Raw genomic sequence first — 51,975 nt, forward strand, 5'->3', positions numbered from 1 at the left:
TTTTTTAATTTGAGAGGGGTCTCACTCTGTCACCCAGGCTGGAGTGCAGTGGTGCAATCAAGGCTCACTTGCAACTTCAAACTCCTGGGCTTAAGTGAATCTTCCCTGCCTCAGCCTCCCAAGTATCTGGGACAGGTGGACAGGAAGACACCTGGCTAATTCTTAATTTTTTTTTGTAGAGAGCTGCCTCGCTATGTTCTCCAGGCTGGTCTTGCCTGGCCTCAAGCGACTTTCCTACTTTGACTTCCCAAAGTGTTGGGATTACAGGCATGAGCCATTGTGCCTGGCTTTGTCTCCCCAGAAGATTCCTGGTTCCTCCTCAGGTCTCTTCTCAAATTTCAAAAAAATATACTTAAATCTCAATGCCTGTCTTCATTAGTCTTGAACTTTTGACTTACCACTTTGTAAGACGGAAACATTAGCGCTCCCACCCTCCCATCTACCTTCTGTGACCCAACCATTCCTTGTCTATATCTTGGCATACATTATGGAGTTCGATAACATTTACATTTCATTTAGCTATAGTAGAATCCTCCATAAGTTCTTCTTAAGTTGAGTCTGAAAGAAAAAAAGTTGGCTACATAATAACCATGAAAAGTGGTGTTGGCTGGGTGTGGTAGCTCATACCTGTAATCCCAGCACTTTGGGAGGCCTAGGTCGGCAGATCACTTGAGGTCAAGAGTTTGAGACCAGTCTGGCCAACATGGTAAAACCCCGTCTCTACTAAAAATACAAATATTAGCCAGGTGTGATGGTGCATGCCTGTAGTCCCAGCTACTTGGGAGGCTGAGGCAGGAGAATCACTGGAACCCAGGAGGCAGAGGTTGCAGTGAGCTGAGATTGCACCACTGCATCCCGGGCTGGGCAAAAGAGCAAGACTCCACCGAAGAAAAAAAAAAAAGAAAGAAAAGAAAAGAAACAAAATTGGTGTTTACTGCAGTCACCTCTGTGCTGTGTTTCAGTTTGCTTCATATTTGGGTTTGACCTTTCTTGTCTATTTTGTTTTTCTGGGAGTACAATTGCATTTTTTCTTTTTTTGCGTTCTATAAATTTGCCAAGCCATCAGTTGTACCATCTATTCTATTGAATGCTCTTCCCCAACTCCCCACCTCTTTCCAGGACCCTTGGAAACAGTCTGGCCTAGTTGCTGTCTTGACTTGCTGCACAGCTCTCAGCTCTCCTTCCGGGATTTCCGGTAATTGCTCTCCTGGGCTGGATGCACTGTTTCTGAATGATGTGTCTTTTCCTTTTGCTTTGGTAACGTTGAAGCATGCTATCAAGTAACTTCCTAAGAAAAGGTCCTTAGGGAATAATATTTTTTAATCTTTTTGTTATATAAAACTTCAGGGCAGGTGCATCCCGGCACTTTGGGAGGCCATGGCAGGAGGATCTCTTGAGCCCAGGAGGGGTTTTTTTGTTGTTTTTTTTTTCAGACAGAGTTTTGGTCTTGTTGCCCAGGCTGGAGTGCAGTGGTGTGAACTTGACTTACCACAACCTCTGCCTTCTGGGTTCAATCGATTCTCCCGCCTCAGCCTCCCAAGTAGCTGGGATTACAGGCATGTGCCACCACGGCTGGCTAATTTTGTAATTTTAGTAGAGACAGGGTTTATCCATGTTGGCCAGGCTGGTCTCGACCTTTTGACTTCAGGTGATCTGCCCACCTCTGCCTCCCAAAGTGCTGGGATTACAGTCATGAGCCACTGCACCTGGCTGAGCCCAGGAGTTTGAGATCAGCCTGGGCAATATAGTAAGACCTCATCTTTACAAATAATTTAAAAATTAGCTGGGCGGTGGCACACACCTGTGGTCCCAGCTACTCAGGAGGCTGAGGTGTAAGGATCACTTGAGCCTGGGGGCTGGAGGCTGCAGTGAGTTGTGATCAGCCACTGCTCTCCAGCCTGGGCAACAGAACAAGACCCTGTCTCAACAAAAAAAAAAAAAAAAAAAAAAAAAAAAAAAAAAAAAAAAAAAAAAAAAAAAAAAAAAAACAGAAAAGAAAAAGAAAATTTCAAACACATATAAAAGGAGATAAAATAATAACGTAATGAAACCTTACATATCTATCAACTGCTCCAATAATTATCAACTCTCAGCTAACCTTATTCCACCCACACTCCTAGCCACTGCTCACCTCTCCCCGCTTGTTTTTCTCCCTAGATATCATATCACCAGAAAATATTTAAGTATACGTCCCAGAAAGATAAGGACTCTTATAAAAAATGTAAGAACATTAACACACCTAAACAAATTCTCAATGATTTCTTAATTGACCAGTATTCAAATTTCCCTGATATATATAAACATTTGCTTGTTTGAATCGGAGCCAACTACAATTGTTTGATATGTCTCTTTTAATTCAAATAAATGATAATTTTTAAAAATTTAATTGAAACAGTTGTTCAATTGTTCAGTATTTCTCGAGTCTCTTTTAATTCATCTCATTTTTTTCCTTGCAGTTTATTTGTTGAAAGACAAATTTTTTCTTAATGATTATCTCTTCTTTTGCCAGTGTAAACATCTTTTAGTTGACTCCAAGCCTCCTGCCTCAACTTTTCCTTGATATCTGAAATTTTAAGATGTCCGACTTTTATTTTGTATATTTTCCATTGTAGACCTATAAAGTCATTGCTCTCATTTGCTTCTCATTGTTACGGGTTGATCATTTTTCTAGGCCTTTTCAATAGATTGAGCTAGAAATGCATTTCTTTAAAGATAAGGTATATCATTAAGTCCTACATAGCTTTTAAATCAAATTGAAAACTCAGGATTTTTACTTAACCTCATGGATGTTATTTTTCTTTTCTCCCAAACTCAAACATGAGGTATTCTTTATGCCTTTTAAAATGTCTGAACAGGCCAGGTGTGGTGGCTTACACTTGTAACCCCAGCACTTTGGGAGGCCGAGGCAGGCAGATCACCTGAGGTCAGGAGTTCAAGACCAGCCTGGTCCACATGGTAAAACCCCATTTCTACTAAAAACACAAAAATTAGCTTGACGTGGTGCCGAGTGCCTATAGTCCTAGCTACTTGGGAGGCTGAGTGGGAGAATCACCTGAACCTGGGAGGCAGAGGTTGCAGTGAACTCAGATCACCCCATTGCATTCCAGCCTGGGTGACAGAGCAAGACCTTGTCTCAAAAAAAGAAAAAAATGATAATAAAATGAAATGCCTGAACATTTCATTATTCTCCCTTGTGAATTGACAGCTTGGCTTGGTGTAGAATTCTGGGTTGAAAATAGTTTTCTCCAGGAATTTTGAAACCATTGCTCCATTTTCTTCTAAGTAACCAATGTTACTAATGAGAAGTCTGAAGCCATTCTGAGTGTTTTTCTTGTATGTGGCCTCCTTTTTTTGCTTTGTTTTTTTCCATTTGAAGGATCTTCTATTTATTCTGCAGTTCTGAAATCTCACCATGGCATGTTTAGGTGTGAGTTTCTTAAAAACAACCACGAGGCCGGGCTGGAGATGGTGGTTTATTCCTATAATCCTAGGACTTTGGGAAGCTGAGGTGGGAAGATTGCTTGAGCCTGGGAGGCAGTGGTTGCAGTGAGCTGAGATTGTGCCACTACACTCCAGCCTGGGCGACAGAGAGACTCTGTCTCAAATACAAAAAAATAAATTAACATTAACCCTGATCTACTCTTGGCTGGGGAGATATGAGGGAAATATTCAATATGTGTGTGGTCAGTTCACCTCTTGCTGCTCGCCCCCTTCTGATGCCGGGTCTCCATGGCACCTGAGGTTTCCGCGTGCAGAGGAGGGCTGTCTGAACGGGTAGATATAGCCCCTCTGTGAGGGTTCTGGGCTTCACCCAATCTGCTTTGTCCATGAATAGTCACCCTTCCACTTTCCGTCTCCTAGAAACCTGTTGTAATCCTTTATCTTCAGATATCTTCTCTTCTTTTCTGCACGATTGCAAAAATGAATCTACTTTAAAAGTTTTCCTAACAATGTCTGTCATGGCATCTTGGAAAGACAGGAGATGGGCATGAGCTGGGAGGCCCTGGTCTACCCTTAGCTCTTCTCAGTTCCTGAAATAGGTCTCTTTCCTCTTAAATTGGGATCTTCTCAAATTCTGTTCCTTCATCTTGAAATAGTTCTCCTTTCCCATCTCCCGTTCCACACAGACTTTGTGCCTGGTGAATACCTGCTCCAGCCTGTGCACCTTCTTCAAGGGCTCTCCTCTGAGCCTCCACTAGGTAAGTACCCCCTTATTTGTGCTTCCATCACAGTCTATACTTTCCACATCACCATGTCTCCAGCTATTGCAGCTACTTGCTCAGTGCCTCTACAGACTCTCAGCCCCTTGAAGGCAGGATATCACCTGCCTTGTTCAGGGCTATACTCCTGATTTGAGGGAGCTCAATGTAGTCAGCCAGGAGCCACCATGTGGCTGGCTCAGCTTCTAGGAAGCTCCTGGTGGCAATGTGATTGACAAGGGAGACCAATGAGGAAGTTATCGCTGGAGTCTGCAGGAGAGGGAAAAGCCCTGGATGAGGGCAGTGCGGGGAGAGGTAGGGAGAGAAGAGAGCCTGGCTCAGGAGATGTTCCCAAGAGCACGATCAGGAGTTGGTGACCTTTCACAGATGGATGAGGGAAAATGAGTATTCAAAGATGACTCCATAGTTTTCATATTGTGAGAAGAGGAAAATTGTTTCTGTTTGTCAAGATAGGAAAGATAAGGAGAAGGTACAAGGTGAGTTTGGACAAGTTAAGTTTCTAAGATAAGAAGTATTTGTGGTTCACCTGAAAGGAAGCTGCCCATGAGGGTCTGGGGCTCAAGAGAGACATCTGGGCTGGAGCCGGGGGAGTCCTGAGCTTTCAGATGGTAGCCTATCTAGGGAGAGTGTGTAGCAAGGGCAAGAAAGAACAGGAAGAACTGTGAGGAATCCCAGTCCCCAAAAGGCAGATGACAGAACAGCCATGGAGTGGAAGAGGCAGGAATGGGCCTCTGGAGAGGCAGGAAAGCCAAGGGAGGAAAGAATATCGAGATCTAAGGAAAGGCTCAAGTGTGCTATGGCCACACCCGTGGACACAAATAAGGAAGAGCTATATGTACTAGCAAGGAGGAAAGTCCATGCATGAGGTTTGCTAAATAAACCCAGCAACTTTATTCATTCACCTTGTATTTATTGAGGACCTGCTAGGCTTCAATAAATTTATTGTGCTCAATTTATTGTGCTCTTGGGAGCATCTCCTGGGCCAGGCACTGTTCTAGGCCCTGGGAATTCATTAGTGAGCAAAACAGCAAAATCTCTGTCCTCATGGAGCTCACAATATAGTAGGGAAGACAGAAATAATATAAATAAATGAAATATGCAGTATGTTAGAAGGTGACAAGTGGTGGCTGGGTACGGTGGCTCACGCCTGTAATCCCAGCACTTTGGGAGGCAGATCACCTGAGGTCAGGAGTTTGAGACCAGCGTGACCAACATGGCAAAACCCCATCTCTACTAAAAATACCAAAATTAGCTGGGGATGGTGGCGTACACCTGTAATCCCAGTTACTCAGGAGGCTGAGGCAGGAGAATCACTTGAACCTGGGAGGTGGAGGTTGCAGTGAGCTGAGATTGTGCCATTGCACTCTAGTCTGGGTGATAGAGTAAGACTCTGTCTCAAAAAAAAAAAAAAGAAGACAAGTGCTAAGAAGAAAAAATAAAGCAGAGAACAAGGGTATGAAATGCAGGGAGGGTTGAGATTTCACACAGGGTGGCAGGGAAGGCCTCACTGAGAAGGTGACTTTTCTTGTTGTTTTTTGGGTTTTTTTTAAGACAGGGCCTCACTCTGTTGCCCAGGCTGGAGTGCAGTGGTGCAATTACAGCTCACTGCAACCTCAACCTCCTGGGCTCAAGCAATCCTCCCACCTCAGCCTCTGGAGTAGCTGGGACTACAGGTACATGCCACCACACCTGGCTAATTTTTCTATTTTTTTTTTGATAGAGGTGGGATCTGGCTGTGTTGCCCAGGCTGGTTTCAAACTCCTGGACTCAAGCAATTGCCCACCTTGGCCATCCAAAGTTCTGGGATTATAAGTGTAAACCTCTGTGCCTGGCCTATAGCGTTTTTTAAAAAAATGGCTGAATGTGGTGGCATGCACCTGCAGTCCCAGCTACTCAAGAGGCTGAGTAGGAAGATTGGTTGAGCCTAGGAGGTCAGGAGATTGAGGCTGAGGCTGCAGTGAGCTATGACTGCCTCATTAAACTATAGCCTGGGTGACAGAATGAGACCCCGTCTCAAAAAAAAAAAAAAAAGAAGCCATGGTGAAGAGATCATTGGTGGTCTCACCAGAAACAGTTTCCTTGGAGCTGTGGAGACAAAAGACAACTGATAACTGACAAAAGTGTCTTACATTGAGTGAGTTGAAAGTAGATTGCTGTTTTGATTAGGACAGGAAAGGGAAGCGATAAGAAGGGCCCATCAGAGGAGGAGGCTCCAGACTTTTTAGATGGAGGAGACTTGATGGTGTTGGCTAGATAAGAGGATAACTAAAGGAGGAGAGAGAGATATTTAAGATGTGGAAAAAGGAAAAAAATTCACTGAGACTACTGAAGGAATGCTGAGGGAAAGAGTTGGGCATTTATTAGAGCCCAGAGGGAAGGTTGTCCAGCCAGCGCTGTGGCACTTGGCTGGGTGAGGGCTGGGGGAAGGGCTTCGGAGGCTGGCCAGTGCCCAGCAGCTTCGGTTACAGAGTAGCCAGTTTGCCCTGGTATTATGACCATCTGTACTTTTCTAAATTCCCACTATACTGTGAGGGCAAGAACCATGCCTGATTTATACCCATGGCGCTAGCACACAGTAGGTCGTTAGTTAATGTTTTTTGACCGAATGAATAGGTTTTCTTTGTAATAGAAGAGGTCAAGACCAGGTGCAGTGGCTCACACCTGTAATCCAAGCACTTTGGGAAGCCAAGGCAGGAGGATCATTTGAGGTCAGGGGTTCGAGACCAGCCTGATCAACATGGAGAAACCCCGTCTCTACTAAAAGTTAGCTAGGTGTGGGGGCAGGTGCCTTTAATCCCAGCTACTTGGGAGGCTAAGGCAAGAGAATCACTTCAACCCAGGAGGCAGAGGATGCGGTGAGCTGAGATTGTGTAAGTGTCCTCCAGCCTGGGTGACAAAGTGAAGCTCTGTCTCAGAAAAAAAAAAAAAGGCAGGGGGTGGGGGGGCGGTCAAAGCATCAGCTGAATGTGAAGCGGGCTGGAGTCAGAGACAGTGGTTAATACTTGGGGCTGCTGCTGTGGGGGAGGCTGAGGTTGCAGTGAGCTGGAATTGCATCACTGCACTCCAGCCTGGGCCACAGAGCAAGATCCTGTCTCAAACCAAAAAACAATAAAAAGTTATCTTGTTAGTGAGGCCTTCCCTGCCACCCTATGTGAAGTCTCGACCCTCCATGCATTTCCCATATCTTTTTTCTCTGCTTTATTTTTTTCTCCTTACCACTTGTCACCTTCTTCTTCGTCTTCTTCTTCTTCTTCTTCTTCTTTTTTGACACAGAGGCTACAGGAACAAGTGCAGGATTTCCAGGCAGCTCTGGGAGGCCTGCTGAGCAGGGAAGCATCAGGATGTAGTGCTGTCAGGCACCAGGGCTGATGATACTTCTTTTTCTCATGCAACCCTGGGCAGCTCAGGAGCATGCCGAGAAAGCAGATGGGTTTCGTGTAATGTGAATTGACCTGCTGTCATTCTCTCAGTGGTGGCCTGGAAGAGCTAATGTAGCTCCTCAAGGCCCTGGCTTCATTCCTGGAGAGTGTCTTTGCCTTGGGTGGGCTCATCTTTTGTGTTTAAAACTGCTGCTGACCAGGGCAAATTAGTATTTAAGCCTCAGCCCAAATGTCATCTCCAGGGAAGCCTTCTCCTCCCTCTCCCTCCTCTCATTCTCCCCTGGATCCCTGGCAGTGGGTACCAGGCCAGTGCGCTTCCTATTTGTGATGGTCTGGGTCCCACCAAGACAGCCTGGGCTGGGGACGCAGCATTTGCTCAGGCAGAGCACACACCGGGAGGGTGAGAGCCAGGTTGAGCTGTCAGGTATCCACCAGCAGGCCTTCAGTAGGACTGCTGAGCCAAGGAGAGCAAGAACAGTGGGGATGGCCAGGACACAGGGTTCTGGAGGCCAGCAGGAAACTAAAAGAACGTCACCCTGGGCAGGCAGGGTGGGGGAGGTGAGAACAAGGAAGAAGTGGGTAAAAGCACTGAGGGACCAGAGCAGGCTGCTGGCACCAGGTGGCTCAGGATTTGCGCTTCGTAATGCCGGTGTTTTGCCCTTTCATCTTATTCTTAGCACATTTTGCTTGGCTGAAGGTGGATTTCTTAAGGGGGTGGTTGAATTGGTCTGTGTATTATTGTAATTAATAATTTTTGTGTGTGTCGCCTGTTGAACTCTGAACTCTGGCAGCCAGCATCCATGCCTTCTTTATCCTCATGCCGGTGGCACGTTGTAAGCGCTCAGTAAATATTTGTTGTGTAAATGACCTCAGTGTTCAATTGTTGAGGAACAACTATAGTCATGATTTGGGCCAGCAGGATCCTGAGAGGTGAGCCAGTCCTTCTCCTCCCTTTCAAGAGGGACTTCACAGATAAGAACAAATTATGTGGGCCCCAGATCCATAATTTATCAGAAAAACAGACACTTTCTTTTATCTAATGAACTCAGCGTGCCTGACCTGGAGTCAGAAGCCCAGACTGAGTGAACTCTTGTGCCTTCAGGCACCAACCCAACAGCCATTACCTCTTTTTCTTTTCTAACAGACTCCAGTTTTGTTCAGAGAGCAATGTCCCCACCCTAGGGGCAAATCATTGTTTTGTCATGTGGGAAATTATCTTAATGCAATGTAGTTTCCAAGTACCCTGTGAGCAAGCTGTCTAGAGATCATGAACAGAAAGACTCACAGACCAATTTAAGATACTTAAGTCATCCTGCTTATTGATCCAATTTAAAGTGTACAGCAAGAAGCAAAGGGAAAGAGGTGGGGTAGGTTAACCCAGTTAGGGTGCGGGGTAAGCAAGGTGGAGGGAGCATACTGCCTGAATCCTGTGTTCCAGCGTCCATGTGCTATCCATCTCTATCCCTACCCATCTCTCTCTCTCTGTTTCTCTCTCTCTCTCTCTCTCTCTCTCTTCCATTATCTGTCCACATGTGGTTATGAAAACAAGAAAATAAGAGTTAGCCGGGTGCAGTGACTCACACCTGTTATCCCAGCACTTTGGGAGACTGAGGTGGGAGGATTGCTTGGGCCCAAGGAGTTAGAGACCAGCCTGGGCAACATGGTGAAACTCCTCTGTCTCTACCGCAAAGATATAAATTAGCCAGGTGTGGTGCACACAGTGTAGTCCCAGCTACTTGGGAGGCTGAGGTGGGAGGATTGATTAAGCCCAGAAGGTCGAGGCTGCAGCAGTGAGCTGTGCACCCCCAGTCTGGGTGACTGACTGAGATCCTGCCTGAAAAAAATAAATAAATAAAGTGAGAAAGATAAAAGAAAACAAGAGTTAAGGTTGAACAAAGGGGCTCAGCAAACAGAAGGTGCCTAGAGCTAACACACTTTATCGAAGAAGCAGCAGCCTGGGGCAGATACACCTGGCTAGGGTCACAGCATGCTAATTACCTCCAAGCAGCTGGAAAAGAGGATGGGAGGGACCAGAATGGGGTCAAAGTGGGGGCTATAAGGGGACCAATATGAGGATGATAGTCGTCCATCTGGAATTAGCATGGTCCTTGCCTTGTAGCTGGGGGGTTCGATCCCTTTCTATCTCCAAGTAACACTCTTGTGTGTTCTGTCCTTTTAAATCTAAGCCTGACACCCATATGTTTCATGTATTCTATGTCTAGCATGTCTCTCAAATTACCAACTTACTGTCTATTCTTAACACGTCTTATGAATTTTGCCTACTGTTTTTTGTTTTTTTCTTGCCTGCTACAGTACATTTAAATATTCTCAATAATATAGACAACACACATTCCATTATTCCAGGCCAACCTTTGGCAATCCTTTATCTTCTGTGTGGTCATTCATATGACTCAGTTCTGGTCAATGAGATCTCAGGGGTAGTTTTTAGTGGGGGATCTGGGAAAGATTTTCTTCCTCGATGAAAGGAAGGGCAATGCAAGGAAGAAGACTTTTGTCCCCTTTCCTCTCTTCCTATGTCTTCAGCACCTGAGTCAGTGGCTGGCACGTAATAGATGTTCTACAAATACTTTGTTGAGTGAATGAATGATGGGTACTGGTGCCTAGTCTTAACAGCTGTGACATTGAAGTCGTGCTTCATCTTCTGATCAAGCTTCATTTCTGAGTCCCGGATTGGGAAAGTGAAAGCAGGGTGGTGGAAATAAATTGTGTGATGGTAATATATAATAATAATAATACCAATTGAAGCAGCAGTTAACATTTATCGAAAAGCTTCCTCTGTGAAATAGTTCTAAGCACTTCACATGTAATCCTCACAATAACCATATGAGGTAGAAATTATTATTATCCTCATTTCGCACATGAGAAAACTGAGGCACAGAACGTAAGGTTACTTACCTGAGGTCCCTTAGCTGCCAAGTGATGGCCCTGGAATTAGAATTCAGACAACTGAGTTCAGAGAGCATACCCTTAGACACAGGGCCATTTGTATTAGGGCCCTTGTGCTGCCACAAACCTTGTGGCTTAAAACAGCACAAATTCATCGTCTTACAGTTCTGGAGGTCAGCAGCCCCACAGTCTTCCTGGGCTGAGATCAGGGTATTGGCAGGACTATGCTCCTTCCAGAGACTGTAGGGTAGAATCCGTTTCCTTGCTGTTTTCAGTTCTAGAAGCTGCCCAAATTCCTTGACTTGTGGCTGCATCAATCTGATCACTCTGATCTCTGCTTCTGTTATCACATCTTCTCCTCCAGCTCTTCTGATTCCGCATTCTAACACATCACTATCACAAGGGCCCTTGGGATTTCACTGGGCCCACCTGGACAATCAGGGATAATCTCTCTATTTTCAGACCCTTAATTTAATCATATTTGTAAAATGCCCTTTGTCATGTAAGGTAACATATTCACAGGCTATGGGGATTAGGAAGTGGATGTCTTGCGGGGGCGGGGGGCGTTATTCTGACCACCATACCATCTTGTCTGTGGGGTCCCATAACCCATACCACACTAGATCCTGGATCAACAAGTCCCAAGTCCTGCAGTGGAACTTCTGTCACGAATGGAGGAGTTTTCCCTTGAACCTTCTTCCACTTCCCCAAAGTCTTCTGCCTGGTTACCACTCCTTCACAATCCACCTCCCCACCCCACCCCAGCAGGTGAGGAACACTTAGTAAACTGGTAATATGAACTAAGCAGACGAGTACTTGGCTTTGGCCCCTTGTTCATGAGTTCATCTAGACTGGATTCTGTATGTTAATCAGGTCCTTAGCTTTCTCCATTTTCATTTCCCAGTCGGATGGCCTCAGCCTTGTGGTGTGTGTTTTCTTTATTGCGAATTTACCATCATTTCTACTTCTAATTCAACTTAGAGTAATTTCTCTCAGCTCCCTTGAATCCTTTCTTCCAGTCTCCCTGGTCAACCCCTTGGTTCTAGGTGAAACTCTACCTCCCAGCTGTTTGAATTTGGATTCAGTGGTTTCCCTGGATTCCTCCCAGCAGCAGCCTTTTCCAGACCTATTTTGTCTGTCTGAATACATTTCCTCCAGAGAGGTGGTTTTTCAGACTTATTTTTAGCTGCAGAATAACCCTTTGTTGAAATGAAAGCCAAATATATAAAGCAGATGGGGTGGCGTTGTTTGGGGAGGGTGTAGAGCCCCACCAGAGGAGACCCTTTTCTTTGTCCCCTATGGCTCCTTTGGACCCAGTTTGAAAGGCATTGCTCTGCAGACCCCTCTCATTTTAAGTCTTGCCTTGCTGATGTACCTGTCTTCAGTTAACTGTCTCCTTTCCTGATGGCTTCCTCTAGCGCCTTAAACAGCACAAAGCATTCTTTCTCTCTCTCCATTTCCCTCATGCCCTTTGAAGTTCACATTTTTCCAAAACGGCAAAACACTTTAACTTCCTCATCTCTGCCTAGTGGTGTCACCATGTGGGGCTTCCTCTCACCTGCTTGTATCCCACCTATTCATGGCTGCAGAGATAGAGACCATGCTGATATGAGCTGGGTGGTCTCTCTGTAATGGGAGCATCCTAAAGTCCTCCACTTCTATAGATGGTAGCTCTTTGGTTACTGACCAGTTGACATATTCTTTTTTCCAGATAATTCTTTTTTTTTTTTTTTTTTTGAAATGGAGTCTCACTCTGTCGCCCAGGCTGTAGTACAGTGGCACTATCCTGGCTCACTGAAACATCTGCCTCACGGGTTCAAGCAATTCTCCTGCTTCAGCCTCCTGAGTAGCTGGGATTACAGGCTCACGCCGCCATGCCCAGCTAATTTTGTATTTTTAGCAGAGATGGCTTTTGCCATGTTTACCAAGCTGGTCTCAAACTCCCGACCTCAGGTGATCCTCCCACCTTGGCCTCCTGAAGTGCCGGGATTACATGCGTGAGCCACCGTGCCCGTCCCCATCCATTTTTTCTTTTTTGAGAGGCATGGTCTCACCCTGTCACCCAGGCTGGGGTGCAGTGGCTTGATCATATCTCACTTCAGTGTCAGCCTCTCAGGCTCAAGTGTTTCTCCTGCCTCTTCCTTTTAAGTAGTTGTGACCACAGGAGTACACCACTACACTCAGCTAATTTTTAAAATTTTTGGTAGAGATGAGATCTCTTTATGTTGCCTGGGCTGGTCTAGAACTCCTGGGCTCAAGCCATCCTTCTGCCTTGGCCTCTGAAAGTGCTAGGATTTCAGTCATGAGCCATTGCTCCTGGCCCAGAGAATTCTTTTTGGCCACAACTATGTTAAGAGAGCAGAATGCTTCCACCTGGGAGAGGCCCAGGGCACTAGGGTAGGCCATGGGCATAATCTTTGAACAAGTTTTGTGAAGCTCCTTGTAAAGCTGCTGTCAATGCCCTGTCCTTGGGCCCTCCAGGCCAGGCTTGGAGCGGGATCTCCTCCCCTGCTGGCCGCTCTGGACCATGGAGTTGCTGCAGGGATCCCTGTGGACTCAGGGACTAGAGACCAGTGGGTGTCTCTGTTCCATTTCCTGAGGTCACCCTGGACTTCATAAAACTTGAGGCTTACATTTCCAGGTCACTCACTAGCTCGGGTCCCTTCTAAGTCCTGTTCTTTTCTCATTCTAAATAATTACTTCCGCATCTAATTTTGTCTTTATAACTATGTATTCTTTTAATTTTTTTTTTTTTTTTTTGAGAGTTTCACTCTTGTCGCCCAGGCTAGAGTGCAATGGCACGATCTCGGCTCACTGCAACTTCTGCCTCCCGGGTTCAAGCGATTCTCCTGCCTCAGCCTCCTGAGTACCTGGGATTACAGACATGCACCACCACGTCTGGCTAATTTTATATTTTTTAGTAGAGACGGGATTTCTCCATGTTGGTCAGACTGGTCTCGAACTCCAGACCTCAGGTGATCCACCTGCCTTAGCCTCCCAAAGTGCTGGGATTACAGGCATGAGCCACCTCGCCTGGCTAAATTTTCTTTTTTTTTTTTTTTGAGACAGGGTCTCGATTTGTCACCCTGGCTAGAGTTCGGTGGCACAATCTCGGCTTGATGTAGCCTTGACCTCCTGGGCTCCAGCGAGCCTCCTGCCTCAGTTTCCCCAGTAGCTGGGACTACAGGCGTGTGCCACCACACCCAGCTAATTTCTTAATTTTTCATAGAGATGGGGGTCTCACTATGTTGCCCAGGCTGGTCTCGAACTGCTGAGCTCAAGCAATCCTCCCACCACGGCCTCCCAAAGTGCTGGGATTACACATGAGCTATCATGCCCTGCCAGTCTATTCTTTTCATAAAAGAAAGCCTTCCAAATCCCACAAGCTTCAGGCTCCAAAAATCTGGATGCATCCCTGAGAACTTTGGACTCAGGACTATCTTAGGGACCCCAGGGACTCATGGGCTAGGCGAGCCTCTTCTATGAAAAAATGCAGAGATTCTCATCTTCAGAGATTTCCAAGGCATCCCTGGTGCTCTGTCTCCAGGGCATCCAAGCTAAAAGCTCTGGTGGAAGGCAGGGAGGCACCCTCTCCCCATCTGCAGCATGAGGATCCACTGTGGAACTCCGAGGCCCAGAACAGCCAGAAACCCATGAGGCCAGGGAAGGGCTGCTTTCTGCTGGCTGTCCCTTCTGTGCCACATGGCTCCCTGTACCCAGCCTCAGTGCAAACCCTTGCCAATCTTTCTGGCAGGCATAAGAATGTGGTTCCTTCTCTCCAGGCTAGCTTTTCCATCAGGCCGGGACTCCTGATCTAGGCCTCAACCTGGCAGCATCGCCATGAGACTGTAATTCCTCAATCTGGCTTTTAAGAATTCTGGTTTGCAAAATGGGAGCATTTGCCTGCCAGTTGGGACATCTCGGGACTCTTTGGAGCTCAGTAGGCTCTTTGAGTCTATTCTTGCTCCATATTTTTTCGGCACTATTGGCACAAATCAGACCTCAAAGCCAGAGGTAACATGTGCTGCTTTAAAAATGTGTAGAAAGCCGGGTGTGGTGGCTCACGCCTGTAATCCCAGCACTTTGGAAGGCCAAGGTGGGCAGATCATTTGAGGTAAGGAGTTTGAGACCAACATGGTGTAAACCCTGTCTCTACTAAAAATACAAAAATTGGACAGACATGGTGGTGGGCACCTATAATCCCACCTACTCGGGAGGCTGAGGCAGAAGAATTGATTGAATCGGGAGGTGGAGGTTGCAGTGAGCCGAGATGGAGCCACTGCACTTTAGCCTGGGCAACAGAGTGAGACTCTGCCTCAAAAAATAAGTAGATAAATAAAAAATAAAAATAAAAATGTGTAGGGACACTGCTGCATGCAGATTATTGATGAATGCTTCCCACAGAACTTCTCTTTCTGAATTCCTAACAAAATCAAAGAAAGTAAATAAAACAAGGGGGTAAAATCTATTATCAGCAATCAATACAATACACTTCCAAATTGGCATCCAAAGAGAGATATAGAGGATTCTGGAGTGGCAAGGAGTGGCGCAGCGCATCTCTGCTCCCTACCCTGTCCCCAATGCCCAGAAATGGACCAAAACCTGAACTTTCTTCCTATGGTTCCTGAATCTGAAAGGAAGCAGATGTGAGTCATACCCTGTCTTCTTCCTCTTCTGAATGAGCTGTATTAAAAAGCATGCTGAGTGGAGATGGGAAGCAGGGAGCACGAGCCACTGAGCTGACTCAGCTGATGGAAATAAAGCCTTGAGAACAACCCTCCCCATGGGGAAACTGACACTGAATTCTGCCCCTTCCATGGAAGAGGTATATAGCGTCCCCCTTTCCAGCCCATTTAGGTGGAATGAGACTCGTACAGGACATTAAACAGGCTCTCAGGGCAGCAGCATGCTGAGGCATTCCAACAAAGACCACAGGCTGCTTCAGCTCAGCTGTCTCCTCCAGACTACCAAAAAGTGTAGAGAACCCGAATACCCAGCCTTCTGCTTAGCTCAGAGGGAAAAATAGGGTCTCAAACAGTGGGGAGATGTCAGTAAGCCCTTCTCCCTGCTGCTGTGTTACAGCAGCATAAAGAAGGTCTGGACAGGGCCACCAAACCAGAATGAAAAGAAATTGATGCAAACACATGGCGGCAAAATATTAATGATAAATAAGGGGAAAACAGAGAGAGAAAGACAAGAGCTCCTCCCCACCCCTAGAAACATCTTAAGAGAAAGAATTTCTTGCAACTGCTTCACATTATGAAATGACTTAACAGCCGGGCATGGTGGCTCAAGCCTGTAATCCTAGAACTTTGGGAGGCCGAGGTGGGTGGATCACCTGAGGCCAGGAGTTCAAAACCAGCCTGGCCATCATGGTGAAACCCCATCTTATTAAGAAAAAAAAAAGAAATGACTTAACAATATGAATTTAATAAAGTGGGGTCTCAACGATAGGATGCTAAAACACAAGAATGAGATGGAAAGGAAACAAGCTGAGGACAAAAACATGTTGTTATAGAACACACAAGAAAGAGAATGGACCCCATTGAAACTCAAATTACGGAAGTAGGGCAGCTAAACTAGGCAAAGAGATTAAAGCAATTAGAATTAGTAGAAATGAAAGACAGACAAAGCTGATCTGATATAAAAATTAATGAACATCCCTGAAGAAGAGAAACCAGGAACAGAACTAAAAGAAAATTCCTTTAATGGAGAAACAATCATATTTCAAAACTAAAGCTGCAGATGGAAAGAGCACACTATATTCCAGAAAAGCTTGGTTTGAAATGTTTACTACTAAGACATCTTAGTTAACTAATTGAACTAAAGAAAAAAAAATGATGAGGAGTAACTTCTTTAGGCATTCAAGCGGAAAAAAATGTCTCCTTTAAAGGGAAAAATTCAGGCTAGCCTCAGACTTCTTCTCAGAAGGAAAAGAAGCAAAAACCTACCACATTCAGTGGGAAAGGTGAGACTCGAGGATATTATAGCCAGCTAAGATATGGTTCCAGTATAGAGGCACAGGCAGATACTCTTAAACATTGAAAATACTTCCTGGAAAAACAGCTTAACAATTAAGAGATGGACTAAACTAAAGAACTTGCAAATGGAAAAAAAGCCTTGGTAAAAAGACTAGCGATGAACATTGAATTCATTTTAATTTAGAAATGTTTATCAACTAACTATGAAATTATGTTTATAGAACAGAATATCAGTGTTATCAACATGGATAGTGTAACAATAATATGTAACTTAGGAGGCAGGTCAGTCAGAGATGGAAAGAATCATGAGAGCTAATTTTTCTTTTCTTTTTTTGTTATTTTTGAGATGGAGTCTCGCTCTATTGCCCAGGCTGGAGTGCAGTGGTGCGATCTTGGCTCACTGAAACCTCCGCCTCCTGGGTTCCAGCGATTCTCCCACCTTAGCCTCTCAAGTAGTTGGGACTATAGGTGCCCACCACCATGCCTGGCTAATATTTGTATTTTTAGTGGCGACGAGGTTTCACCTTGTTGGCCAGGCTGGTGTCGAACTCCTGACCTTATGATCTGCCTGCCTGGGCCTCCCAAAGTGCTGGGATAAAGCAATGAACATACTGAACACACACACACACACACACACACACACACACACACACACACACACACACACTCATATGTCATTGAAATGTGCATTTTCAGAAAATAACTCTAACCTCAGTGTTTTTTTTTACAATTTTTGTTTAACCTCAGAGGTATCTTTTAGGAATTAATATCTCTTGTGGTCAAGAAACATTCTTTGAAGTTCAGCTCTTTCTTCAGTTTCAACTTCTTTTTTTTCTTTTAAATTCAAGTAAAATTAAGTACTTTTAATTTAAATAGCATCTGTATTATGGCCCAGATTCCTATAAAATATCTCTGTTATCTTTCTTCCTATCAGTAAATGTAGAAAGAAAATTTTCTGGAATGATATAAATGTAGTGTTCATAATGGTCACTTCTGGGTGGTGGGACTGGGATAATTTAAACTTCTCTGTATTGTTCAAATTATTTAAAATGTACATATATCACCTAAATATATACAATTTTTCTTTAAAAGGGGTAGATAGACATATTATCTGTGGCTGATTCTGGTGGTGTATGGCTGATTATTTTCTTGCTTGTTATTTTTTATATTTTAATTTTCTAATAAACAAAAATTTCAAAGTATTAGGAAAAAAGATTTTCAGGCATCTCATTGGAACAGAATAGTCCAGAAACAGACTTGGCAGAGATGGCTGCAGCCTCCCAACATCTGCTGTCCTCTAACATTTTATGGACTTTTTAGCTGTGCACATGATAGCCAGAAAAAAGACCCAATTTCCCAGCTCTGGCCAATAGCATGTAAGCAGAAGTGCCCCATGGCAGCTTCTGGAATCCTCTGAGAGTTGGCTCATTTGTGCTCTATTACTATCATTGCCTCTTGCTGCCTGGAATGCAGATATCGCCATATTGGACCATGAGAGCAAGACCACGTAAGGCCAAGCAACAAGACAGAAAGTGTGCGTAGAGAGTCACAGGAGCCCTAGACTACCTACCTGCACACTGTAAGAAAGAAAGACATTTCTATCTTGTTGAAGCAGCTGAACCTAATCCTAACTGATGCACAACCTGCGCACACACACACACACACACACACACACACACACAGAGACAGAAATGTAGTCTGTGATACTATTTGCATTGTACATCAGAGGGGAAAGATGAAACCACCAGCTTGGCATACACACACACAAATCGCCTAGATGTGAAGGAATTACAAAAGTTTTATAAGAAAATTTATTCTCTTCTCACAAAAAGAGTATCTTTGTGAATTTAGGGAAGGTTCTTTATTTTTAGAAGCCAAAGTAAAAATCATAAAGAAAATAACAGGTACCTTTGACAACATCAAAAATTTAAGCTCCTATATGACAAAACAAAGTATAAACAAAAATAAAAGACAAGCAAGAGGCCTGGAGGGCAGCATTTCCTGGAGCAAATTCTGTCCTGTTCAAGTTTAGTGTCGTGCTGGGTGTGTATGCAGGGTAGAGATGGGGGGTACAACAAAGTGTGAGGAGAGCTGTATATTCCCCTTTCTTTTTGCACAGAGAATGCATATTAGCTTATCAAAAGCTCTGAGGACTTCTACAGAACCCTGTCTGTATATGGAACTCAGCATTCCCCAGTTATTTGTCAGTGGGACCAATCTTTTTGTTGTAACGTCTATGAATTAATCTCTGGGTATATATGAAATGCTCAGAAATGCTGCCATAAGAAATAACACTTTGCCATTTGAGAAATGATGGTTATATTTACCTTTTGAGCCCTCACAGATAATTCTCACTCCCTTATAAGTTCTGACCAGCAGCAGCATAAAATGGGAAACAAATGTGGGCATTGGGGAATAAGAGGAAATTCTCCTGTTTACTCCTACAGAGTAGACTGAATATATCTCAAGAGAAGGAAGTCAGCTGTACTCTGAGCTTTTCCTTCTCATAGCCACTGGCTGAGACTGTTGAGAAGTACATGTTTTGAAGTATTCCCAACTAGGGATAAAAGACCATTTAAAAGATAATTTAGGGCTAGTCCCGGAGAGTTGTAATGCAGAACTGCCACACAGATGGCAGTTGGTAGAAAAGTAAAAGCAAGCAGTAGATACAGTCTAGGGTGATCAATTCAGTATTGACCACACACTCTCTGGGATCTGACATTAAGTTCCTGGTAGTCTAGAGAGGGAGATTTTAGTTAACACTGTATTTTAAGTACAACTTAAAGCCCTTTACTTATTTTATCTAATTTAATCCTGTAACACAGGTGCTATAAATTGTTCTCATTTTTAGGACCACGAAAGGGAGGCATAGTTAAGTAACTTGCCTAGCTAAGGTTAAAAAGCTAGCAGGATTCCAACCCGGAAGGTTTGCCAGAGATCCAGCTTCCCTAATCACTGCTCTGCCTTGTTTCTTGTAGATAACCTTGATACACCATGGGAAACAGCAGAATAGAGAGAGGACAAAAGTAAAACCATTGTCAGGAAGGTCCAACGGGGTGTCAGTCCACTTTGGGGACAAGCTATAGTTTGCCTGGGAGAGTAAGGAGGGGAAAGCCAAATCAGGGTGACAGGGGTGTGAAACAGCAGAGAGGGGCCAGGGCTGTTGGAGGGAGGGGGGAATTCTGAATATGTGAAAGATAACAATAACCATCTTAAGCCTGGTGTGCCAAGTCGAACGTGGTCTTCAGGCACCTCCAGCCAGCACAAGTTTCTGAGTAGGAGAAACAGGCCAGGTTGCTTCTCAGCGTACTGCTGTGGGGGGTGTGTGTGGAGGGTGGACCAACCTGGGATGAGGCCATTGCGGGGTCGGGGACCAATCTTGCCATATTCCCAGACAGAGTAGAGAAAAAGGCAGAGGGAAGAGAAAGAAACAGGGTTTTAGAGGATTTGGGAGCTGCTTTTGTATGGTTGGTCAGTGGGAAGGATACAGAACCCCTGGAGGCCTCTGGCCCTGGCATAAGGGCTATTTTTCTGAACATTTTGAGCAGTGACATTAGCGGAGAGAGCGTGCCCGCATTGGAAGAGGTCGTCCTCTTTGCACAATGCTGGGACTCCATTAAGACGTTGTCCCAAACCCTTGGGACAGGCAGGGTGATGGTCACTTGCAATATGATGCCTTGACCGTCGGGGTCCGCTTTCCTATAGCATGAATCCCAGCCCAGACTGCGCATCCTGCTCGTTGGTTGTGCAAGGAGCCAAAGGCTGGTGCCTTGCCCTGGAAGGCCTCCTGGCCGGACGCGCGGGTCCCGCCCGGATTCCCGCCCTGACTCTGGCCGGAGCATCAGGTGGGGCCCAAGACACTCGCAGACCAGGCTGCCGCGGCCTCTCCCGGATCCAACAGGTCGCCTGCAGCTCGTCCACACTCTGGCTGGTGGTCCCGGCACATTTGCAGGCTCCAGCGGGTGGAGACGGCTTGGTGGGGGAGATCTTTAGGGCGCACGCCGTGACCCACTTTCCCCCCGCGGGAAAGGCTTCCCAGTGGGCGGACCCAGGAAACCCCCTCCCCGGCTCAGCCCCGGGCCCCCAGGGACACGCGGCGGCCCGCTGGGCACTGGCCCCCCAGACCCCCGACACTGCCGTCCCGGCCCCCAACTCGCGGACTACAAGTCCCGGCAGTCCCCGCAGCTGGCACCTCCCGCCTCGCAGCGGAGACCACCGGCCGTCCAAGCGGCGGGGCTCCGGCTGTGCTCGTGGCCGGGCCGGGCGGGGAGGCCGGTCCCGCGGGCGGGGGCAGGGGCGGCTCCGCGGCTTCTCCCGCCGCCGCCGCCAAGGGGAGTTTCCAGGAAGTGGCCATATTGGATCCATTCAGCCGCAGCCGCCCGGGCGGAGCGCGTCCCGCAGCCGGCTGGTCCCCGTCGCGGCCCCTGCGCTGGTCCCGGCCCGCCCGCCCGGTGCGGAGCTCGCCATGGCGGCCACCGACCTGGAGCGCTTCTCGGTGAGAGCCCCGCTGGGCCGCGGCGCGCGCGGGAGGCGCGGGGCGCAGGAGGGGCCGCCTTGCAGCTGGCGGGGGGCGCAAGGCGGGCTGTCAGTGCCCCTCGGCCGGGCCTCGACGCCTGGTCAGCTCGAGGACCCCGGCGGGGACTCTCAGCCGCGCTAGCTGGGGGTCCCGGAGCGTCGAGCGGCCTGCCTTGCGGGGCGGCTAGCCGGGGTCACCTCCTGGGGCGCAGGCAAAGCAAATCCCTTTCGCGGGAAGGAGCAAAGACCCGCCTGGCTCCGGGCAGGTGCGAAGACAGGGTGCCCCCCTCCGCCCCCGACACGGGGCCGCAGGGAAGGGTCTGGGACACTCCCGACCCCCATCGCCTAGGATGTTTCTTTCTGCACACTTGGGGAGATTCCTGGCCACGCAGGTGTTGCGGGATAGGTACAGCGGGGGAGAATGGAGCTCCAGGGATCCGAGGAAGTCCCCCAGATGAGCTCAGGGCAGTTGCGGACTTGAGTCCTGAAGACCCTGGGCCTGCTTTTCCTTCCTCCCCCGCTCCCCTCCGCCCCCGCTTTCCGCATCGGGATCCTGGATGCGACTCCAGGCAGGTCAGGCCTCAGTGGTCGGGTCTGCGGCAGCCATTCCCCAGGAGCTGGAGGGATTCCAGACTCAGCCCAGTGGGCGTTTATTTGGGTTCCAGTCCAGGTCCTCAGAAGGTTGACGTCCCTGGTGGTCCCTGCAGGGGTCTCACTGGGCCGGAGCCTGCCGATAGCCAACTTACTAAAGGTTTTCATAATTCACTCGGGGGAGGGAGGCCTTTGGGGTGTTGTGCCTGGACGTCCCCTGCTGTCTAAGGCTGGATCTGGGTGTGTCTGGGAGGCTAGGCTGTGACAGTGAAGGAAGCTGTGTCCTCTTGCCAGCATGTGAGGCTCTGGTCGGCTGGAAGGGGGAGGAGGGGGAGAAGAAAAGGAGGAGGAGGAGGGAGGCCCAGGATGTTGGAGGGAGGGGGGAATTCTGAATATGTGAACGATAACGAATTGGTTCTGGGGCTAAATAAGGGAGCCAGGACTTATGTAAGTAATGCTATAAATACTGTCATCCGAATTTATATATGTAAATTTTCCCTTTAATCTGAAAATACATTTCTTCGTCTACTTTGGAAATGTGCATGACTAAAGCAGGAGCTCTGGGTTTCATAATTTCTAGACTGGGTTGTTTTATTCCCATTGGGGAGGGGGGCTGTATGTCGGTTAAGTAAGTTTAAATACATGAGGAACAGATTCAGGGGCTGGGCTGCTCAGAGATTAACTTCGCCTCGTGTTATAAATTGGAATTTATGTACGGAAGGATGGCAGCACCTGAATCCTAACAGACCTGTTGATTAGCTGGAGGCCAAGAGACCCGTGAGTGCCTGGGTGTCTGCATGTGTGTCTGTATGCATTTTCTGTGCCCAGCTGACTGGAAAGTTATGTCTGGGTCTTGTCTGTGGCCAGAGGTTTAACAGTTGATCTTGCAGGTGGGAGAGGTATGTAGAGAAACCAGAATCAGACAGCCTGATAGGAATCCTAGACACTCCTTGTTGGCCATGTGACCTTAGGCAGGTTATTTAACCCCTTGGTGCTCTCGTGCGTATAATGGGATAGAAATATTACCTCTATCATAGAGGTATTGTGAGGATTCAACAAGAGAATCCAGAGGATGTACTTAGAGCTGTGTCTGGCACATGGTAAGGACACAATAAATAATATATGCTACTTATTGTCCATGTGGATGTGAGGACTGGCCCCCTATGTAAGAAGGCAGCAGAGGATGTATTTGCCCTGTTCATGGCACTTGGGGTAGGGCTTCCATCCCTGCTCGTCCAGAGATGGTCCTCAGAAGGTTAGCTGAGAGGCCAGGTTGTGGGTTGGACAGGCCTTCCCCTGGGCTCCTGTGTTTGCTCTCGGACCATTCCTGTGAGGAGTTTGGGTACTGGCTGCGGGCTGGCCAGGGCACAGAGAGGGGACTGACTCAGGCAAGGGTGTGGAGCCTGAGTGCAGGGCCTTGGTTGCTGTGCCAGCTTCAGCTGGAGGGATGGACACCTTCCACACCCTCCGCACTTTGGGCTGTCAGCCTCCTGGGAGGACTTGGGTAGGGTTGGATTTGGGTGGAGACCTTGGGTGGAGTTTAGCCTGAGTTTAAGAGTCTGGACTCCATTCACCCCTCCTGGCTTGTCATCTTGGGAAAATCATTTCTGCCTTTATCTTGCTGTAAAATGGGCACAGCCACACTGATTCCTCAAAGAGTTTGTGGAGGGTTAATTGCAGTCCATGGCATGTTTGGAAATATGCTGAGGTGCTTCGCAAGCCCCAGGATGTGATGGAGTTGTGTCAAGTCTACGCTGTCCCTCTGGCCAGCTCAGAGGTCAGACTAGTACTGCAGGGCCTGAGAATTGTCCTGACCTGGAGCTTAGACAGCATACAGAGTTTTACTTTGAGATGGATGTGCACTGGGTTCCCATGTCCTCACATAGCATGGTGTACACCCCACAGGCCAACAGCCTTGGCATCTTGACCTGGCCCTGTTCCAACCTAGATCAGCCGTGGGGTGAGGGTGGGCATCCCCTGTGTGTGCGTGGGTGGGGCAGCCCTCTGGGGAGGGTCTGTTGCTTTTTGCCCTCCTTGGACAGCCAGACTCCTGTCCATTCTTGTTCCCAACTCCTCCTAACTGGAACCCTGACTCTAGGGCTCAGCCCTTCCTTCCCCAGGACCAGCTCCGGTGTTTCTCCTGCCAGAATCTTACAGGTTCAGACCCTGTGGTGAAAGACCCTTTGGGTCCTGGGGAAGGTGAAGCTGAGGGGGAAAGGAAGAAACGTGCAGCACGCAGCCTCACACTGGCTTTCTTCCCAGCCAGTCACTTACCCCCATCTCTGCTTTATCCCCAGCACCATCTGTCACTTCCGTTGTCACCCCTGTAATCTTGATACTTCCCCAAGAAGCGGGCTCTCCAGGGAGTACCTGGTCTCTCCTGAAGCAGGAATTGGGAGCCCTCACCCAAGTGGGGCTCAAGGTCTCTGTCAGAGAGGTATCTCCCCATCTTGTATAAACAGCCAGTAACCTCCTTGCTGAGCCATGCCGAAAAGAAATGGGAGTTGAGCAAGAAACACCTGTGCAGCTCTCAGGGCACATGTGAGCACCACCTGCAGAGCCACAGCTCTGCCCTCTCCCCTGGGAGGTGAGTCTGCCTGCCTCCCACCCTTTTGGGCATCATAACATACTATGCGTGCCCACCTCAGGAACGTCTGCTTGGGGTCTTGATCGCAGTGCATCAGAGCTGCAGGGCTGATATGAAGGTGTTGGTCATCCCAGGGAGCACACACACTAGGAACAGAGAGGATGGCAAGAAGGAGACTGAGCACAGGGCCAAGGAGGAGGGAGACTGGATGGAGGCTGGGAACTCAGCGTCTGACTTTTGTCAAAAACCTTGGATGACAGGGAAGGCAGTGGGTGCTTTGTGCGCATTGTCTTGTTGATGCCAACAGCCCAAGGCTGGGTGAGGGTGCAGACTTTGGTCATTGGCCAGTAAAGGTCGGGGGAACAAGATCCAAACTCTAACACCTGAGATGACAGAGAGGGTGGAGCCCTCGGATGGGCTAGGTGGAAGCATATATTATATTTGGGGCAGTAACTACCATAAATGTCTCTGTGGCTCAAGTCCAGCTACCAGAAGCGAGCAGCTGCAGGATGATAGAGCAAAGGGCCTGAGGGCCAGTTGGCCTCTGTGTGTCCCTTGCAGCCTCCCCAGCCTTCCTGCCTCTGTGCTGCCAGCTTGCGTCTCACGATCCCCAGGCATGGCTCCCAAGGCAAAAGCTTTGCCAGACAACCAGATGCAGAGCTATACATGCAGGATGGAGACATATCTGCCTGGGGAAGAGACACCCTCCCAAGGTCTCCATGCCCTCATGGTAGAGCTGGGGCACTCTGCTGGCTTCTTTTGGAGCCATCTGAACCTTCAGAGCTCTTGTAAGCACTTGGGCTGGGAAGAGGCAATGGAGGACAGGGCAGGGGTCATCATGGCTCTGCGTGCAGTTGCCCTACATGTTCTTGGGGCAAATTAGATATTCTCCTCAGGACACATGGCTTTCAGGTGTTTCCTATCCTAGAGGCCAAGTTAGAGGGACAGAACCAGCAGAGGAAGGTATAGGGGCCCATGTCGGCTGGCGGGTGGCTGGCTGTTTTCTGAGAGGCCTCCAGGGCTCGGACTGCCTGAGGCCTGAGGTTCAGGAGGGACTGTGGGTATGGTCCCAAGTCCACTTGCCAGACCTGGCTCTTGGGACTGGGTACAAACTAATGTTGCACTGGTGTTGGAATGAATGGGACAAGCAACAGAGAAGTATAGTGGTGCCGCCCCCATGCCTCTGCTGACCCGTGTTGGTGCCCGTGCAATCCTCTACTCCTTTCCAGCACTGGCATCCATCTTGGGGTTGGAGGGAAGGCGGGGCACCTTTGCTGCCCACATTCTTCCTCTAAGGGTTTCATTTGCTGGTGAAACAGAGGCCGCCTCCTCCTGCCAGTGATATCCAGACCACTTGTGGCTTTCCCTGTTACAAGGCAGTGGTGACTGCCACTGGAGTCCCTGAGCTAAGTGAGAAAATATGAATGCCTGGAGTTCTGGTACCTTCTGCAGCCCAGAGTGCCTTCCCCATCTGCTCTGTGGTGGGATAGACCACTCCCTCTCAGGAAGCACAATAAAGGCCAAGAATGTGTCTGTCCTAAGACTGGGGGTTGGGGTGGCAAGCATTGGCCCAGCTACCGGTAACTGTACTTTTAGCTTCCTGGAAATCAGATTTTGATGGGAAAAGTGTGAAACACACTATCCCAAATTAATAAGCTGCGGCCTGCCTGGCTGTGTGCAGAAAGGGAAGACAGTGCCTCTTAGTGAGACAGAGAAGCAGAGACAGTAGAGTATTGGGGTCAGGGGATGGCTTTGCTCCCAAAGTTCTCCCAGGATGGGTGGAGCAGGACTGGCCTTGTGAGGATGATTGGCAGCCCAGATGCTCTCTCCCTCTTACCTTGACTGCTATCATGTTGGCACCATTGAGGGTGATCCTTGCTTGAATCTTCTCCCAAGTTTTCTGTTCCCACTGTAGGAGAAATATGCTTTGGCTCCCAGGTGTCCTCTTGATTTAGGACAGGTATATCCTGCCTCTATTCTTCCCTCCTGGCCCAGGGTAGCAGCATCCCACCCCCACCCTCCCATATATGTCTCCTTGGTTATTTCCCGTAACCTCTGACCTGGGCTTAGAGGCTTGCTGTGGAATCCTGGGACCAGAGCCTAAGCCTTTCCTGGGAAAATTCCTAGGATTCCTCTCAGGCTCAAGGACAATTGTGCTTATGACCGCGACCATGGGTTCTGGCTAAAGGCCTCTGCTCTGGCTATTTAAGGCCCAGGCTGCTGGGAGCAGCTAGAGTCAGGGCTAGCATAGTTTGTGCCAGGAACATGGGTGGAGAAGGCTCCCAGTGGTGCATTGACTCCTGGATTCATTGCTCAGTTACTTAATTGGGCCACCCCCAGGGCTGGGGCTTCCCTGGGGAGTGGGCTTCCTGTCTGCCTTACTGGGTGCACAGGTGAGTGGGTGCTAGGCATGGAGCCCAGAGGAAGAAAAGCATCCAAAGTCCAAGGCACTGGAGAACTCTGAAAGGCCGGGGTTTGGGGGCTGCTCTTTGTCCATTATTCAGGAGCCAGTCCACCTATGGTGGGGCATCCTTTCTACTCCCATCACAACAGCCAGCCTAGTTTGGGGGTTTGGATCACAGAAGTCTTTATTCACCCACAGCTTCTCTAGCTCTGTTGGTTTAGACATTCAGCAGATTTCCAGTTCTTTCCGGATAAAAAACCTGTTTTTGTGTGTGGGCAGCCATGAGATGCAGTTTCTTCCCAGATCCCACCTTGTTTCTTGGTAAAAGGGGCAGCTCCTCCTCTTGGCTGCTCTAGGAGTGCTGCTCTAGGAGGCTCAGACAGAGCATTTCCTGATCAGGAAAAGGGCGTCCTGGTTATCCACTGGGCTGCATAACAAAATGCTGTTCTCTACTTTGTCCTGGACGGCCGGGCATGGAGGCACACAGCCGGCCTGAGCAGTTATTATTTTGGTTGTTGTCTTTGATGTGCCAAAGAAATGATGACACAGCCTGGGCCTGGCTCAGGAGCCAAAAGCTTGTTAGTGATTAGAGAGGGGATAATCGCCCCATGGAGTTTCTCATTGCGTGTGTAGAGCTCAGAGCTGCCAACTCTCTGTATCCTGAGACTTTGAAGACATTTAGAACCTCCACCCTTGCGTGAGCACCGCAGGGAGCTGGGTGTGTGGAATGAGCCAGAGGCTTTGGGTCTACCTCTTTCCCAGGTCCAAGAAATTGTCCCGCCTGAAGGCTCCTCCCCACAGAGCAGTCTGCCATGGGGCTTCTTGACTTGAGAATGGAGCCTGGCTGCATGGTCCTTCCAGCTCACTCTCCCAACAGAGCTGGCTTGCAGACCAGCAGCCTTTGGCCCACACCAGCCCCCCTGACATGTTGTATTGGGCCCTCATGGTATTCTCAGTTTGGTTGTAAATCTTTAAAAATTACAGAATTTCACATGAAAGCATACATTTCTGGGCTGGGCTCACACCTTTGGGAGGTTGAGGTGGGTGGATCACCTGAGTTCAGGAGATCAAGACCAGCCTGGCCAACATGGTGAAACCCCGTCTCTACTAAAAATACAAAAATTAGCCAGGCCTGGCGGCTGCGCGCCTATAATCCCAGCCAATGGGGAGTCTGAGGCATGAAAATCACTTGAACCTGGGAGGTGGAGGTTGCAGTGAGCTGAGATCACACCACTCCAGCCTGGGCGATGGAGCCAGACTCTGTCTCATAATAAAGTAAAATAAAATAAAAATAAAAGCATAAAGCATATACAGCAATATTATATATATATATATACATATATATATATATATATATATAGAGAGAGAGAGAGAGAGAGAGAGAGACGGATTTGAGTTCTCTTTAAAAATGAGAAGATTTGGCAACACTAGATCTGCGTTCCCACAGTTGGCTGGAGTTGTGGAACTGCGGCCACCATGGATGGAGCATAAGCATGGGCTCTGCAGTTCTCTGCCATTCCCACCTCTCCCCGGGAGCCCCCACGCTTGGTCGAGTCAGCGGCTGTCTTTCATCCAGCAGGCAGGGAGTGATGTGACTAGAGGCGTGGGCTTCACAGTCATGTTATCTTCATTCAGATCCTGGCTTCACTCGCCTGAGCAATATGGTCTTGGGCAAATTACACACTCTCTTGATGCCTTTCTTGTCTCATCTGGACAATGGGGAGGCTGCTACAGCCTATTTCATAAGGCTGATGTGTGGACTAAATGAGATGAAATCAGAGTTGCGCATATTAAGCGTGCAATACATGTTAGCTGTGTCTGTTGTCACCATTGTTATTACTGTGCTGCTCCCCTTCACCCATATATGTTACTTGCCTGGCTTCTAAAGGCATCTGAATTTAGACTCTTCCCTCTGAAGTCAAGGATCTGATGTCTTCATGTTTTCATTGGCAGCCATCCCAGTTCCTGGCACACAGCAGATGTGTCCAGTAAGCGTGTGTTGAGTGACTGAATGAATGAGTTGGGAGCCTGCTAAGAACAGGGGAGGTAATAAAGCAGAGTGGTTTGGGACAAGAGCTTGGACTGCTCTCAAATCCCTGCTCTGCTCTGGTTAGTTCCCTAGCTTCTGTGTGCTTCAGTTTCCTCCCCTGTAAAATGGGGATCATCATGGATTCTGCCGTCCACAGTGAGAAAGGACTAAGTAAGAGCCTGGGTATAAATCACTTGGCTTAGTTCACGGATGGTGGTTCTCAGTGAGTTGTTGGTATCATCTCAGACGTACATTCCTTCCTTTGGTCGTGAACACTGAGATGTTTTACCTTCCACGCTGTCCCTCCTTTCCTGGCTCTCTTCGCTTTCTCCCTGTTCCTCTGCATCTAGAGTTTTGCTTTGGATCCTATAGTACTGAAGATGTTTCATTTGCAAGTAATAGATAATACCACTCAACTAGCCTCAGCAATAAAGAGGATATGGCCAGGGGCAAGGGGAAAAGCCCAGAGATAGGCAGACACTGGCTCGCTCTCTTCTCTGTGATTTTCTTGGCTCTGCCATCCTGTGAGTGGACTGCAGCCTTAGGCTAGCTTCGTTAATAGTCAAAAGATGGTCGTTAAGGCTCAACTTGCATCACTTGCCTGTACCTGCACCAACCATGGGATCATGCTGATTGGCTCCCACACCGGGGAATTGGAACTGTGGTCTTACCTACCAAATTGCAGGGCTAGTAGCCACTGGGAGAGCTGACTCTATTTCTGAGTCATGGTAGCTGAGATGTGGAGGAGGTGCTTCAAAAGCTGCTGGTTCCTTCTAGGTTGTAACCCCACTCAGGCTGGTAGAGATGCCTGGGGCAGGCCCCCTGGAGCAATTTAGATCACATGTCAGTGCCAAATCTATGGTCAGGGAGTTGGCATTAGTGAGATTCACCCCTTGGTAAAGCCGGGAGGTCAGATCAGTCTCCTGGGACCAAGTAACAACACTCTCCCCATCAGGGCCAGTGGTCATTCTTCTGTGTGTGTACATGTGTGTGTGCATGCACGCTTCATAGACTCAGAACCCCAACTGGTCCCTGGGGCTCCTGAACAGACATTGCCCCAGATGTGTGGCCCCTGCAATAACAGAGTGTAGCCTGGGCAACTACTTAGGGATGATGACCTCCCTGTACCCACACTTCCACAGAGGTAGCTGAGCTGTATGAGGGGAGGACACTCTGCAGTTGCTGTGTGTGGATAGGTGGGTTTATATGAGACCTGACTCCACCACTCCTAGTGCTACACCTAGCCTCTGGAACCTAGAACTGTAAGAAAGTGGAGGAAAACAGGAAAGGAATGGCTTCTGCTTCTCAGTAAGTGCTCTGTGGCTGTGTGTGTGTGTGTGTGTGTGTGTGTGTGTGTGTGTGTGGTTTCCAGACACAGCTGACTTGGTGGGTTTTGGCGGCAGACTACAGGATGTTGGATTGCATCCTGATTGTGTCACCCCTTGGAAGAAGTGGATGAATAAACACATAGCCTTCTTTGCAAGCATAGCACGCTCTAAATTTTGGAGATTTTCAGTTTTGCATGATAATAAAAAAGCTCTAGACTGACTGTTGTGTCCTTCATTTGATCCTCAAGCTACCACGAGCAGGTGGAACAGAGGCTCAATAATGAAGCCCTGTGTAAGGTGGGGAGGTGCCCCAATGCCATAGCAGTTGAAGGCTGTGTTCAGTAACTTATAAATGGTAGCGTTGTCCAGCATGTTGGGCATAGTAATGGGAGGGAGGGAAGAAATGAAAACCTGACCTCCCCAACCTGCAGCCAACATAGAGAAGCTTATAGAATAGGTGGAGAATCAAGATGCATTAAAAAAGGATAACCAATAGTACTAGGAAACAGGATCACTGCTGGGTGAGGGGTCTGGAATGTAAGTGCTTGGGGACCAGGTGAGAGCAGGTGCCAAGGAAAAGGTAGAGTAAGCTGTAGACCCCAGGGGAGGGGTGGAGTTTGAAAAGGGAGCTAAGAGTTACCAGCTGGGCTGGAACCAGGCCAGTGAAGAAGGCCTGGAATGCCACACTAAGGGATTTGGACCTAACCCAGCACCTCCTAGGATTCATTAACTGCTTTTTATGTAGACACCAATGAGACGAAGCTGCCTTTGGGACCTCCTTTTCCAATGATGTTTGCAGCCCTAAGGAGACCTGTGCTTGAGTGGGGAGATTGGTACATGATGCTTTGGGGCTGGGTGATGGGGAGAAAGGGTTAGCTATAAGAACAGAGGCTCCATTGAGAGAGAGTTGTGGGAGAGAGCAGGTTTAGGGGTAGCCCTGACTTGTTTGAGGGGATGGTACAACTGCCCAGATGGACCATGTGGGGTCTAGGCTGCCAGCACCCACACTTGGGAGTCATGATGCAAGGCTGCTGTGGGACATCAGTCATGGAGAAGAGAAGGTTGGGTTCGAGTGCCTGCCAGGGTTCTCTGGTTGGGAGGGAAGGATGACCAGAGGGGTTCAGGCCAAGGCAGTGGGCTGCAGCACAGGTCAGCTGCTCAGGTGCTGAGGAGACACCTCTGTGGGGCAGGAGCCAGAGCCCCCCATCTGGTCCTCACCCCCTGCCTGTATCCACATCTGCACAAGGACTCCCACTGGCCCTTTCTCCTGGGCTGTCCTCAGCTGGACCTGCTTCCTCCCCCCGCAGCTGTGGGCAGAAGAGACTGAATCCGTTGCCCTTTCCTCTCCTTCCTCTTTCTAGCTGTCTCAGGGCAGGGGGGCTCAGCAATGGAGGAGGCATGTCTCTGCACAACATGGATCTGTCTAAGGTCTGCCCTCCAGAGGGACTGAGCCTGGGAACCTTCTCTGGGGTAGCATTTTACCCCATTCCAGGGAGTCAGAGAAACCAGCCACACAAGTTGGAGTGTGCCCATGACCTGCTTTGGGTCCTCATGGTTTCTTTTTAGAGAGTGGTGGGTCAGCTCTGGTGGCCTTAGCTCACTCGGGGCATGCCGCCCAGCTCTTTGCTAAGCCCAGGCCTCCACATTCTCATCCGGAACTTTCAGTGTAGACAACCAGGGTTGAATGGGGTGGGAGGGTGGCAGGAGCCAGGAGCTGGGGGTCTCTAGAGAATACCACTGAGGCAGAAGGGAGGAGGCCTCAGAATCTCAATCCCTTTGGATCGACCCCCAGTGGGGGATTGTCTGAGTGAGGGCCGGCTCCTTGCAGGAGTCCTTGCATGAGTCCCACATGTGGGTGTGTGAGGAGCAGCAGTGAACATGGAGGACCACGCACCCAGCTGATGGAGGAGGCCCCCCTGAGGCAGCATGCATTTGAGGGGTTGGACCACACCTACAATGCCTCAGCAGGAGGGGCTGGGATGGCTGGGCAGGGGCAGCATTCCCCCTCTCCTTAGAGCTGGCTGCAGGAACAAACACTCTCCAATCTGGGCCTCTGGGACCATCTGGGGCCTCCTCCTGAGTAGGAAAACAGGTGGGCCCTTAGGGGTAGCTGCCACAGCCCCTAGGACCACCTGTGCCAGGAGAGATGGAGCCCTCAGCCCAGGCATCCCTGGCCATCCCAAGTGGAGCAGAGCCACAGAGTGGAAGGGCGTTTCCCCCCCGGCCATTGGGCTCCCTCTGGGGAAACTTGGCCTGGAGTTGGTGTTCAGGGTGTGTCTGAGATTTGTTGACAATTCAGACAAGGGACAGGGCTGTTTTGCTGTTTTAACTCAGATTTAGCACCCACCCCTGCAACATTGACCTTTCTTCCCCGTTGGGCTCATGCCTTGCTTTATTTCTCTCTTGGCAGAATGCAGAGGCAGAGCCCCGGAGCCTCTCCCTGGGCGGCCATGTGGGCTTTGACAGCCTCCCTGACCAGCTGGTCAGCAAGTCGGTCACTCAGGGGTTCAGCTTCAACATCCTCTGTGTGGGTGAGTGTCAGGGCCTGGCCTCAGACAGAGGGTGGGTGAGAACCTCCTAGAAGAGGGGGTGCTTCTAGCCCCTTGTTGAGCTGCAAGGGGCCTTCCCAGCAGAGTGAAACTTTGGGGGTGTCAGGATGAGGATTTGGTTGGTGTCTCTGCCAGGGTCAAGGATAGAGTTGGAGCCAAGGCCTGACACAGCGTTGTCATGAAGGGTAAACAGAATCAGCACATGAAAGTGCTTTGTAAACTGGGGTGTTTATCACAGAGATCCAGGTTCATTTATTCATTTGTTCATTTAAAAAATATGTACTCATTTACTGCTTCCTACCATGTGTCAAGGACGTTATGGTAAACAGCTCTGCCCCTCATCACCATATCCTGTGGTAAGTGCTTCAGCACACATATGAACAAATACAGCCCCGAGCAGAGAGGCTCTCAGAGGCTGCCTGGGACTCCCAGAAGGGCACAAAGTGTTGTGCTGGTCCCTCTGCAGGTGCGCTTCAGCAAGCAGCCCAGCCTAAGATCCCCCAGCTAAAACTGTGTGGATCTGGGGCTGCCCAGGGTGTGTAGGTTGAGCCACTGGTAGCTTCAGACCCTGGTCCTCCTGGCCCCATGACCACCCTGGGCCTGGGAGGGGTGGCGTGTAGAGCAGGTTATGTGTGAGGTGACTGGGTCTGCAGTGGTGTCTACACAGCTGCCCGGCTCTGCCTCTTCCCTGCTCCCTGAGGACACATCACACATCCCACACAGCCATGTCTTCTGTCCAAGTCCGACTTTTGGCTTTTTCTTCCACACATTATTTCTGAGGCTACAGGAAAAGATAGTTCTTGGGGAATGGGGGTGAAGAGGGATGGGGTGGGTGGCCTGCTTCTCTCTCTTGTCTGGGGGCCATGGATGCCTGAGACCTGCTGGGCCTAGCCACCAGCCAAGGCCAGCCTCGGTTCCAGCCTTTGCCACCTGCTTCTTCCCCTTCTGTCCCCACCTCTCAGGGGAGACCGGCATTGGCAAATCCACACTGATGAACACGCTCTTCAACACGACCTTCGAGACTGAGGAAGCCAGTCACCACGAGGCGTGTGTGCGCCTGCGGCCCCAGACCTACGACCTCCAGGAGAGCAATGTGCAGCTCAAGCTGACCATTGTGGATGCCGTGGGCTTCGGGGATCAGATCAATAAGGATGAGAGGCAAGAGGCGGGAAGGGCGGCCCCACTGAGCCTCCTCCCACCCCACCCACACTGGCCCCCATACCAGTAGCCCAGCCTGCACACTTCAGGCGGCCAGGGAGGGCCTCTTGGGGAGAATCTAAGGCTCTGTGGTCACCAGCTGACCAGTTACTCCTTTAGGTGTCTGGAGAAGGGGTCAGCTGCCTGCACCTAGTCAGGGATCCTCAGGCAGAAGCTCTTTGTTCCCAGAGAGAAAAGGCAGGGGTACAGCCTGGCTTGGCCCTGAGCCCTGAGCCCTCCAAGCCCCAAGCCCCCGATCTCTGCTGCCAGCCTCCTGGGTGATGGAGCTGTCTGTAGTTACAGGCCCATCGTTGACTACATCGATGCGCAGTTTGAAAACTATCTGCAGGAGGAGCTGAAGATCCGCCGCTCGCTCTTCGACTACCATGACACGAGGATCCACGTTTGCCTCTACTTTATCACGCCCACGGGGCATTCCCTGAAGTCCCTGGATCTGGTGACCATGAAGAAACTAGACAGCAAGGTATCCCTTTCCCCATCCGGTTCCATGGGTTCCATAGTCTTTCCTGGGGTGTGATGTGGTGGCTGCGTCATGCCTGTCCACTGTGGTCCTCAGGGACCTGGTCGGGGGCTTGAGGGCGGACCCCCATTGGCTCGATCCTCTCTCTGTCTTGCATCTGTCCCTCCTGCTCCAGTGGCCCCCGTTGCTCTGGGCTCTTTCTCCAGAGTCCTGTGCCTGGGGTCTGGCCCTGAGCCCCTTGCAGCTGAATCATTCTCTTTCTCAGCCTTGCTGGCCCCTCCCCCTCCTGATAGGCTTTCTTCCCCCTCTCTCTTCCTCTTGCCCCAGGGAATCTCCCTTCCTGTCTCAACCTCTTCTCTGCTCATTTTCTGTCTCTCAATTCCTAATTTCTAGCTCCTCCCTTCACTTCCCCCTCCCTCCCTGACATAAATGTCCTTTGCTTCCTTCTGAGCCCATTAGGGAGAGGAGAGTTAAGGCCCAGAATTGGGATGTGAATGAGGAGTAGGTACTGTTAAGGACAGAGAATGGAGCAGCTTTATGGGAAGATCAGGAAGGGTTGTGCATCTTGAAGGGCATGTGGCCGCACAGCCCCTCGTCAGCTCTCACATGACTGCCCTCCCATCTCGGGAGTTAATTTTTATTGTGAAAAACGGGATAGCCTGGGCCTGGCAGATTTTGAGGTCTTCTTATGGCTCCTTTTATCTGCTTAGTAGGGAGCATAGCCCCCCACCACTCCTTCTGTCAGGCCCCAGGCCAATTCGGACCTTCAGAGCATTCTGGCTCAAAGCTGGATATGCTTTGGGGGAACAATTTTGGGGCTGGATGGTCATTTGGGGGAACCAGGGCTGTAAGAAGCACTGCAGCCCATTGTTAAAACCCATCAGAATGGCCACAGGTGGCTGGGTTTGCACCATGACTGCCTGTGGGAGGAGTTCCATCCCTCTGGCCTCCCGCCCCCCCCGCCCAGGGATATGGCCTGGGCATGGGTATCCGTATCCTGGGCATGGCATGGGAACCATTGCTCAAAATAGCCAACCAGCCTGCTGTCCCCTCCCCTGAACCTGGCAGGTGAACATTATTCCCATCATCGCCAAGGCTGACACCATCTCCAAGAGCGAGCTTCACAAGTTCAAGATCAAGATCATGGGCGAGCTGGTCAGCAACGGGGTCCAGATCTACCAGTTTCCCACGGATGACGAAGCTGTTGCAGAGATTAACGCAGTCATGAATGTGAGCGTTGGGCGAGGGCCTCAGGGCCCTGGGGCCAGAGGGCGAGGAGCCGGCACAGATCTGACACAGCCCCAGGAGACTCTTGTTCCCCAGGATTCCAGCCTTAGCTTCTCCAGGACAGAAGGGTGGGCATCTGGAGCTGGCCAGTCTTACATCTATGGGCAGGGGACAGGAGGCATCTGATACTGGGCCTACACTGGGGACCCTAGGTATGGGTGTCACAAGATCTAGACTCAGGGAGGAGCCTGGAAACTGAAGGAGTTGAGCAGGCTTAAGGGTTTGGGAACCTGGAAGGGAGCCCGGCTCACAGGTTCTTTCAGGGAGCTCTGATGGGTCCTGGGAAGCCCAAGGGCTGAAAGAACAGCCTGGAAAGTCAAGAGCACCAGGGAGGGGGTTGAGGGTTCAGCCCACTCCCCTGTTTGGAGTTCTGGGACATTTCTCCAGAAAAGAGCCAAGAAGTAAGCATCTGGCCCTGGAGCCTTTGTTCAGGTCTGGCAGCCCCTCCCTAGGACCCAGGGGCAGGGAGGGAGAGTCTGCCATTAGCCTGTGTCAGCTCAGGGCTCATGCATACCTGGGCCCCTTTCCAGGCACACCTGCCCTTTGCCGTGGTGGGCAGCACCGAGGAGGTGAAGGTGGGGAACAAACTGGTCCGAGCACGGCAGTACCCTTGGGGAGTGGTGCAGGGTGAGTGTGGAGGGGAAGTGCATCCCCAGCTGGGGGTAGAACTGAGTCCCCTGGCCTGCCCTGCTGCCTGTTTCCTCCCCATGCCCACCTGCGTGCCCATCCTGACTCTGGAGTCTGCCCACCTGCATGCCTGCCTGATGCCCCACCGGCCCTCTGGTTTCAGTGGAGAATGAGAATCACTGTGACTTCGTGAAGCTGCGGGAGATGTTGATCCGGGTGAACATGGAGGACCTCCGCGAGCAGACCCACAGCCGGCACTACGAGCTGTACCGGCGCTGCAAGTTGGAGGAGATGGGCTTTCAAGACAGCGATGGTGACAGTCAGCCCTTCAGGTGACAGCCTGAGCCAGAGTGAGCTTGTCTTCACAGCTGTGGCCAGACACGCCACACTGGCATCTGTCCCCTGGGGGACCTCAGCATCCTCTTACCCTTTGTGCCCATGTGATTCTCCTTCTCTGCCTCTGCCCTACCCAGTTCTGCCACAATCCCATCTTTGCCTCTCTTCTCTGGGTCTCCACAGCCTACAAGAGACATACGAGGCCAAGAGGAAGGAGTTCCTGAGTGAGCTGCAGAGGAAGGAGGAAGAGATGAGGCAGATGTTTGTCAACAAAGTGAAGGAGACAGAGCTGGAGCTGAAGGAGAAGGAAAGGGAGGTGTGTGCCAGCTGGGGGCTGGGGTTGGGGAGCTGAGGGAGGGTAGGCCCGGCTGAAAGTAGAGGTGGGGCTGCCTTCCCGGCCCAGGCTCAAGCCCTTCTCTTCTTGTTCCCCTCATCTTCTGCCCCCTTTCTGCTGCCAGCTCCATGAGAAGTTTGAGCACCTGAAGCGGGTCCACCAGGAGGAGAAGCGCAAGGTGGAGGAAAAGCGCCGCGAACTGGAGGAGGAGACCAACGCCTTCAACCGCCGGAAGGCTGCGGTGGAGGCCCTGCAGTCGCAGGCCTTGCACGCCACCTCGCAGCAGCCCCTGAGGAAGGACAAGGACAAGAAGAAGTAGGTGGCAGGCTGCCCCTGCGCTGGCTCCTCTTGCTCCTGTGGGCTCTTGCTTCCATTCTTGTCCCTCACCTCCCTTCTCGCTCTCCTGCTCGCCCTCTCTTGCCCTTGCCTGTTTTGTTCTCCCTCATCATCAGCGGCTCTCCCCCCAGCTTTCTTGCTCGCCTTTTTCGCTAGTGATCCAATATCTTGTGGTCTGGATTGCTCTTATACTCAGGCACTCTCACTTGTTCTCCCCCTCCCTCTCCCTTCTCCCATTTTTTCTCCTCCTCTTCCTCCTCCTTCCCCTTTCTTGCTCACCCATTTGCTCTCCTGCAGCCCCCTTGGCAGCTGTGGCCCTGCTGCAGCGTGGTGAAGGTGGAGCCTCACAGGCAAGGCGCAGCCTGGAGAGGGTGCAGCTGCAGGGCTCTGGGAATGCTGGGAATGGTCTTTCAGGCCAGGGGAGGGACAGGACCTGGGAATGTCAGCATTTCCAGCCAGATTGGAAAAGCCATGGTGGTTTCTGCTTGGACAGCTGTGGGGCATCCCTCCTCAGTCTGTGGGACAGTGTTGTGTGGCCTGTATTGGCTGGCAGGTGGCGACAGAGAACTGTGGGTACTTGCGCCAGCGAACACCAGCCTCCTGGACACTATCCTGAAGGGCGCACAGCTATCCTGAAGGGCTTGCAGGGCTGAAAGGAGGAAAGCAGCTTCCCACAGGGGCTCTGTGGGTTCTTTGGGGGAGAGGGGCTGCCCTTCAAGTAGTGGCTAGAGTTGTTCCTGCAGAGTAGTGAGAGGAGAGAAAGACTGGATGGCAGGGAGGCCCTTCCCAGCACCAGGAGTGCACTCAGTGGAGTGGCCAGGTGGGGACAACCCTGAGGCGCTTCTCCCTGGTGATCTTCATAGCCTGTTTCCACACCCCTAGCTGGAGTTCAGATGTCCTGCCTGCTGGGGCTCTCCCTTGCCCACCCACCTCATTCACAGCCATGCCACGTCACACTGTAGGGATCCTGTCCATCCCTGCTTCTCCTTGCCCCAGCCTATCTTGGGTACCATCCTTCTCTTGCCAACCTAGGAACTAAGCAGGTGAATCCATCCTGGCCCTCATTCTTGGGATCCATTTCCTCCTGGGATATTTGGGGATGTGTATGCCCAGGCCCTTCCTTCCTTGGTGGCAGTGGGGCCTAGCCATTAGGGCCATGAATGCATAGTTAGCTGTGGCCCTGGGCTGTTGCTTCTGGTGTTAGCCCTGCCCCCACCACACCCCCAATATGGCATTTCCTAACCACATGTGCACACACACTGTCTTTCTCTCCTGCCCCATCACATACACAGACTCAGGTACATATCTACCGGCACACATAGTACACACATGCACAGAGGCCCACAAACACATACCAAGGAGAAGAAACTCACAGGGCTTCTTGCTGGGGGAGAGAGGGGGACAGAACCAGGTACTTCAGAATTGGTTGCCAATTTTCACTCCTAAGGTCTGTCCTCTGCTTCAAGACAGATCCTCTTCCTTTTGATGCCCGGTAGCCCCACCCCAGCAGCTGACAGTGCGGGGACAGATGTGCCCCTGCCTGTCCCCAGGGAGGACCCCAGCACTGTACTCCCCTCAGCCATGAACTTCCCCTCTGCTCTGTGTTTTTTTCCAGCCCCGCTCCCATGCCCATCTCTCAGCTTGGTGGGCGTGGGGGCTCTGCGAGTTGGAACCTGTGTAGAGTTCAAGCTGGCAGCTCAGAAATCAGGATTTTTCTGGGAGGGGGTGGAGGTCTGTGACCCAGGTGCTGGCACCCAAAGTGACTTTGCTCTACTTCCTGCCATCTTATTAAGAAGAGGTAGCCAGGATTCCCTAGGAAATACGCTGTGGAAACAGCAGACAAGGATCTGTGGCCAGCTCAGGGTCTGAGGGCCAGTGAAGGTGGGTGCAGGCACGCTGAAAGGACACCAGCACAGCCCTCAGGATGGGGCTTGTCACTAGTGTCTGGTCTCCCTGCTTCTCCCATGTGGCCTGGGCTCCATGATGTGCTCTCTAGGCCTGGGCCTGGAAAACAGGTCTTTTCTGTTTGCTCGACATGCTAGAAAGCTTCAGTCAGTTTGGTCCCTGGGAGAGAAAACTCTCTTCCTGTGACAGCCCCATGGAGGCCAAGAGTGGGGTAGGTGGGGTAACTGGGAGCACTCCTTCATGCCACCCTGGTGACGGGACTAGTGTGAGTGGGAGTGCATTTTTGGAATGGGGGCAGGGGTGTTTTTCGTGACCATTTGAGTGGTTCTGATTGGTTGTACTTATTCTTTAAATTTTAATCCAAATTTTTTACAAAATTACTTCCCAATCAGATCTTGACCCTCAGCTTGAGATACCACAAACTGAAGTGAATTCTCTGCTTTGCTGATCACAAATGCCAAACTGATTGCCCTTTCTCAGTGTCCATTTTTGCTGTCTTTTGCTTCTGTTTGATTTGGTCTGTGTATCTTTTAATGTGTCTGTTTTTGTTTTGTTTGTTTTATTTTTATTTTTCAGTTAACGCACGCACAGACTTACATGTCAAGAGTGGACTTTAGACTTTCATGTGTTAAGTTGCTTGAGTTACACCTTGTGACCCTTCTCCCATAACATGGTGTGAGGACGGACTGGGAGCCGGTACAGACTCCAGTGTTTACAGCCTTGCTTCCCCCCACCCGACCCTGGCCGCAGGCTGCCCCAGGCCTGGGGGGCCACCCCTCTCTATGCAAACACGTAAAAGCCATGAATGCTGGAATCCAAAACTGACGAGGTTTATTTTTTTCAGAGCCAGTGGCTGGTCTTCCATTTACAGTGTCACTATTCCCTGACGGAGCAGTTATGTGCCACTCTAGCGAAGGCCCCAGCCGGGATGCTAGGCCTAATTGTTCATCGTGGAGATGGCAACTCACGTGGTGCCCTAGGTGCAGCTGTGTGGTCTGGTATACATGCTGCAAAATTCACCCAGTTCCCCTCGTTTTAATTTTTCTAACCTAGACCTTAATTTTAGTAACTTTAAAACACTTCTAAATATTTATTTTGGCACCAGCCTCAAGACAAATAATATCCTCTCCCATTATTTTCATAAGTAACACAGATTCCCTGATTTTTAAAAACTAAAAATACCGCTAAACCTTTCTTATGTATAAAGTATGCCTATCATATACAGGGAGAGGTGGGTAATAAACTTCCTGTAATGACAGTGTTTGGCATTTCTTTATGGATGGAAGTGGAACATGAACGAGACCATGTCCAACGTTTTTACTGTGAATGTAAATGGAACAGCAGCCCAAAGCCATTGTCTGTGCCCAAGAGGTGCTGCCTGAAACAGGGACCAACTCCATGTGTGTATGTTAAGTGTTTGACTCCAATTAAGACTCCCGGGCAAATCCTGCATATTCCAAATGCAAAGAGTGCTCAGTGGGAAAAGGGTTGTTACCTCAAAGTCATTGCTTCTTTCCTGGCTGGGTCACAGGGTGAAGAGATGAAGGTGTCTGATGTATATAGGCAATTAGGGGAAAATGAGCAGCAAAGGAGCTTGCCCCTTCAGCTGCACTCCAAAGGAGAACATTTTAAGAAAGTACTAGCGTACTAGCAGCTTTGATTCTTCTGTGCTCCTGTAGGTTTACAAGCCACCGAGAATGTCAGTGTTGAGAATACGGCCTGGTAAAATGGGAGATGGAAAATGACTAGATGAGAGGAAGGGTAGCTTTAATGTTAAAGCGCCATGCTGGGCACTGGAGCTACCCAGAGGAATGCATAGCGCTCCCCTCGAGGAGCTCACAGTCTAGCATACTCCCTGGCTGGAAGCCTCAGGAAGCCGCGCTAATTTATTATGCAATTGGTAGTTTGCTTTTCATGCCCCTGTCTTCTTTCGCATGACCATTTCCCCCTTTCTGCCTGGCCTGCATTATTTATCTCCAGGACCAAGTCCTGGCTTCCTCCTGCGTCCCTGAGATGATGTTCTGCTCAGGGAGAGGTAGGGGATGAGCTGTGTGTGTCCACTGAGGCACGGCCAGGAAGAGGCAGCTTTTACCTGCGAGGTGCTCCATGCTCCAGCAGCAGAGCAGGTTCTAGTGACAATTCTCCAAGTGTTTATGCCATGACCAGGAATGGATCTCAATTTTGTGGGGCTGGAAGCTTGAATTATCTAGAAAGACTTAAGAAAAACAATATTAATATAAAATTAGGTACAAGGCCTTGGAAGGGGCCCTGAAGATTAAGCTTCATTAGCTTCACAGTAAGTCCACATCTGGTTGTAACTGAAAACTGATGCTTCATTGAGGTTATCTAAAAAGGTAAACTGGCATACCCAGGGCAAATGTGGGCTGCCAGTGGCTCATTTCTAGGGCAGTTTTATGTCTGAAAGTGTATTCAGTTGGGTCAGAGCTTGACCTTTAAGATAGCCTCTCTCAGCTAATGTATTTCTAAAGATGAGGCCTGGTGACCCAGCAGCTTCCTTGGTTACATAAGAAATGAGAATTCCTGGTTCATGGGCCAACCTGGGACTCTGGAGTGGGCAGATTGGGCCATTCGTACGTTGTGGCATGCAGGTTGCATCCCGGGTATACTGAAAGGCCATACTCATGGCTGGCTGCCTGCCTGTGGGTCTAAGCCTTCCTGGTATCTTTAGGGACACTTGACAGACTTGCATTTTCTGAAGTCTGAGCTGCCTCTACAGGTCTCTCTAGCAAGCCTCACCGCACCTCTCCCCCTGCTGTTTGTGTTTGGAATTTTATCATCTTTAGCTGAGACCAAATTAAACCTTGGTGCATAGGGTGAGCTTAAAACTTGGCACTGTTTAACAAGCTAGCCCTCATAGAATGTGACTATGTCTGCAGGGTCTCATTTACCCCTCCTTTTCTCATTGTCATTTGTTGGCATTATTAGGGCTGTCTTACAGGATCGTGTTGGCATTTACTGTCATGTCTTTCATAAATCTTGTTGGTTTGGGGTAGAAGAATCACCATATAATTTGGTGTCCAAACTGGGACTATTGAGCAAGGGGATGCTGTTAATTACACCAGGTCAACAGGAATGCACCGGAACTGTCCCAGGCCAATGGGGATATATGGTCTTTTTAGTTGTGGGTACCTGATCTAGGTGGTTTGTAATTGTGCTTACGGACTGCATATGCTTGTGTATGTCTAAATGTGGGCTCCCTGTTAAGTGGGGTTCATGGCTAAGAGGCCCAAGGGAAGTGTGGCTTTGCTAGACTGTTACGTTAACCTGCTTTTCTAAAATTGCTTCACGTGTTAATTCATTTACTCCTGCATTCATTGACTGTTTTTGTTCTTTTCCACTCACTTTGTACTCATTTTTTTCATTAAATTTTGCATTTATTTTGAGTTCCTGTGGTGTCTTTTTTGGGCAGTAGCTCTTCTGATTTAACAAGTTTCCTGAGCCCATTAATCTGCTGTAATTGTGGTAAAATACAGCTTGTCTGTTCTGTGAATTTTGTGGAGGTTGATCTACTTCTGTAGGAATTGTTTTAATAGGAAACCCTGCTACTGGCATCTGTGAAAGGCTCTTGGATAAGTGGGAGATGGAGGAAAGAGTCATAGGAAAGTCACACTTAGGAAGGTAAAGGTGCAGCCTGTGGTCCACAAATCTTTATTGGGTCCCATTCTGTTGGGTGCAGGACATGACAGAAGGAGCACCTGCCCTCTAGGAGTGTTCCTCTTTAGCAAAAAGGCTTGCCAGGGGACTACTAACACTCGAGTGCCAGGACCACTCAGAACCACATTCCATGCATTAACTCCTCTAATCCTCATCCTAATCCTATGATTAGGGACCATTATTCTCCCCATTTTATAGCTGAAGCACCGAGGTTTAAGTAATTACCCAAGGTCACATGGCAAATTAGTGGAGAAGTTGAGATTTGAACACTGGCAGTCTGTACCCTTAATTCTTGGGCTACAGCTGCTCCTTGGCATCTCAATGGGATGATGAAAAAGTGGTAGAAGTGTGGCCAGTGTTAAAGGACACAGCTGGATGGTGTAGGCTCATGGACCTGAGACAGTTTTATAGAGGTTGAAAGCCCTAGGGGACAGGCAAAAGTTTGGTTGAGGAAGGGCGACTGGTGGTTGAAAGGTGGTAAAAAGTACATGGGTTTGCTAAGGAGCTTTCTCCATTAAGTGCTAGGTAGACTCTGGGAAGACCAAAATGAGAAAATGGGGACTGAGATGGGGATCCCTTCAGGGAGAGTGGTGTGCATACATCCCTAATGAAGGTATAGCTCAGCTCCACCTGTGGGAAGGCAGGTAGCAGGGAGGCAAAGTATTCACCAAGCTTGGAAGGACAGAAACTCTCCAGGAAGCCAGCATGGAGGAGGGCCTCCTAGGTGGTAGAAACATTATCAAATTACTTGGCTCATTCATTTCAGGGAAGTACTGTTTGGACAAGTTTAAGACAGGTTCATGATGCTCCCCCTGCCCTGTTCCTCCCTGAGCCTACCTACCTTTATTTGTGCCATAGCATCTGCCTCTGAGCTTTTTCCATCTCCATTTTCTTCAGCCTCACTCTTTCACCAATCCCTTCTACAGGTGGGGTCAAAAGGAAGATGGATTGTATCTATATTTATCCCTGAGAAATGTTTCCCAATCTCTGGGTTGAGGTGGGACAGGAGTTCCTAATATCAGAAAAGAATATTAGAGGGAAGTAAGATGGGACCTGGGACCACAAGAGAAACCTGAAAAGCACACACGACCTTTTAAAATCTGCAAGTGTGATTTTGGGAAGAAAAAGTTAGCTTCCCTATAGAAGAGTTCTATCATTTACAGAAGAGCAGAGCAGAGGATTGTCTCTTACCCTCACAGATCCCAGAACTCACAGATCTACCCTCTGCTTTCTCCAAGAGGTTGAGTTGGATCAGCTCTGGGAATCTAGCTTACATCTAGAGCCACCTGGTTAAGCAGCCCAGATGTCTTCCAGCATTCCCCAAAGCCCAGGACACCCAAGCTGGTATGGGCCCTCGGGATGGTCTCCTGCCTCATGCACTGTGCTCCCACTCACACTGGAAGGAAGGAGGCAGAGAGCACTCACGGCTACCACTGGAAGCTGTGGCTGTGAACAGCATGGCCTCAGCATCTCCATCTGTAAAATGGGTGATGGACTAGAGGAGAGTTCTTGATATGCCCTAGGAAGTAGTGTTCCAAATGTATCTTACTCTCGCAAGCCTAAATGCATGGTAGCTCATATATGCAAAATAAGATTCTTATAGGATTGGAAGCAATTAAAGTTTATTTTTAACAAAAGCTCCAACAAGCAAAAGTGTGTCAAGAAAAAATAGAGATGTATACTGACTCTATAATACAGACAATTATAGGACATCTGGCCCTTGACCACTTTGCACCTAGTAAATCATTCCCCTCCCACCCCATGGCTTAGCACATTTACCAAAAAAAAAAAAAAAAAAAAAAAGTTCACAGTGGAAGATTTCACAAACCACCTCTGAATGTGTGGCTCAGTCATTCATGTCCCCAACACAACTTACACAACCCCAGCTGGCATCTTCGTCAGCTGCACTCCCCTGCTTAGAGAATGGCTCTGTGGTAGCACAGCTTGAGAGAGGCAGCTGGCTCCTCCTTACAGCCATGCTAGTCACTTCCTCCTCCTGGCAGCACTGTGGTTGGAGCCAGCTCGGCCTCAGAACCTGCTCATCCCAACAGAAAGCGCTCAGAGCTACGCCTCCCATCACAGGTGTTAGCCTATAATACCCATTCATTAGCGCAAAATCCCTCTGGTTAAACTAATAACTTAAACCACTTTGCTTAAGAGTAACAAAGGAAAGATATGCTTAAAGCTTTCTCAAGTTGCATTACACAAAGCATACTTTATAATCCAGTCCTTGTAAAGGGACGACATAAGTCATGGCCATGTCCGGATAAATGTGTCTGCAGAGACTGTCCCATGTAAGGAGTGGCAGGCAGGGTAGTTGGGACTGGAAGCACTGCATATGTGTTTGGGATAGGCCTGGGAAGTTGGAAGGATCTGGTCAGTCAGAACCAGCACCAGCCTTTCAGCCCTGAGCCAGGCCTGCCTCTTGGTCTCACATTCCAGCGCTCTCTGAGGCCAATGCCAACCCTTGCTAGAGAAGGAAGGAAAAACAAGCTGCCATTTGAACATTCATTCAGGCTCCCTGGCTTCAGCCCAGAGGAGAAAAAGGGAAGACAGGGTCATGGTCTCTCAGACCACCCTGACCTCCACTGACCCCAGCCTGCCTTTCCCTCCCTTCTTTTTTTTTTTTTTCTAAGGACTCAGTTGGGAACTTTTTCTCAGTTTCTCTTCCAGGGCCACCTTCCCTTCTTTTTACAGGATTCCTAACAAGCCAAAGAACTCACAGTAGTCCAAGCCAGGAGGTTTCACATTATGCTCTGAAGGTCCTGGGGTGGAGGCAGAGGGGTTGGTTGGCAAGTGGCACAAAGCTGTCTGTGCAGGTGGATGACTGAAAACTTCTCAGCTGCCGCACTACAAGTTCTTTGCAGCAGCTGTACTGCATATTACCAACCTGTATTGGAGTAGAGTGGCCATCTTGAAGCTAAACCATCGTACATTCTAAGAAATTGGCCATTGAGTGCCAAAATGTTAGCATGAAGCAAGTTCAGGAAGGTCCAACCACCTAACTAAGGACCACTAACCCTACCATCTCAGGGACATCCATCTTCAACCTCAGTAAAATTGTCACTAATCTATGCATTCCATCCTAACCTATCTGTTCTGAGGGATTCTGACACACTCCTCTCCCCATGCCTCCCCCCGACAGCCCCAGTGCTTGCCTCATGGTACCCCAGAATCTGGTACCATACTCATACAAATGTGAAGTGTGAAGGAGTTTAGAATTTATGCTCCCCAGTATTAAGCTCAGGGTTGCTTCCTCTTAAGCTGGACATCCCCTTAACTCCCTCACAGTCTTCTTGGCTACAAGGGCTGCCATTGAGATACAGTTTCTCTCACTCTCAGAGACCACCCTCATTGGTCCACTGAAGGGAACACACGTTCCAAGTGCACAGAGCATGGCCTAGCCTTTGGGTAGACTCTTTCCAGGGTTATGGCCAGTACATTTTCCAGAGGATACAAGGGCGAAGGGTATCCCTTTGGGTTCAGAGTGCATCAGCTAAAGGGACAAAACACAGAGCCTGGTTTGGGGCAAAGTTGATGTCTACCTGTGCTTTCTTTAGCAGATCAGATATAGGAGCACACCAGTCGGGCATGAGCCTCTCCAACTCTAAGGTGATGATGACCAAGGCCAGTGTGGAGCCCTTGAACTGCAGCAGCTGGTGGCCCGCCATACAGTGCTGCAGCTGCCTGGTCAGGGATGCGACGTGGAGGGAAGGATTCCTCTGAGGCAGCAGCTCCAACACATGGGGCCAGCTCAGGACCACCAGGGCATGAAACTGGAGACCATGGTTTTTAATGTTAGAACAGAAAACCCCATACGTTTCATATACCAATGACCCAAAGTGCAAACAATTTAAATTTCCATTAGGGAACATCAAATGTTGCCCAACACTTTTCATTCCTATCCATGGGCCCATAAGGGGCTTGAGGCTTAATGCCCATTCTGTGGCCAAGCTGAGCTTTGACTCCAGAGAGAAAAGAAAGTCTGCTTTCTGACAAGGCCATTATGAGTGGAGAGTACCTAGATGACAATGTTTCCATTCTGAAAAATAGAAACATACTATTCAAGATGAAGTTACTGGTATCTGCTTATGATAAGAAGAAACTCTGCAACTTGGCAACAGTGGCCAGTTTTCATAAAGAAACCGCCCTTAGTAATTTAATCTTCATGTTTCATAACAAACCAAAATCCCATGACATTTCCACATTGCATAATTTTGCCTTACTAACAGAATCACATCCTTAAGGATGACCATCATTGCCCCAACTAAAACAAATACAAACTAATGTATGATATTTTTTTAAGTGCCAGATCAATATGGTCTAAAGCCTCAACAAGGATTGTGTGTAGGTGAATAAAGACAGCTAAGTGAATGTGTGTAAAGTGTAGCAAAAGCAGACAGATATTTATGTATTCATAGAATGGAAAGTTAAATATTTTTGCAGTGTGTATTTAAAAGAGAAACTCACCATAATAGTGCCGTCTAAAAATCTTTGTAAAGTTAATTTAATGTCCTTTAGAAGTGGGAGTCTGGTGGAACTGTGTTGGATTTAAGATACCTTTTTACTCTTCCGTATGTCACAAGCCTCGTGGGTCACCTCACTGTGGTGCATGGGCAAGGACGTGTGCACGCCTGTGCTTTGCCGTCCTATGTTATAAACAGCTGTTCCAAAGGCATAAACAAGTTTAGGGTAGACTCTTTAAACGCCTCCTACTCACTACAGTCAAGAAGTCCAGCGGTGTCCCGATATAGAGGTCCCAGTGCAATGTGTCCAGAATAGCCAGCTCCATCCTCAGCAGCTCATTCGGGGAATAGTCAGAGCCATAGTGCTTTATAAAGTCGTTTACTTGTGGAATTACCTGTAAAAAGAAAATAAAGAGGCCAAAGCCCTACATCACGTCATAGTAGCTTTGTTTTCTTATCCATGGGGACTGGGCATTCATGACCTTGGTGTTGTCTTCCTGTGACCCACCACAGAAAATGCTTCTGAAAGAAATACTAAACCAGAGCTTGGCTATCCGTCAAATCCTCAGGTAGTTATGTAGTGAACATTACATGATCCCCCTCTGAAACCAGGTCTTGATCTGCCAACTGCATGCTAGCTCATACCCAAGGGTGCTTTGGAGGCTAGGGCTGTGCCATCTCTCCTATTCAGCTGCAAAAACTCACCCCAAGCTTTCCAGGAGCCATCGGTTCTGCCCATCCCTATTCCTGATCCCTACCATGGGTACTGGGTATAGAGAGAAAACTATGCTTTTGATCTTCCTAGTCTTCACCAGACAGACACATTGATAAAACCTCCTATGGGTTTTTCAGCATCACAAACTTTAAACACATTTCCTGCAATCTTGATTGAAGGTGGTTCAGTTCTGGAAAAACTATGGTTTTCCTCACGGAGGGACTAATAAGACTTGTCTATGAGTAAACATTCAAGTACCAGGTACATTGAAGGCTTGGTCCTACATTTTTAGATGACAGAAATATTACTATATCACTTGATTTTTAGTTGGAGGAAAGCAACTTGGGGACCAATTCTATTCTAATAAACAGGAGTTTAAAACATTTTTACTGAAGATTTGGAACTGGACACACAACTTCTTCCCTGCCTCCTCAGACCCAGAGATCAGCTAAAGGTGACCCTGTGGCAATAGCAGTGATTTCACCATCCCCAAAATGGGAGAAATTGGAGGGAGGTAGGAAAGTTTGGGAAGGGTATTAGGAGATGATCTCCTCCTCAACAGATGTCACAGTGAAATTCAGCCATCCAGGCATGCCTGAAGCGCTCAAGGGGCCTTGTACTTTACCCCCAGCACATGCCTCCTGTCCATCTCAGAGAGAGTTCCCAGAGTTTCCAAGGACCAGCTTCATTGACACAGCCAAGTCCTCAAGCCTCAAGCAGCTTTTTTAGACATAATTGCTTGGGGGCTGATGTTATGCCACACGGTTTGAGAGGCCTTGCTCAACAGCGGATGTCTCTGTTTAGCCCTCAACCAGTGAGGCCAGATGTATCTGGCAAGAGTTCAGGTCTCTAGGTTTGATGGGCCAGGACAGTTCAGCTCTAATTGTCCATTTGTGGGTTCTCAGAGTCTGACAAGCCGATAGAAGGGACAGCAGAGATGCTGGCGAGTTAGTGACCACCACACCTAAGGGCACAGATCTGTCGGGAAACCAGAGTGCTCCAATGTTATACCACTATACCTCAAACGCAGCCCAGTGTGGACTTCCAAGGATGCGTACCTCATTTTCTTCATTAAGTTTTGCAGCAAGCCTCAAGGAAGCAATTGCGGCACAATGCAGGTATTTCTCTTTTACCTGCAATATGGAACAAACACATTTGAGCAGAATATGAATGCCAGAAACAAACTGAAAAGCATCTGTTTGTTTTCTTTTTTCTTCTTTTCTGAGTTGGAGTCTCACTCTTACCCAGGCTGGAGTGCAGTGGCGTAGCTGGGGCTACAGGCACGGGCCACCATGCCTGGCTAATTTTTGTATTTTTAGTAGAGACAGGGTTTCACCATGTTGGCCAGGCTGGTCTCGAACTCCTAACCTCAGATGATCCATCTGCCTTGACCTCCCAAAGTGCTGAGATTACAGGCATGAGCCACCGTGCCCAGCCGTTTGTTTTAATGAGCTTTTTCCCATTTTCAAAAGGCTCCATTTCTCCACCAAGATAGAATGTTAGTGTCATTTTTAGATCTGACCAGTGAAGATGCTCCTGATTTCAGAACTGCAGATGACTGGGCAGTATTCCTTCATTTCTGGACTGGAGGTGGGAAATATGGCACCTTCTCAAGGAACCCAGTCTCATCCTAGCCTCAAGCAGCCCTGGACAAGTCGGGACAAGCACATCCTACCTCATCACACAGAAAGTCCTTTCCCAGCTAGGTCGTCTGACACTCCCCAAGTCCAACCCTGATGACCACATGACCCTGAGACAGCCTGTGTAGGAAGTGGAGAGTTCCCAACACCAGCTCTATCCCTCGGAGCAAGTTTGTTTATACACCTTGGTTTGAGCATCTGGAACCCCTCACCTCTCAAGCAGGAATGGGGGGCAAAGGTTAGTTCCTTCTCTCACCATCTGCCACCGTCCCTCAGAGGCCTCCCTACCTTCACCGAAATCAGGAGGCGGCTGAAGATGGTGAGGGCCAGGTTAAACGTGGACCAGGAGAAGTACAAGTTGTTCTGAAGCCGCAGAAGCCACAGCACGACTTCCTCAAAGGCGTTGCAGATTTCATTCTGCTAGGAAGAAGCGTAGGGGGCGAGGAAGGTCGCTGGCAGCCACTCCTGGTCCCCCAGCAGCAGGAGCCTCCTGCTTGCGGTGGGGGGTGGGAAGGAGTAGTGAGAAGTCCCTTCCCCTGCAGGCCCGCTGGGAGTAAGGGCCCCCTTGGCGCAGCGACTCACCCATCACCCCCACATCGCGCGCCCGCTTTTTGCCCTAGGCCGAGTTCCTCGATTCAAACAGGCCCTCTTCCGAAGTCCCTGCTAGCAAGACGCCCTCCCAGAGAGAAGCCGGTGGATCCAGCCTCGTGCCTCTCGTGAGAGGCCACACCTGGGGAAGGGCTCGGCTTCCAGGTGCAGAGCATCGAAGCGCGGGTGCAGGTGGAGCCTATCCGCCTCCCGTGCGCGCGAGACGGGCCCAGAGGCAGGGAAGGGTACCTGGGGTTTGCCGCCCTGCCACAGGCGCGCCTCGCGGTCCTGGGCCAGCTTCAAGTAGCGGAGCAGCTGGCACTCGTCCAGGATGCCTTCCAGGTTGCGCGGTTTGAGGGACTGTGGATCGGGCTGCGGAGCCCGCGCTGGGGCGTCGGCGGGGACCGGGTCTGCGGTTCGCCCAGCCGGCTCCGTTCCGAGCCGGGGCCCCAGGAGCACTGTCGCGGACGGCGCTGAAAGAGAGGAGGCTCCGGGCTGGTGGGTCCCAGGGCACCTGCTCTGGGTGTTCGGGGGCAGAGGGGCCTGCCCCGGAGACGGCGGGAGAGGAAAGCCCAGGGCTGCTTCCTCCAGACTCGCCCCGGGACGCCTGCCTGAGCTCTGGACCGCGCTGACCTCCGAGCTCGACGGCTGCGGCGGGAGCCGCCCGCCCGAGGCCATGGTGTGAACAGGTTGCTAGATACAAGTCGCCGCTTAACTCGGTATTTTATAGCCCAGCGCCCGGAACACTGCAGCTGGGGCAGCCGCCCGGGGAGGCAGGGGGCAGGCTCGGCGGGCCCCACCCCCCGCGCTCGCTGTGGAGCTGCCCCTGGCGCACCTGGCCGCGCCTCCCGGGCACTCGCTCCGCGGGTAGGCGGCACGCACCCAGGACGCAACCGGACGGGGCGCGCACAGGCGAGTGACGGATCCCTGGCTTTCCCTCCATCCCGGCTGCTGCCTACCGAACACCTCTTCCCCCTGCCGGCCGCGCTTCTTGCGCAGAGCCCCCAGCCAGGGGTTGGGCGGCTGGAGATTACGCCTGCCTTGGGCCAGGACTGCTGGCTACAGACCCTGGGTCTTAGTTCACAGTACACACTTAGGGACACAAGACCAGGTAAACGAGCAGCGAGAGCGCCCTCCTCAGATAGGCTTGAAATGGAATTCCAGACGCCCTGTGTGACCTCAGGCATATGTCGTGACCTCTCAGAGCCTCGGCTACCTCTTCTCCAAAAAATAGTGTTACTACCTCTCTCACAAGGTGATTCCTTCATTCATATATGTATTACATATGTTTGTGTATCTATACATACATGTATAGCTATAAACCTGTAATACATAAGGAAAATCATACAAATCACACACACACATTTTAGGGGTGGGTCTTGCTATTTCCCAGGCTGGAGTGCAGTGGCTATTCTCAGTTGTAATCACAGCACACTACAACCTCAAACTCCTGGACTCGAGTTACCCTTAACCTCAGCCTCCCAGGTAGCTGAAACTTACAGGCGCACACCACCATGCCTGGCTCCTGTTATATTTTGTTTTAAAAATTCATTACATGAAATAAATATTAAAAATATATGGGAATACCAGAAGGACAGGAAAGAGAGGAACAGAGAAAATATTTGAAACAATAATGACTGAGAGTGAATATTCCCAAATTAATGCCAAATGCCAAACCACAGCTCTAGGAAGCTCTGAGAACATTAAACAAGATAAATACCAAGAACTATACCTAGACATTCCTATTTAAACTGTAGAAAATCAAAAGAAACTATCAACAGAGTATGCAGGCAACCTACAGAATGGAAGAAAAATGGCAAACTACACATCCGACAAAGGTCTTTTTTTTTTTTTTTTTTTTTTTTTTTTTTTTTTTTTTTTTTTTTTTTTTTTTTTT

At 49.4% G+C, this 51,975-nt stretch overlaps 2 protein-coding genes across 9 annotated transcripts; one reads left to right on the forward strand and one right to left on the reverse strand.

Moving 5' to 3' along the window:
* The first annotated feature begins 19,813 nt into the window (after positions 1-19,813).
* On the forward strand, positions 19,814-47,566 carry SEPTIN8 (septin 8). Of its 8 annotated transcripts, XM_017532443.2 has the most exons (11): positions 20,902-20,983; positions 31,304-31,370; positions 32,353-32,473; positions 33,454-33,649; positions 33,986-34,172; positions 35,238-35,399; positions 35,987-36,083; positions 36,247-36,415; positions 36,603-36,735; positions 36,878-37,068; positions 46,230-47,566. In XM_017532443.2, the coding sequence occupies exons 2-11, from the start codon at positions 31,341-31,343 to the stop codon at positions 46,393-46,395; spliced, it is 1,452 nt and encodes a 483-aa protein (XP_017387932.1). In that variant the 5' UTR covers positions 20,902-20,983; positions 31,304-31,340; the 3' UTR covers positions 46,396-47,566. The 8 variants fall into 8 exon arrangements, with proteins under 8 accessions (XP_017387925.1, XP_017387926.1, XP_017387927.1 ...); XM_017532436.2 differs by lacking the exon at positions 31,304-31,370 and having other exon boundaries at positions 19,814-20,983; XM_017532437.2 differs by lacking the exon at positions 31,304-31,370 and having other exon boundaries at positions 19,814-20,983; positions 46,233-47,566.
* Positions 47,567-48,863: 1,297 nt separating this feature from the next.
* Positions 48,864-50,784, reverse strand: CCNI2 (cyclin I family member 2). The gene is made up of 3 exons (XM_037739956.1): positions 50,328-50,784; positions 49,779-49,910; positions 48,864-48,983 (listed from the first exon to the last, which is right to left on the reverse strand). The coding sequence occupies exons 1-3, from the start codon at positions 50,754-50,756 to the stop codon at positions 48,864-48,866; spliced, it is 681 nt and encodes a 226-aa protein (XP_037595884.1). The 5' UTR covers positions 50,757-50,784.
* Positions 50,785-51,975: the final 1,191 nt, after the last annotated feature.

Source organism: Cebus imitator, unplaced genomic scaffold (genome assembly GCF_001604975.1).
Source record: "Cebus imitator isolate Cc_AM_T3 unplaced genomic scaffold, Cebus_imitator-1.0 Scaffold76, whole genome shotgun sequence".
In the NCBI taxonomy this organism is placed as follows: domain Eukaryota; kingdom Metazoa; phylum Chordata; class Mammalia; order Primates; family Cebidae; genus Cebus; species Cebus imitator.

Coding starts and splice junctions, on each gene's coding strand:
- SEPTIN8 (XM_017532436.2), top strand. CDS start 20,195: ATGAATCCCAGCCCAGACTGCGCATCCTGCTCGTTGGTTGTGCAAGGA. Junction 34,173..35,237: donor TGAAGAAACTAGACAGCAAG/GTATCCCTTTCC, acceptor TGAACCTGGCAG/GTGAACATTATTCCCATCAT. Junction 37,069..46,229: donor AAGGACAAGGACAAGAAGAA/GTAGGTGGCAGG, acceptor TGCTTTCTTTAG/CAGATCAGATATAGGAGCAC.
- CCNI2 (XM_037739956.1), bottom strand. CDS start 50,756: ATGGCCTCGGGCGGGCGGCTCCCGCCGCAGCCGTCGAGCTCGGAGGTC. Junction 49,911..50,327: donor GGCAGGGCGGCAAACCCCAG/GTACCCTTCCCT, acceptor GCTTCTTCCTAG/CAGAATGAAATCTGCAACGC. Junction 48,984..49,778: donor GCCTCCTGATTTCGGTGAAG/GTAGGGAGGCCT, acceptor TCCATATTGCAG/GTAAAAGAGAAATACCTGCA.